This window comes from Miscanthus floridulus, chromosome 1 (genome assembly GCF_019320115.1).
Source record: "Miscanthus floridulus cultivar M001 chromosome 1, ASM1932011v1, whole genome shotgun sequence".
Lineage (NCBI taxonomy): Eukaryota > Viridiplantae > Streptophyta > Magnoliopsida > Poales > Poaceae > Miscanthus > Miscanthus floridulus.
The window spans coordinates 1,590,298-1,659,525 of record NC_089580.1 but is presented as its reverse complement, the minus strand read 5'-3'; the positions used below and the strand labels follow the sequence as shown (position 1 = coordinate 1,659,525).

Below are 69,228 nucleotides of genomic sequence, written 5' to 3'. Positions count from 1 at the left end.
AAATCCAAAATTTCGTAGTACACTAATACATGTGCTTTATTGTAAATATATAACTCTAGACTCATATTTTCTATTGTTTATGACTTTATCTTGCATATTCTTCTACTCAATAGATGTGTAGTCATAAATCATGATGTCTAGATTAAAAAATTTAGAAAATCATACTTCATGTTCAAGTCTCTAAAAAAAAATTCGCTGAAATTTCAGCCAAATTTCAGGGGTGGCAAAAAAAAAATTAATACCAAAATCGAAAACCATGCATGTAATACAAATTAACATTGTACATGCGCCAGACTAATAGAAATATTCCATTTCCATTTCGAATACAATGATATACCCTTGCCCTTGAATTTGCTTGGAGAAACAGTACGCGGGCAGCGATCTTTCTGGCTGCGGCTGGGGGGAAAGGGAGGCCGCTGGGGGTGGCTGCAGACAGCTGGGGGGACGCAGTCAGCTGAGGGGAGGCAGGTAAAGGGCAGGGGGCAGCGCACGAACCACGAGGAGCCGAGCGAGGAAAGGATGTGATGCGCTCTTTTTTATTATGTTTTAGTAACCAAATATTGCACACTATTGGAGAAAGACATTTTAGCTCCCTACTCAGTTTGGCCACTTGGTATAACAAATGATTTAGCAAGTGTTCTTTAAGGAGCTTTTGGAGATGCTCTTACAGTGCAAGCTTCCCTGGATCCATCCAACTTACTCCTTAAAATAGTTTGCCATGTAGGGGGATAAATTGTGCCCTTTTGTGCTATATTATGGTCATCCTGTCTTACTAGAAACAAATCACCAAGTATGATTCCTCATGACACACAGGGAAACTATGCTTACAGCCCTGTACACAAAGAAAGTACCAGGATCTTGACAAACTTATGGGCCGCCTTTTTGCACAAAAGAGTTGAACTGGCACAAAGGCACTTTAGGACTGATCTCCCCATCACACAGATGATTTTTTATACAACTATGAATCCTAGCAAATTTGGTACATCAATAGCCAAGATTCACTATTTTCTTATAATGGGGCAGACTGCATTGAACTAACAAGCATAGACTCCTGATTTTTAATTTCAAAATGTAACGCTTTCGCACTCCCAGCACTTGCATTAATCCTTGGAAAACTATGGAGATTGGAGAGCAAACAGAGATCCTTAAAATTAGATCAATTTCTCCAAAGATCTATGCATGCTGAAAATGAATCTCAGGTACAAAACGATAAAACACTCATTAAAGAAAGTTGGGCTTATATTTTTCTCACCATACCGGTTAAGTGAGTTCTTCTAAACTAGGAGCAGATAAAGAGTTTCCACCGGATAAAAAAAGAGGGAGCTTGGTTTCAGTTCAATATCACATGTTTCTTCATTATTTCAGGGTTTCCCTCTTTTACCTAGTTGTTACTTTTCTTGTCATTTGTTGTTTCAAAATACGAGTCGCTTGCTTTGGACATCATTGTACAGGACTTCCTGAAATAAATTATTTCTTACTACTTAATGAATGGCAGTGTGCCTGCCATTTTATGCCAAAAAGATCTTAAACAAATTCAAATCACAATTTACAGACAATGCTAAGCATATTGAGATGGTGCAATTCATTGGATACTTGTAAGATCAGGAACACGCGTCCACGCACTACGATATGTACAAGTTACATCAAGCAATGCACGCTCTCTCAACAACATAAAAGTATAAAACTATCTTTTGATCCTATTGGCCATTAACTATTACTGGAGTCGTGGATGAATATCTTGCATTGAATCAAATCACTGAGCAGTAACTCTGTTACACCAAGGTCGCATTAAGCAGATGAACAATTTCTACAGAAAGCACCAGGATCATGCTAAACAGCCCTACTTCCTGTTAGAGCAAGAAACAAATGCTAATCAACCCTACCTATGGCGTGGCAACTATCATCCACCTACTTCCACATTTCCACAAGCACGCAGAGTGCAAGCTCCGCAGGAATTCGGATCCGCCCCAAACTTATTGACTCCAAACAAGAAATCAGAAACTCAAACCAAGCAAGAAGGCCAGGATCGCTTACTGGGTTGAATCCGGTGGTGGTGTTGATGGTGAGCAGGGAGATCTCGTCGACCTTGGGGCGGAAGAGGGCGAGCTGCCCGGAGGCGGCGAGGTTGAGGCGGCGGTCGCAGGGGGAGAGCTGTGTGTTGCCGGAGAAGAAGGTATTGTATCCCGCGAAGACCACCCCGAAGGTGAAGCCGTCCCCGCGCTGGATCCGTGCGTCGCTGCACGGCTCATAGACGCCGTTCGTGTCCCCCGCCGCCAGCTGCGCGAGGCAGCAGGCGGCTACGGCGAGAGAGAGGGCAGCAAGCAGCGTACGCGTCGCGTCGGCGGCTACCATGGCGGTCGGCGGCGAGATTTTGCGGGGCGCTTTGGTGGCAACCGAACCGACCAAGCTGGCTCCAGTAACCACCGCCGAGGAGAGCTCGTGGGTGACAGCGGTGCAGGTGGGTGGGGGAGAAAGGTGACTAGGTGAGAGTGGTGGGCCATCACTTTCGGTTGGGTGATGGGCCTTTCAGGATCTTTGTTGGCCGAAATAGGCTGTTTGAGAAGCCGGTTATTTATGGGCTAGACTTTTTCCTATGTTACTAGGAAACAGCCCAGAAGCTAGGATTGTCTGTCTCAACTCTCAAGGTTTTAAATAGACAGCTTCCTCCAAAAACTATAAAAAGTTTTAGCCAAAGCTAAAAGCTATTTTATTTAGCGGTTTTATGATAACATAAATAGTTTTAATTAAGTAAGTACAGAAGCATATAGCTATGGAACTTTCATGAACATATATACTCAGAATGTTCAGGACTCTAGGACAATATGTCTCCAAATCTATTACTTAACATTCGTTAATCAATCAACATACTTATAGCTATGATCAATATTAATATTCACTTAAAATCCAACAATGAATAGTCAATCATTGTTCAATGGTTCATGACATCGTGTATTAAGTAAAGAACATAATTATAGTCATCTAAATAGATAAATATTTGTCTCGGTTAAAATTAGCGGTGCTATGCTAAAATGTTTCCTTGCTAAGCTAGACAGTGGTGTTTAGTGGAGCTAAAACGTTATTAGCGCAGTAGCGGAACCATTGGTAATATGGTAACAGTAGAGCCTATAAAAAAACCTATAGCAGTGCTATACCAGACTATTAGCGTGTTCGGCTGGTCAACTTCGGCTGGCTGGCTGGCCTTTTTTTCCAGCCGAAGCAGTATTTTTCTCTCACCAAATTCCAGCATAAACAGTGTTTTCCAGCTGCTACAGTAGCAATTTAATGCCAGCCGAACACTCTGTATATAGAACCATGATCTACCTTTACTTTTTTCTATACTTTTTCTTTTCTGTTCCCTACCGTATAGATGATGAAGTGTCTGAATGAAAACCCCTTCGTTTTCGAATGTTCAGTTTGAATTTAATATTTACAGAAGTATGGTGAAGAATAGTTTTGGAGCATTTAATTAGATCAAATGAAAGCAGTCACGTTAGATTTGCAAAACGTACTCTGACAACAGCTACAGCTGTTTACAGTGTATTTAGAACAGAGCTACTGGTCTTAACAACTGACAGTCGTTGCCTTGGCCACTGTCTTTAGTTGGTGAGCAACAGTGGCAACAAATGGAAAACGGTGACCCCAACTGTGGCAACAACAAATGAAAAACAGCGACAGTGAATCCTCAGCTAACCCACCAACCCTGTCACGTTACAGCGCCCACGCGATGAGCCGAACCTCAGGAGTAATAATCGAAGTAAGTTAATTATCACTCACGCGCCAACGAGCACTGAAATTAGTTCTCTGAGTTACCACGATTTTTCCTTGTATTGTGGCTTTAGTATAGCATCGTTAGATTCCTGTCTTGTGCCTTCTTTTCATTAAAATCTAGAAATGTCAACGTTGAAATGCTGAAGAATGTAGCAGATCAGAGAAGGCGCAGGACATTAGAAAAGGCATAGGAATCTCCGTGCTCAGCTGATCAGACTGAAACTTTCGGCAAAGGTTGATCAAAGTTCTGCAAAGCATCTTATTCTTGCTGAAGTTGCTGATTGCAGCATAAAAACAAAATGATTTCCAGCAGCGAATGTCCTGTTATAGTTTGGTGATTTCCTGAGAATATTACTGTCAACCAGGCTAGCTGATAACATCAACCATTCTCAAGAAAAAGAAATATCCGAATTTTTTTAGAAAAAAGGAGCAACCAGAACCCTAGAAGTGGAAACTGCTGAAACTGAATCGGGAGCAAAGACCAAAGAGGAAACCCCTGGAGAATATCTTGTGCCATGTTCGCTTGGCTAATAAGTCACGGCTGAAAGTACTGTTGTTGATTTTTTGTGAGAGAAAAATATTATTCGTTGGTTAAAAAAGTACGGCTTATAAGCCAAGCGAACAGGGCGTTCGTGTTTCTGACACGCCGCCTTCCTCCCCTCTGCTCTTCATTCATACATCACATATTTCCTCACAGTTTTGCAAGCAAATCTACCAAAAATTGCAAGGCGCTAGTGCTAATGCTACGAGATATCGACCGAGAACCTTGCTTCCGACAGGGCATACAGGCACTACACATCTGTGTCCAATCTGTGACAGAAATTTTACATGTTTTCCCGGTGCAGTCCATTGACAATAGCCCTGCCCAATATAACATCACAACCAGAAAAACATGCCATATCCCTTTCTTGTTTTAAACCCAAACAAGACATGACAGTCAATAGTACAACTCTGAGAGTGGAGCAGATAACAGGTCCCTTTGAACCAATAAGAGCATGCCAATAGCTAATAGTATAATGTTGGTAGTGGGGCAGATGCAGGACCTACGAGAATAGCAGTGAAACCGCTGACCTAACAAGTGCGGCCCCAACTTTGGCCATATATTAGGGTTTAAGGTTGCTTTGGTGAATTGTTCTGTTTAGTGCGGCTCTCCCTTTTCTCTTAACAGAGACTTTATACAAAAGAAACCTACAGCCAAAGTCAAATATGCTCTTTCATGATAATTAGTTTATGATCACTTCAAGCACCAGAATGGTCTAAGAAGCAAGGCAACAGCACCGTTGCATAGGCTAAATGACCAAAAACTGGGTTGGAGATGGTATATATGCAACGGAACCCACAAATCATCACAGCATGTATTCACAAGAGTGCCTCCATGTATACATAGGATGATCAAATTAACTATTGCCCTACTAAAAAAGCTGCTGCGTTCAAACACTGTACTCACAAAGCGACAATTCATAGTCATATCATACTCTCTCAGCAGCAGCAGCCTCTTCCCAGGAAAAAAGAAAGAGCTTCAAAAAAAAGAAGGGAGGCAAGAAGAGGATATGTTGTTCCTCGAGGAGGTTCTATAAGGCAGAGATGAAACTACTCGGTTGTCCATCTGATCACGGTGGAAGCGAAAGTAGCATGCAGTCTAACATTCCTTCGATGCCTGAAACAAGAAGGGGAAGTTCTGCAGAACCATAAAAGCATTGACAGTGTACTACTATGCGTAAATGAAAATTAGGCAAGTAAAGTTTCAAAAGAATGAAGAGGGGCAAAGGATTTAAATCAAAAATGTTCATAGGACCTAGTAAAGAATGATACAGTGAGAGCAGGGAAAATGTTCATTTCAGCCATGCTTATCAACCATGATACAGTGTTTTTCTCTCACAACAAAACAACATCAGCCGGCTTACAAGCCACATAATCGATCAAGCAAACAGGGTGAGCATTGTTACATTGATTGTTCTGACCAGAATGCAACAGACTCCCGCAAGAATTTCTTTCACTACCAAGGAAATGACTACCTATAAGGAAGCTTGTCTGTGTTTCAACTTTCAAGATGACTTAATCATTGACCAGCACTAATGAAAGGACCATATAGGCCAATTTTTCTATGATAAATGCAGTCGATCTAACAAGAGCAAAAGGCTTGCAGTGCCTAAGAAAACAAACTAATGTAACAAGCATTCAACTGATGACAAAATAACAATCTAATGTAGTATGCCGCTTTATTATGAAAATGTTAAGCATACAGATTACTGAACAACCTAATACTCTCGCATTCCGTACTATGTACACTCCATTTGGAGACATTTCTCTCAACACAACACCTAAATAGAAGAAGATTAACTCTTTCAGAGAGGCCGCAGCAAGTGCATATTCCATACCTCGCTCATTTCAGTGTACAAACTCCGACCATCAAATGGGGGGTTGCTTCAGACTAGTCACGTAGGATGACTGAGTCTGCAATCTCCATCAAAGGCTCAAGGCACTCAGGAGAAAACTTGCGGGCAAACATGTAAGAGTGTGTCATGTTTGAATTCCTCAGCTCCCTGATCAAGCTCGCGGATACCTCTCCAGGCCCATACATGTGTGGGTGTCCTGCAACTGAATCCGTCCAATTTACCCTTGTTAGGGTATACTTAGTACAACCCTCAGGATCCTGCATATCCAGCAGTGTGGGGAAGTAATGCTCCTCCGGGTAGCATGAATCCCTGCGCTCGATCAGACAGGGCAACTTGAACTTCTTCCAAAGCCGCATATCCCTCACGACCACGATGGCATGCCTTCTCGTGAGCACAAAGAACTGCGACCCAGCACGGAACTGATCATATGGAACCTCCGGCAGCATGACATCATCACCCCGGGCATAGTACCTGTCATGGAGCAGCTTGGTGTCGTTGTCCATGTTGTCCATTATCTCTATGAAGCTGCGGTGGCGGCTATGAGGGCCAGCATTGTCAGAGAGGAGTGCGTTGTAGAGGGTGGGGAACGGGTGGAGCGGGATGCAGGACTGCGACAGGAGCGCGAAGAACTGGTTGTTGGGGTCGTCAAGGAGCGCGGTGGCGAGGAGGCGGCGCGCGGCGGAGATGAGGGTAGGGGAGGCGCGCTGTGTGGCCTTGGCAGGGACGAAGCGGCCGCGGAAGGATGGCGTGGGCGGCAGCTCGAGGACGGAGTAGGGGTCGGCGTGGACGTAGAGGTTGAATTGGTGGGTGTGGCCGCGGAAGAACTTCTCCCAGAGCGGGGAGAAGACGAGGTCCGAGTTGGTGAGGAAGAGGAAGGCGATCTTGGGCGCCGGGCGGCGGCGCAAAAAGTAGGAGGCCGCGGAGGTGGGGGGCGTGGGAGTGGCCGACGAGGAGGAGAGTATTGCCCGGCGGAAGAGGGCGAGGTCGTCGGACTCGTCGGCGTCCGGGATGGCCGGGAGCGTCTTGGGCGGGAGCAGGCGCGGCGCGAGGAGGAAGACGACCGGGATGGAGAGGAGCAGCAGCAGGGAGAGCAGGAACGGCGAGGCGTACGGCGACGTCATCTCCGGCCAGCGGCTGCCGCGCCTGCGGCCTCTCGGATCAGGATTCGCAGAATGCGCGCAGGCCGCAGCCAATGCAGCGGCGGATCTTGGGTGCGTGGTTTGGTGGTGGTGGTGGGAGGGGGCAGGGATCAGATTTTTCTCCGAGGGAAAAAAAAGCAGGGGGGGCGATTGAGAGCGATTGATTGATGAGGACAGTCTGCCTCAAATTGGGCACCAGCAAAAGGCCCGGCGAACTGGATCTTGCGATCCGGGAGTAGTAGCAAGGGCGATTGGAACACGACGGAAGAACAATCGGGAGATTTCTCGCAGCTCAGATAGCCGGAGGAACCGGGCAAGCGATTGCTCCGAAATGGTGGGGGCAATGGCGCGGCGCCGCTAGGCTGGGAACCGACGACACCCCATGCGGGGGCAGGATCTGGCTCGAGATCCGCGAACGGCAGGCCAGGAGGACCCGAGCCGAGAGCGGGGGGCGGGACAGCCAGGAACAGCGCAGCCGGAGCAGGAAACCCGGCGCGGAACCGGGAATGGCGGATCCGGGACAGAGCGCGACCGACCTCGCGCGGAGGCTGGCGGGCGGACCCCCTGGAGACGGGCGGGCTTGGTGGGGATTGGGAGATTTTGTGGAGATCTCTGGCGCCCGGGTGGAGGCGGCGGCCGGAGGAACGGAGGCGAGAGAGTGAGGCGGAGGGGGAGGGACGGAGGGGACGCGCGCTTCTATCTGCTGCGCCTGCTCGTCGCTCTCGCGGGGCGGTGGGCCCCTCTTAATTAGGGGGGGGTGGGCGTTGTGATTGTGATTAATCGACGACGGCGACGCGACGCGAGCGATTACGCGGGGGCGGTTAGCGTTAGCGAGTGGCTCCTAGTCCTAGTCCTCCCGCACTGTTGTAAAAGCGCTATTTTTGGATCCCGGCGGTTGGATCCGCCGGCCGGCGCGAATCTCGACGCGTATAGTCTAGAAGCGTCTTGTTCACAGACACGCACAGTGGGAGTAGAGTTTTTAATCGGGATCCGGACATCCATCCAGTGCAGTCACTCACGTCGCGGGGCCGTGGGATCCAGCCGGAGCCTGACGGGTGGAGGCTGACGGATGGGGCCGCGTGTCGGTGGCGTGGGAGCTGCGCCTGCGCGCCCCTTGTCGTCCGATCTTTTTTATTGGACGGCGGTGGCTGCACGAGGAGGAGGGTAGGTGGCTGCCGCGTCGCACGGACAAGGTGGCGACGCTGACCGGAATGAAACCACGGCTGATACGCCCATACCCACACCATAGTCCGTAGACACGGTAGCAGGTAGCGGCCAATCTCAGTATCTCAGGAGCTAGCGAGCTGCCATGCGTTTTGCGTGTCTTGGCTCTTTGCACGCTTTTGATTTTGGTAACGTATCTCGGTCGATTTGGAGCTGTTGAGCTAGAATGTACTGCCTGTTCTGGATAGGTTTTGGATAGACATTGTTACTTGGAGTTTCATCTGTATTTATTTATTTAATAGAGTCTCACCTATGCAATTCTGATGGCATGGTCTAGAATTAGATGCTATGAAGAGGTTACAAAACAATAAAATGAAACACCCTTTTTATGTTAGTGATTGTTTTAATTATATTTCATTGCATCCTCGTGGTTGATTGACTTTGCGGTGATTTATTCCAGAATAAATGAATATATGGTGTTCGCTCAGTAACTTGTGATTCCGTTGATTGACTTTACGGTGATTTCTCTCTCAACAAATAAATAGGGTGTTGACTTTTGTAGTTCTGTTTCTACACGATTTACAACTTCTTTTGTTAGTCAACAACACTTAGTACCTGCTGTGACTAAGCCTCTAAGGTGCAACAAGTCGACACTACCTGAATTGTTGCCGGCCACCTATATTTAGGCCCTCTTTAATTTTAAAATTAGATGCTTACTTTATAAAAAAAAACCTCATAGGTTGGGCCTTTTTTCTTAGAAAGACAACAGTAACTGATATTTTTCCATTAAATATATTTACCATTACCAAAGTCAATGATTTGAAAAGAACATGGAAGTACTTTTACATGTGAATCTGTACATCGTCTTTTCATCTCTAGCCTACAACATTTTAGAAGTTACTCGTAGCAAAAAATGAAAAAACTTTAGCGGTCAAAGTAAAATATATGACATCCCCCCTCCATTTCAATGTATAAGGTGTGATTGACTTGGTGCGGTCAACGGTCATCAAGTGCGTACTTTGACCGTTAATTTCTCTTGTGATATATAATTTATATCAACAAAAGTTTGATTGTTAGAAAGATTTTCTAAATACAAAATCGATGTATACCAGATTTTGTAGTATAAACTTTTCGTATGATTAGACTAACTATTGGTGAAAGATTAAATTTTCAAATAGCTTGTGGTTGTATTATTGGCTGGAGTGGGTACACTAGTCTTAAAGATAAGGGATGTCCATACTTCTATATAGCTAGAGTGAGCTAAGCAGGACTATTCCCATTTGGACAAATAATCCATCTATTCCGGCTCAGTCCAAACACGAGCACGTCATCTTGTTTTGACATTTGTAATCTTGTACGGTTGTACTTCTTCCGTCTCCATGACCTTACCGTCTACATACTGGAGCTCCAGTCCACAGATGACGACTAGATCTGAGGACTCCGGCCGCGGCGACGGCGAATGAGATGCTCAAAGCAAAGTCTCACTACAACTCATTTTAAGTTTTATTTGATTTTCGGTCAACCATGGTTTTTTTTACCTTTTGGCTTTGATCTAGAGCTAATAGTAAGCTGTTAGTAATTAGGTTTCTTAAGATATAGATGTGTTTAATTAATAGTCTAGTTAATCGTTAGTTGAATACGTAATTAACAAGCATCTTACTAGTTGGATGAAACCAGCCTGTTCGGTTGGCTGGTTCGTATTGTTGCTGGTTCGTTTATGTGAGAGAGAAGTACTGCTGGCTGGTTCAGATGAACAGTACTCATGTGAGGGGGCTGGCCAGCCCAGCCAGCCCCAGCAAACAGTACTAATAGTAACTAATAGTTAGCTGTTCATATTAATTATTAAGCATTAATTAGTTAACTACTAGCAGCTAATGGATTCAAATATGACCTCTGTATTATGTACTACGCCAATATAGATTCGGCCTTTCCGGTTTAGGTCTTTTCTCCTACACGCGCACACTAATTAATAAACGACAGATACGTTAAAAATGTTTTATTTTTCAACGACTACATTCAGACATCCCATGACGAAACATATCTAAAAAAAAAACTGAGTACATCTTTATACAAGAATGACATGGCATTTGCCACATATTGGCTGCTCCTTTGGAAAGCTTGCGCCACACTCTCCAACAAGTTACGTAGACGTTCTTGGTTCCGTTTGTTCCCAGACCACCACGATCGCACACATTCTCGGAAAGAACTCTATGGTAATGGTTGCATGCACATTTCAATCCGCATCTGCGCCCTGTTTACTTGCTTATAAGCTGTATTTTTTCAGTCAACGAATAATATTTTTCTCTCACAATAAATCAGCCAACGATACTTTCAACCATGGCTTATCAGCCCAGCGAACCAGGCACTGAACGATACTCCCTCTGTCCAAATTTAAGTGCACGTTTGCGCTTCAGATTTTTTCCAAAATTAATCGACATAGGGTCTCAGACCTAGTATATACAAAGGAGTAGTAACTGCCATGGACAACCAGCTGTGGACCATGTTGGAACAAACAAAATAAAAAAAAATATTAAATTTCTCCGTCCACTCATTCATTTCGTTCGTTCTCATCGGGGGCCGTACAAGGTTCCGTTTAGTTCTCTTCTATTTTACAAAAAAATTTCAAGATTCTTTGTCACATCGAATCTTTAGACGCACGCATGAAACATTAAATATAAATAAAAAAATAAAACTAATTACACAGTTTAGACGAAATTCACGAGATAAATATTTTAAATCTAATTAGACTATGATTGGACACTAATTACCAAATAACAACGAAATTACTACAGTACCATTTTACCAAAAATTTCGCCAACTAAACAAGCCCTAAGCTCCCAGAACCCACGCCGAAGCATGTCAGCCTTTGGAAGAGAGTTCATAGGGCCAACAGCCTCATTTGCCACTTCACTGAGGTTCTCGTTCAAAACGCTAAAGTGCCTATAAAATAGGACGAAGGGATAAGGGCGCGTTTAGTTTGGCAAAGTTTGCATCTGTAAATTTTATATAGTGCACGATTCTTCACTATAGCATTTTATTTGTATTTGTGAATTATTGTCCAAACATTGACTAATTAGGCTCAAAAGATTCGTCTCGTAAAGTTAAAGTAAACTGTGCAATTAGTTTTTGATTTCATCTACATTTAGTACTCCATACATGTACCGTAAATTTGATGTGACATGAAATCTTCTTTTTACATGGTGCACTTTTGGAGAACTAAACAAGGCTAAGGTAGCGTTTAGTTCCTAAAATTTTTAAAGATTCCCGTCACATCGAATCTTTAGACGCATGCATGAAGCATTAAATATAAATAAAAAATAAAACTAATTACATAGTTTAGACGAAATTCACGAGACGAATCTTTTAAGCCTAATTAGACTATGATTCGACACTAATTATCAAATAATAATAAAAGTGCTATAGTATTATTTTGCCAAAAATTTCGCCAACTAAACCAGCCCTAACGTAAATTGACGAAGCAAGGCTTTAAAAAGCGACAGCTAGCACTCTGCTAGACTGCTAGAGCTACTACCAGGGCCTTCGTTTAGATTACGAAAAAATTTCAACCCGACGAATAGTATCACTTTCGTCTTATTTGGTAAATATTATTCAATCGTGGACCAACTAGACTCAAAAGATTCATCTCGTGATTTCCAACTAAACTGTATAATTAGTTATTTTTTTACCTACATTTAATACTTCATGCAAATGGTTAAAAATTGATGTGATAAAGAGAGAGTGAAAAAACTTGAAATTTGGATGGTATCTAAACAAGACCCAGAAAAAGAATGCTCCTAGATCTGATCCGGGTCATTGTCAGTCCCTCTGTCCCAAAGGCGTGCGCGCCATATTTCAACGATCTCATTGGTCGGCACCAGCACAGATATGGAACGCATTGGATTCTTAGCCCTCGTTTATTGGGCTGGAATCGGCAGGGCCAAAATCACTGTAGTATTTTGTTTGTATTTAGTAATAATTGTTTAATCGTTGACTAATTAGGCTCAAAACATTCGTCTCGTAAAGTACAATTAAACTGTGCAATTAGTTTTGGATTTCGTCAACATTTAGTACTTCATGCATGTACCGTAAGTTTAATGTGATGGAGAATCTTCTTTTTGTATACTACCAAAATTTAGATTTTAGGCAATATTTAGTACTCCATGCATGTACCACAAGTTTGATGTGATGAAAAATCTTCTTCTTGTATAGGGCCAAAGTTTGAATTTTGGGTAACTAAACACACCCCTTGCAATTCTTGTCTACGACTGGCCTAGCTGCAACACTAGGAGGTACTACTAGGAACTTTCTCACGTGCAAGGGATTGTCACAAAAAAAAATGCAACAAATAAAGGTTTCCCAACTGAGCTCCTGAATTTTTTTCAACAAAAAAAGCACCCATGTCCCAAACAACTCTCTAATCACAGTTTAAAACATGGGAATATTTCCACGGAAACTTTACTGTTTTCTTCAAAGTCCTTCAAACCTGGCACACCCCACTATTCATTTCTTTGTAGTAGCAGAGATCACAAACTGTTTCTGACTGTTTACCAGTTGGCTCATGCACATATGACACCACACCACATGATCCCAACAGAGAGGGGAGTTTACACACCACATGAACCCTCACTTTTGCGACCAATCATACATAAACAAATCTGCAGAGCATGCAATTTGACCTGAATGATTGCACTCGAAGGTATACCAGCAGAGGATGGTGCTCTGCAACTGCAAAAGCAGGATCACAGTTCCCAAGAAACTTCCACACACACACGCACTTGATAAAAGGAGACGTCAATCATACTCTCAGAGAGCTCCTCTGCTCAATAAAACGTATTCTGGACTGGTTTAGTCGTCAAACTTTGGATGTGCAAAGTTGACAAAATGGACTATAGCGTCACTGTAGTATTTTGTTTGTATTTGGTAATAATTGTCCAACTATTGACTAATTAGGCTCAAAATGTTCGTCTCGCAAAGTACAACCAAACTATACAATTAGTTTTTAATTTCGTCTACTTTTAGTATTCCATGTATGTACCGCAAGTTTGATGTAACGAGGAATCTTCTTTTTACGTAGTGCCAAAGTTAGGAGTTTGGGAGGAACTAAACAAGGGCTCCGTTTATTAATAGCCCGTTAGTTTTGTCGTAAACGATCGTGGATTATTTACTACTAGTTAATTTGGTGTGAGAGAAAAATAATGTTCCAGCTTATAATCCACGATCGTATACGAGCAAGCGAATATGAAGTAAGCTAGCTAGTGCTAGTTTATTTGAATGCCCTATCAAACCAGAGAATATGGGTGTGCTTTCCATGACGCAAAGCGGGATTTGAAAGAAAGAAAGAAACTCGTTTTAAAACTAAACCATGCCTCCTATAATTCCCGCATTCTAATAATTTAAAGATAGGGAACAGCATGGCCCTCATGGTCCTAAAATATGCTAATTTTAAAGTATGTGCGCGTGCACCTGCTGATACATTACCAGCGAGCCGTTGATCAAGGATTAACAATGAATGAAAAGGCCAGCATATACTGTAATCATTTTCAGGGCACAAGCACAAGACAGCACAGTTCCTTCTTTCCGCAGTTAGAACAACTTACAGGGAAGGTGAAAACACAAGAAAATTGGCGATGCGGAATAAAAAAACCGCACAAGGCACAACACACCACAACATTACACAACATGAATATGAATCACAGCCCAAATCTAGATGCATGGTGTCGTTTGAGAATGTTATGTACAACACATGTAGCATGCACACCTGGAGAAGCACACCTTAGGATGGCTTACCAACGCCAAATTGGAGGAATGTGTTATCAGGCCTGTAACTGAACAGGCTCCCCGCCCTGGTTAGGAGCATCTGCCTGTGCTTTTGGACCAGACCTGTTAATCGAATTCCTGCGGGTTGGTCCCTTCCCTGCTTCCCTGCCAACTGTTTGTGCATATACATAATAAAAATTCAGACTTACGGAGTGATGGTGATGGTGATGGTGATGCATGACAACGTAAGGAGAGTTGCTTAGCTACTGTGTTTTTGAGATGTTTATACTAGTAAGGAATTAAGAAATTAACGATCCGACCCTAATTTTAGTACTGCCATGTTTAAAGGAGCTTTAAAAAATTCTTGGGTAAAAACATACATTTTTGGCAAGCACATCAGTTGAGTTTGAATGTTTGATGGAGGAAAATGCATGATAAACTAGAAATTAGCAGGGGGAGTATGAATGAACTAATAAAACACAAATAAGCTACTCCAATAGGATCCTATTACAGATGGTTCTAGTTGCTTTCAGCTACAAATTCGAAAACTTTCTCAATGATTGCCAATAGCATTTCGAGAAACTACTCTATAGGATCCTAAAGTGTATTGTGTGCACCAATTTTTTTTTTAAACTGAACTAAGAGAACAGTATGTTTACCATTATTTGGGAGGGATAACCGTTTCTTGGCTGGTGCATTCACTTGCACAAGCTCATCTTTTGAATTGCGCACAGCCTTAGAACCTATATCTGTCGGCTGGGAGCTGACTTCCTCGAAAACTTCATCCGTAACCTTTGCCTTCTGTTTGGATGATCCTAAAGATGTGGATGGCAATACATTTGCCGGTCGTGCAAATGGAGTACAACTAACATCTGAATATGACTTTTTGTGGTTTACACCTTTCTTCTTGCTCAGACCAGGAGTATTGGAAGCTGACACTTTACCCTTTGTTGTGATCTGAGAATTTGCTTCCTCATCCTTCTTAACTTCATGCGTTGGCAGACTCTCTTTGGCATTACAGTCAAGTAACCTGTTTTCCCATGGACGTACAGCCATCCACCTGTCTAACCAATTTGACCCCCAGTGGTTCTCACCAAGTTCAAGACCTTGCAGGCTCGTAGAATTTTGTTGCTTGGAACCAGCTTGCCGCTGACAAAGATGAAAACACTTGTCAGTGACTTCATAACCTAAGAGACATTGAAAAGTAATACAAAGTTGTAGGAAGGGCTGTAATAAGCCAATGGCCAATAATTGTTGTTTATATTGTAAGTAATTATGGAATGCTAACGATAGTTTGCTATGAGCATCAATTCAGATTCGTGATTTGAGGAAACTAGTACAATAATGACCTGCTAAGTGTAAAGAGCTCCAATTTGTTTGTGCTCGTTTATACGCAACAGGTAGCAAAGACAGAATATATTTTTCAAGAAAAATAAACAGTATACATATAGTTATTTCATATCCATCACAATAGCCATGCTTTTCTTAACCTATATATATACATTTCCCTTCTAACAATTCAGATGTCTTTCGGCTAATCTATCAAATAATCGCAGGTTCAGCAAACATGTAACACAATGATCATCTACCTAATGAAAGAAGCATATACATTATGAAGATAGCATCCATTCCAAAAGCATCCTTCATGATGGTCATCATATATACTTCTCTGACTAACAAACTATAACCAAGGAAAATATTTTTTTAGTTTTTTAGAAGAAACTAACTATAATCAAGAAAAATAATTAACAGATCCTCGAGCACTAAATCATTGAGCTAATTCACTCAACAAGTTCTGGTCAGCTTGCAACTCATACACTTCTCAGCACAGCAAATGTACTCACCAAAAAGGCAACAATATACCTGATGAGTCAAAGCATATGCCATTGCCCTCTCACGCTTAGCAGCAGCTTCTCGCCTTTTCAATGCTTTAGCTTGCATTTCCTCCATGGAACCAATACTGCCACACCAGCCTCCCTACATTTGTTGTCGTTGCAGAAGCAAGAAAAGAACGACATATAAAAATACAGAGCTCATTAGAGAAGAATCATAATTTTCCTAGCAGGATAAAATTCATGAACAGATAAAAAACAATTTCTGATGTTCATTGTTCAGGCCAACAAGAATGGAAACATCTTATTGCTAGAATAGTAGAATGTTTATTTCAACGTATGGAAATATATCAAAACTGGCTCAAAAACATCATACAGATATTCTACTGAAATCACACAAACAAGGTGGTAAGCCGCCCAGTTGTAGTGCTGCCGGCCAGGGATCGAACCCTTGTTCCCACACACAAAAAAGGTCTCACTGAGTAAACTGCTTTCAAAGATATACACAATTGCGTCCTGGGCAGCTGGTGTTCAGTGCCTTTCTCGACCTTAATTGCAATGCCGTGCATCCCCATGGGTTAGCAAGCAGAGATTTCGAGCAAGTCAACTCATAAGAAAATACTACCCGACCCTAATCCACCTACCCCACTACTATAAATTACCCTCCACAACCCCATCCAACTGACATTATGCATCACCTCACCTTGGTCGTTGAGGAAATGAGGCTCTGGGGTATAGCTGAAGAAAAAGGCATCACCTTGTTGACTGCCCATTTGCTTGGTGGTGTCTAAACCCTTTTTCTTGAGGTCACTCCCCCTGATTTTTAGGCATTTCTGTTTTCTGTTTTCTATTGTTTTCCCTTTGGGTATGTGTGTGAATGTGTGTTGGGTGTTTTATGTGAGTAGGTGGTTCTGTTTTTGTAGGGTCTCTCTCCCCTATTTTTTCATCTTCTGCGCGATCGAGAAAAAAGACATTACATCACCTCAGGGCCACTGTAGGCCAAGGTGCAAAATGTCAGAATTAAATAATGAAGAATAAAAGCAGAAATCTGTGAAGCATAAAGTGTACACAGATAAAAAAAAAAAACAATACACAGAAGATTCATGTGCAATACCCCCCCCCCCCCCCCCCCCCCCCCTCGTGCAATATGTGTTCCTCCTTATTAAGGAAAAAAAGGTATGGCTAAGGAAGTAATGCAAAAATATGGAACAAGTGAGACGTCTGGCAGCATAATGACTTCGACACTATGTTTCCTACCTCAACTTCTCGGACATGGTTCTCATGATCATCTTGTTCAGGAATCTTTTTCCTTGCCACTTGATTTTCTAAGGCAACACAAACTTGTCTTGCTCGGACACGAGCTTGTGCTTTTACCAGCGCTTGCATACATTGAAGTGTCTCTGCTGTTTGCCTTCTAACAGAATGACCCCTAATAAGGGCTTGAAGTAGAACTATTCCTTTCAAAGCTCGTAAAGCACGCCTAGCCTGGTAGATATGAACAAAAAAATCAGAAATCCAAAACCAGAAGTGAAATGAAATCATGGACTAAAATATCTTACTAAAGTTGTTGATTCTTTAACCAGTGCTTTACTAAAATGACAAAACTTGCATCTGAATACTGTTAAGCTAGGAAAAGAAGCCTCAGTAGTCAGTATCATAGTGTTTATGCTTTCTTGACCATTGAAGAATAATAGGACTTCCTAGTATTCCAAAATGGTAGAACTCCCTAAAAAGTTCTCCTTTTTCTTGCATCATTTGATTTCATATCGACCACACTAGCTGAAAGTTTCCAAGTTGCTTATTTGGATAAATCAATGAAAAAATCAATACAATCATAATCAATATATACTATACTTAGTGTATATCAGTAGGTACAGAATGTTTTGAAAAGATAACATACCAAGAACGCTCGAAACGCAGACTGGACAACAGTTGCGGCCAAATCTTCTTTACTATGATGTTCAGCCTGAGAAATTTGCACATCAAGTGATGTACTGTCTGAACAAATTGAATTTGAAATAGTCTGTGTGCTTTTGTCATCAGTCAATGCTCCACTTTGTACTGTAATTTCTTCGACTGCAAGTGCACCTCCAGGATCCAAAGAATGTTTCCGTTTGTGCAGCGATTGATTAGCAGAGCTCGTCTACAACATTGATAATTCATTTTTACGGTGAAAAGCTAATCCAATTAAAAGAAAAAAGGATATATAGGTTAAGTAGAATGGTGATAATCCGCAAGTCAAGTTGGATTGCAGGAACATATGACAGATGTAAAAAATCGAAAATTGTAAATCCATAATATATACAAGTCACATATGGACAAACTACATATAGTTCATGACAGAGGCTACAATAGTCTGTATGTCATTCAATTATACGGAACTATTTGAAGTTAACAGTCAGAAATGTGTGCAAAGGAAGCTGAGCTAGCTCAGCGGGTACAAGTCCTCGTCGAGACGAATTTGGGTGCCTATTTTCTTCTTAATAAAATGCCACCTATTTCCTCCTTGGTTGATCTACTTTAAAAAAAATGAATGTGTGCATGGAAAGGTTTAGAACTGTTAAAGCTTCAGATAGCTATAACCGAACTAGGCAAGTAGCTAACTGATTTTCAGGTAGGAACTTCAGTTTAGTTATATTCAGATTTCATTGCCTAAAGGACCAAACAGATCATCTTAAAAAAGATTCCCTGGAGTAAGGACAGTTCAATAATCTAATTGTGCACAAATCTATCATCCATCCATCGCTAACAGGCCAACTAGAAATTAAATCAGAAAGATGCCATTAAGTGCACAACCACAACTTTGTTTCAGCATGCTTTTTGTCTTTTCTTCTCTTCAGTAGGTTAGACCAGAGGGCATAGAAGCGTCATAACTGATACTGCAGGGTTGCTACATCAGTGCAAATTTAATATGCAGGGTTTGCTGGCATTAGCCATGTAATGTCAACAATATTTCTCAGTAATCGTCATGTTTCATGCAATCATGTATTCGTGGTACCAAACGTAATGGAATACACTAGTTGTCTTTATGTGTACTACTGTCTGCTGAAAGTGAAGCGTATTGGTTGATGAACAGGCTTGTGATGAAGACATGCCAACAACAGAAGCTATGTGGCATCCAATGAACAAGTTTTGGTAAACCTTCTATTCTTTTGCAGTTTTTCTATTCTTCAAGGTTTGTCATTCTCACAGAGAAAGACAAAGAACAAGAACAATTGCAGCTCTCCAAGTTGTGCTCACGAAAACAGGGAATAAGAAAAAATACTTAGATAAAAGTATTGTGCGTCATTGATGTCCTGGGGTTCAGGCATCACATTTAGCCAAATTATAGTTAACCCAACGAGTTGTAATGTTTTAAAATATCATCACAAAACTGAACTGTAGCAGCTATACTGAACTTCAGGTGTATATGGATTTTTTGAACATAGCAACATGAATAATTCACTGATGGGGACGCCCACACCTCTGGATACGAAATCTGCACAAAAGAATAAACCTAGGTGGAATGCCATGACTTACAGTTTCACTGCTCTCAGCATTTCGTCCTTTTTCTTGCTTTTCTGCATTCTGCCCTTTTTCTTGTTTCCTTATGCCAACCAAGGATTTAATCCACTTGGATGAGATACCCATGATACTCCCTCCTTCCCTTTCGCTAACTCAATGACCTAAGGCCAGTATGTTGCAGTGATTAGTACACTATATAAAAGTAAAAGTCGCTTCTGCTTAAAACTTAAGTTAGAACAAAAGGGCAATGGGTACAATCACTCAACCGAGAAACTCAACATCACAATTGCCGGAATTTAAAGCAATGTTAGTGGCACTGATCCAACAAAGCGCTAGCACATGCAAGTAGTTGAGGCAAGAACAAAGATATACAGAAGTCTCCGTGTGAGGATTCAAAATAAGCATCATCAGCACAATTTATGAAATCCAGTGATTAATGCAATAAATAATCTCGCTGATATGATAAGGTCAGTCGGACACCCACTATATTCTTATTCTGTCAGTCATTACTCTATCTGGTGGTAGTTGCCGTTGTCATTGATACCACAGATACATTACTAGTCAAGACTATGACACCAAACTTGACAACCGATAACATCTACCATTTACTGACCTAAATCTCTAGCCATTGAACAATATTAGGTATATCATTGTGAAGTTGCTAGAAATCATTCAACATATTAATTGAAAAAAATCTCAAACAAATTGACCTTATTATCTCAAAATGTATAACCATGAACTGATTCAAAAGTAGAAACAGTCTCAAATCAAATGGGCAACCTGATCGCACTCTATGCATTGGACCTAATAGGGAAGTAAAGAGTATTCACTCCACATAACAAAGAACCAAATGAAAGCATGGGTAATCGCCCTATACCACCACCATTATTGAACACAGTTTACCTGAACAGAACCAGGAAGGGGAAAATAACAAATAAGTAAGATTGATATAACACTTTTACAACACCATATAATTTGTCGCAAATACAAGCAGCGCCTCTGAAGATACACATGGATTGGCCCAGAAGCCCCAACACTCCCCCAAGGCCCCAAATTTCAGCACAGATTGATATATAGAAAAATGCAGCAACCAGCACCAACGACTACTTTAGCTTCTCCCTTGGCAGGCAAAAAAACCGAGCAAATCAATCATAGCCCAGACGGGAGGGGAGGCGAAACAGAGAGGATCAAGCAAAGCTCGGACGTCGGGCCCCACCAAAATCCAGCAAAATGCGACCCCAAACTCAGGAAGACGCCCACCAATCCGTCAACCGCCCCCCAAATCAGACGAAATCCGCACACAAAACAGGCCCAGGAAAACGAGCGCCAGACCCAGGGACGCGCATCGCCGGTTGCCACGCCCAATGCCCGATCCTTGGCACATCAGATGGGGCTGGAGACTCTCACCTGGGCGGCGGAAGAAGAGGGGAGAGCTTTTGCTTGAGACGGGGACTGCCGGGACGAGAGAGACCATGCCCCGTCCCCCTCGCGCTCCCTCCTGTCTCTCTCTGCCCTCCCCTTCTCTTTTGTTCGTGCCGTGCGCTTGGATTCCCTTCTCTCTCTCTCTCTCTCGTTTTTACATGCGCATTTCGTCCCTTTGAAGGGAAAAATTGGGTAAAGAAAAGAAAAGGTGGTTGCAGTTCGAGGAGGGCACATTTGTACAAAGGCCCTTTGGAAAATGTGCGTTTTGTTTTTTGAGCACGAGCGGGTGTGCGTGGAGATGAGAGCGTGGCAGGCTGGGGCTGTGTGGCCTGTGTCTGGGGCGGTAGCAGTTGAGAATGGACGATTGGAACTCGTGTCTGACTTCTGACGAGGAGAGCGAGGATTTCTTTGTCATATTCAGACGCACGCAACACGACTTTCAGCCGTCGTATGAATGAAACCAAGTCCGAGCAGAGCGGGTAATGTTCCCTTTACATCGTAATATATTCCTGTTTATTGAATTTTAAGCGGAACAGATATTACATATATAGATTTAGATGTGAATGTAGAATTTATAGATGTCATCATAGATAGTATGGAATAGGTGTCGAAATGGAAACAAACTTGAATAGCTGAATACTACTTCCTCCATTCCAAATTGTAGATGTTATCAAAGAATATGTATTTAGAAAAGCTAAAACTTCTTACAATTTGAAATAAAGAAAGTACGTGCTTACGCGTAGTTTTAATGATAGGGAACAATTCAGTAACTAAAGTCATGAAAAGCAATAACATGACACGAAAATACTCACCTTAACAAACTCGTTGGCCAGACACACAAGCTATGAGAGAGGCTCTGCGGGCTACAAAATATGCTTGTGTGAGTCGGATAGGATGGATTGAAAGGTTGGGCATTTGGAGTAAATAAAGTAATTCATATTATCCTATTATAAGCCTAATCCATCAATATCAGATTTTGTTGATTTGATGTCCTACCCACCTACCTAGCATCAACACACAACCCAAATTTGAATTATTTGTATTGTGCAGATATCAGAAAACTCTTATCCCTATTATTAAAGATCATATTTGGATCCGAGAATTATCTGTGCCAGTTTTATCCCTTATCAGTCGTTTTGTGAAGTACATTGTTTCGTTTCCATTTAATAGGATGACACATCGATGCTGCTGATGACATCACATAGAAGTTACATAAGAGAGTATATAAGTTTCATCTAGTTGAAATCAGTGTACATTGTCGCCAACGCATTGGAAAACCAAGTAAAACTCCATGTTAAGCATTCCATTTCATTATTCATTGTATTGGAAACTAAGTTAAACTTCACACCACATATCATTTAAATGCTATGGATGGTTCACAAAACCTATGAAATTATGAAGAAAAAAACTATATTGGCCTTTGACTTGTTTGAACCCCCCCCCCCCCTCCCCACCACCCCCACTACCCCACCCACACCCATCTATATCATTTTCGGAGAATAAAATAAAACTGACCGGTACGAATGGCTCATGTATACTCCCCTCGTTGCTTTCTAATTGTCGTTCTCATATATCGAGAAATATATATATATATATATATAAATCAATATTACTCAATTTTGACTAAATATATAGAAGAGATTATTAATATAATATTATGGTACGTAATAAGTATAATTAGATTAATCATTGAGTATATTTTTATAATGATACAAATATTACTAATGTTTTTTATAAATCTAGTTAAATTTAAGAAAGTTTGACGTAGAAAAAAATCTAAACGACACTAAAAAGAGATGGAGGGAGTAGTTCATAGCCACAAATGCTCGTGCAAATGTTTCCTTTACGTTTCAAAGAAGTGGCAGCATATATGTTCTCTTCCACTTCACGAGAAAAAAGAGGGGGAACCCGCAACGCCATTGCCAAAAAAAACTAAGGACACCGTTGCAAAAGTATGGCCTTCTTCAAGCCTTTGCAAAAGTATGGCCTTCTTCAAGCCTTTAATATATTTTAGAAGATCACCTCTTTCAACCATGTCACCCTCTTGAAACACTTGTAACTGATCTCTGTAAAAAAAAATACCATGTGATAAATACTCACCTGGGCAAAGGCATTGCCAATTGATACTTAGAACCTGATTGGTACCTGGACTGATTACTAACTAGCTAAAATTAGTTCTACCTAGCTATTAGCCACCAACTCTAGTTAATTTAGGCTAATTTTTAGCATCAATTAGTAACTAGCCTATGTGATCTAAATAGACCCTTATTCACTTGGACGAAGTTAACAATGACCACGGTGAGAGCAAGGAAATGTTGTAAATCATTCACACAACAAACAAACAGGGGTGTACCTATATTCATTTTAGGGGGTGTGGCCATATCCACACACAAATAAAAAAACAATAGTTAGAGCTATATTTTCACTATATATGCACACACGTGGCAAAAAATCTTGTACCCACATGACAAACGTACTTATTCCATTCAGATTTGCTCTACATTTGCCTCTGCAAACAAACATATCTTTAGGTGTCACTTTTGCACTTTCGAGCATCTACAAGATTAATTACTTTACCCTTTTGTTAGTTTGTATGATGTTTGGCACGGCTATCTATAAGCGTATTCACGGGGGCAGAGCAAAATGCTACCCCAGGCCCCAACTTTGTACTAGTGACACATACATATGCTTCACGTTCATGGCTATCATCATGGTGTATTTCCCCCTATTAGATACTTATACTTGATTAATCTAGCATAGTTTCTCCTATGAGATCCATGTAGAGTCAAAATTATTGAGCTGAAATTATGGCCGAATGCGTGTTTGATGTTTCGTTTAAGGAATGAGTTAGTTTAATATTTTTTTAGTTTGTAGAATAGAATGAGTTATCCATCGTCACCTTATTTCCTACAAACTAATAATTGATAACGGTATGTGAGAAATAATTTGAGAAATGGACTCATCATATATCACATTATTTAAAATTAAGTGATTTCTCAAATAAACACCTTATAAAGGTGTTTGTTTTCAACGACCTATATATGTAACACCTCTGGTGTTTTGACCTAATACTAAAATTTGACATGTCATTATGTGCATTACAAAGCATTCATATAGTATAAAGTTTTGAATGCATTCACTAAATAAGGTTTATTTCATAATGTTGTTATTTCATGTGATGTGTTTCAAAAACCCTAGATAAAGATCATGACCACAAGGGTCAAATTTCATGTGATCATGTAAGGCCATGTGTCATTTGACTCAAATAACCCTAATGGGCCATGTTACTGGTCAAAAATCAAAATCTAAGTAAAAGGAAGACAAATCAAATTTGAATTCATATTCAAATTATAAAAGTCCTTTTTGCTCCTTTTGACTAATTCAAAATCCATGAGGAATTTGGGGTTGAGGCAAAAAGCAAAGTTGAAGATTATTTTATGTAGATCAACTTTGGTATTCAAAGTTTTTCAAGTTTACATATAAAATTTGGAGTAATTTTGAAATGATTCAAATGCTCAAATGCACCCCAAATTCAAATTTCAAAATGGAGGCAGAATTTGAAAATATTTCTAGAAGCAAAGTTGTAGAGTTTGAAAAATTGAACAACTTTCACCTTTGGAGATTTTCAACTTCTTTAGAAAATTTGGGAGTAATTTGAAAAATAGACTCAGTGGCAGTTCTGTAAATAATTCAAAAATTTGGATTTACATCACCGCTTACCGCCGGCGCCACGCCTCTGCCGCCGCCGAGCGTTTTGCGCCGCTTCCTCACGCCCTGGCACGTCATCATCGCCGTGGCGTCTTCGTCGTGCGCTGTCGAAGCCAGACGAGCTCCTCCCAGCTATAAATAGTCGTACCGTCGTTGTCCCTCTCCTCTTTTCCTGCCTCTGCTCGCTGACGACGACCTCGCTGCGCTTGCAAAATTCGCCGCCGTCATAGCGTCTGGAGTCAATAGCATCCGCTAGTAGCTCCGCCTCGTCTTCTTGCTCCTCCCAAGCCTGGTCATGTTGCTCCTGGAAGTCCAGCGCCACCGCGCGACATCGTCTTCCCCGAGTCCGGTTGAAGCTCCGCCGCGACCCACCTCACCATGGCCAGGGCGATTCAGTACGCCTCCGTCTTCACCAAGGACACCCTCATGATCACGGTGAGCTCCGAAGCGTGATGCTCGCCTTTCTTTTGACTCTACTACACCGTAGCCCTAGCTACATCGACCGCCGTTGGGTCTGAGCCACCATGGCTGGCGTAGGGTTCTATCTGAGGTGCCTGTTGCTAATCTAAGGGTTGGGTTAGGTTCGTGACATGGTGTAGATCACGTTGGTACAGTCCATCTCACCGGAGAAGCACCGCCGGCGCGTTTTGCCAATTGGAACTGACCACGCCGCCGTGCGTTAGCTTTGAGTCACTGACAGTGGGGCCTAGCTGTCAGTGTGAGCGAGGAAGAAGAACAGTGATGATTTTTGTTTTCTGAATTTGTGAATAGTGCTAAAACTTTGGGAATTTGTAGGAAATTCATGATAGCTCCAAAAATTCTAAAATTTTGTGTGTGGCTTCTATACATGTTCTAGTATGATTTAAAAATTTGAAACTTGAAATTTGAATAAATTTTTAATGTTCAAATATTCAGTCCATTAATTGAAAAATGCAATTTCCATGATTTTTGTAGGTCACTGTATAATTCCAAAAATCATGAAATTTGTTTTGGTACACTAATTTGTCATGAGGAATCTTACATAAAATTTTCAGGTCATTTGGAACAAGTTTATTTTTGGGCTTAATTCCAAATTAATTCAAAAATAGATAAAAGCAAACCCTAAGTGTTTGATTAGTGTTGGATCTTGTTTTGGTAATGTTTTGTGACTAGTAGGGTTTCAAGATCCATTTGGTCAAGTCACATATGTGGTTCTTAATGGTAGGATTGCAAGTTGGTTTTGTTAGCTTGCAACTGTACCGTGAAATAAAATCATTTTGCGGGTGTTTTTACATTTCATGTACCGTGAAAGCATCATGTTTACATTATCATCATGTTAAAGCATATGTTATCATTTCGTGTAGAACCCGAAAATGAAACGATTCTAGTTGAGCAAGTTCTGGAAGAATTCCCGGTTGTCACGGGATTCGATAATTATGGTACTGATCCGGAACCTGAGATCGTCAACGAAGGCAAGCCCCGGTTTATGCATTAAACCATTACCTTGTTTACTTTGATAAGTTTATCACCTATGTTACCTATTGCATTAAGTTGATTAATTCAAATGTTACCTACTTGATGCATTGCCTTCCTTGTTGATTGTTTACCATCCTTGAAGATGATTTCATTTATAAAGGCGTAGAATGCTTAGTATGCTTTATGGTAGGCTTTCAAAGAAAAAGTTTCGATACAATCAAAGATGGCATTCTGGCCAAAGAAAGAAAGAAGGTAGAATGAACTAGAGACTAGTCGGATGACTTATCTTGAATTTTGGGTAATGTTGTCGACTATGTCGCTTAAAGACCACTCATTATGGATCTTCTGAACGAGACACTTTGTAGTACTGGGCACATAGTCCGGTAAGCCTACTTCGGCTAATCCGATGCTAAGATAAATGCCCACGCACTGGGAGTGGAGAGATGGCGGGAGTAGCGTGTACCCTTATGGCTGGAATATGGTCGGATTTGAGGTGTGCTGTGCTCTCGGGTGGTGTGGAGACGGCTTAGTATAGGAGGATCCGGTAGCGAGGTTGATATATGCAAGATTAAGTTCTACATATGTCATGTGATAAGGAATCCCCAGTTGAGACTTGAATCAATTTGAATTGTCGGTGCTTCGTGGATATGGAGACTCGATTCATTATAGAAGCAATGCAGGACTGGTGAATTACTAAAATATGAGAAAAGAATGGAATGAGAAGGAATGGAATACGAGAAATGTACATCTAGTTTAAGATAATGAACAAAAAGTACTTAGTGGTAAAACTTGAAAATAGAATGAAGAATAGTAAGCTTTTGGCAAAGAACTTTTGAATCTTGCTACATCCTTACCTTGTCCCAAACCCCTGCATCTCTAAAGTCTTACACCCTGTTTCATCGGGTTAGTCTTGTTGAGTACCTTTGTACTCAGGGTTTGTTAACCCTTGTTGCAGGTGAGTCACATGCGCAGGCTTGTTTTGGTCCCTGCTGCATGTCGGTGTTTGAAGTCAACGATGATGAGGAGTAATGAATGGCCTTTGGACAAGGCACTAGTTTGTATGATAAATAAAGTAAATGTAATATTATCCCGCTACTATGGTTGTATAACACTTATGGTATTGTAAGTTTGAAAACAACTGGTTTGTAACTATTTTATCTTAAGACTTCCGCTATCTTTACTCTGGTATATATATTTGAATAAACTATTATAATCTGTAATGTCTATGATTGGAATTCTGTTTGAAAAGATGATTCGGGTTTCCCGAGGACACCCGATAGACCTATTGAGTTGTTGGGAACTCGTGTACGCTATCCGAGGTCTGTTAAGACGACGATAGGTGCATATGGGCCCAATCTCTTAGAAGGTTCTGCCACAGCTGGTATCAGAGCAGTTCTCATCTAAGATCATTGTAGGTTACTTTGGAAAACCTTCAAAATGATTTGGATCAAAGAAAGTAAACTTGATATTTTAAAGTTCAAAGTTCTTTCTTCTTACCTTTGATCTAGACTCAATCCTGTCTTATTTGAAAGTTTGTGGCGGATAATATGATTAGGTTTGTCCTATGTATTAAAAATCTAGTGCTTATGATTATATAAATCTGTTGTACTTAGATTCGAAAGATCGATTCATGCATCATGCTTAAGCACATTGCATAATAAATCCCCTTAATAGTGGTTGGGTAAGTAATGTCAATCCCATTCTTGCTAACCTCCATTATCCTCAAGCTATTCTTATAGTCCTACCTTAAATTCTACAGGCTATGGCAAAGACCAAGAAAACCGCACGTAAGTCTACCGAACCTCATGGAGTCCCACGTCACCAATTGGCACCAAGAAATCACGAGCTTGGTGAAGGAAGTTCCAAGAACCTAGAAGAGGAAGGATCTTCAAGCAACCCCACCAACGTCGAGAACCTTAACAAGGAGCTCAACACTCTTCATCGAGCTCATGCCAAAGATCAAGAAGAGCTAGCGGAAATGCAAAGGGGTATCACCATGACCATGGAGCTATAGAATGAAGCCTAGACACGAGAAGATGCGGCCAATGAACGCATCAATGAGTTGGAGTTCTATGTAGAGGACCTGGAGATGGACAATGCCATTCTACATGAGAATGTCCATATGCTGTATGCTCAACTTCATCCTTCTCATGGGGATGGTGAAGTTACATATAAAGAAATGATTGTAGGTCCAGGAGAAGTCGAGAATGAAGAGGAGAAGGATTCTGAGGAGTTAGTGTACTTCTCAGATGAAGATGAGATTTCGTCCGATACGGGCACGGATGCCGAAGACTGAAAGCTTGGAGTAGTAGTAGTTCCTTTACTGCTTTCCTAGAAAACCAGGGTTGTCTTGTGGGATACAAGACATGTAATATAAATAAGAACCCTTTGTAGCATGCAACCTTTTAAAAGCTTTCAATAAAGAATAATGTAAGTAAATGTGTTTCTCTAACAGATGCCTTGTCCTATCACCCGAACTGGTGCTAGTGGCTCGTATGATGATGATGAGTGCCCAAATCCTCCACCAATGCCCTCAACTATGGCAGATGCCATAGCTGCACTCGTCAACGCAACGGCAGAGAATGCTAGGTTGTTAAGGGAGTTGGCGCAGAACCAGCAGGCACCATACCCTAATCGTGGTCGTCGTAATAATGGAAACGACGAGTCAACCAATGTGGATTTTACTGACACACATCCGCCTGTATTCTCTAAGGCAGATGAACCTTTAGAAGCTGATGATTGGCTTAGGACAATAGAGCAAAAGTTTGAGCTGATCCACTGTACTAAGGTTCAAAAACCAAGGTTTGCGGCACAGCAACTCCGAGGAGCTGCTGGTGCCTGGTGGGCAAATTTGGTAGCAGTACAGCCCGCTGGTCACCAAATCAACTAGAGAGAATTCAAGGATGCCTTTAGGGCACATTATATTCTGGATGGTGTGATGACCATGAAGTTGGAAGAGTTATTGGCTCTTAAGCAAGGGGAGCACCTAGTGATGCATTATGTTGGGCGTTTTAACCACCTGTCGCAGTATGCTATTGAGTATGTGAATACTGATAGGAAGAAAAAGAATCATTTTCTTAGAGGCTTAAACACTAAACTTCAGACCATGATGGCAGCCTGTAGTAATGCAACTTACCATGAAACAATCAACATTGCTATCGCTTCGGAAGAGAATTACCGTCGACACAAGAAGGTGAAGAAGAAGAAAATATTTGCTTCCGGATCATCAAGTGACAAGCGTCAGAAGATAGTATACCATCCTCAGAATCATGGCCGTACGCCATTCCGCCCACAACAAGGCCAAAGCAGGCAGCAAATCTTCATTCGCCCTACAACTAATACGCCTTATACTCATCAAGCACCGCAGCAGCAGAACAATACAAATAATGCAAACCGCAATGCTACTCCCCAGAATCACAATTTTTCATGCTATAATTGTGGTAAACCTAGGCATTTTTCCTGAGAATGTCCGTATCCTAGGAAGAACAATCCTAATGCACCCAAAGCTCCTGTTAATCAAGCTCAGAATCAGTACAAGGGCAATGCTCAGAACAATTAGAAGGGTTAGGCTGAGAAGAAAACTGGAAGGGTATTCTATACACAAGTAGAATCTATTCCAGAAGAAGAACCAGTTATGATGGGTATGTTTCTCATTACTAAGCATCCTGCAATTACCTTATTTGATTCTGGTGCATCCTATACATTCATCAATCGTACATTTGTTGTGAAGCATGGGATAGCTATTGGGGAAACAAAAGAACCCTATCATATACAATCACCTGGGGGACGAATCTGTACAAGGGAGGTAGTTCAGCATGTACCTATTGATTTAGGAGGTTATGAGTTCCCTACCAATATGCTGATATTAAAGGATTAGAATATAGATGTGATCCTTGGAATTGGTTAACTCAACACGGGGCTATCATAGATGTCCTACGTAGAACCATAAGGGTAAATGCACCTGACAGCAAAACCCAACTTCTCATCCAACTTCCCTTTCCTAAGAGTACAGTAGAAACAGTCTGTGCAACTATTGTTGAAGGAGCCGAGAAAATTTCAGTGGTATGTGAGTTTACAGATGTTTTTCCCGATGATCTGCCTGGTCTGCCACCAGACCGAGACGTAGAGTTCAGAATTGATCTAAAACCAGGGACAGCACCAGTGTCCAGAAGAGCATATAGGATGCCACCTAAGGAACTAGCAGAATTAAAAATGCAACTACAAGAGTTGTTAGACAAGGGTTTTATTCAACCCAGTTCATCACCTTGGGGATGCCCTGCTATTTTCATAAAGAAGAAGGACCAAACCTTGAGGTTATGTGTTGACTATCGGCCATTAAATGAAGTCATCATCAAGAACAAATACCCCTTACCCCGAATTGATTTACTTTTTGATCAACTTGCGGGAGCTAAGGTATTTTCGAAGATAGACCTAAGATCAGGCTACCACCAGATTAAGATCAGACGTGAAGATATGCCGAAGATAGCATTTACTACCCGATATGGTCTATATGAGTATCTAGTCATGTCTTTTGGGCTAACCAATGCTCCGGCTCATTTTATGTACCTGATGAACTCAGTTTTCATACCTAAGTTAGATAAGTTTGTCGTGGTGTTCATAGACGACATTCTTATCTATTCTAAGAGCAAAGAGGAACATGCGGAACATCTTCGTATTGTTCTACAAAGGTTAAGAGGCTACCAACTATATGCCAAATTCAGCAAATGTGCATTTTGGTTAGAGGAAGTACAATTTCTGGGTCATGTGCTATCTGCTAAAGGTATAGTTGTTGATCCAAGCAAGGTAGAAGAAGTCCTTAATTGGAAAGCACCTACCACCGTTCATCAAGTTCGTAGTTTCCTGGGGTTGGTAGGGTATTACCGTCGGTTTATCTCTAACTTCTCTAGAATTGCGAAGCCAATTACTGGACTGTTGAAAAATCAAACTAAATTTGTATGGTCAACAGAATGTGAAGAGGCCTTTCAGACATTGAAGAAGTTGCTGACAACTACACCAGTATTAGCACAACCGGATATCGAAAGGCCGTTTGATATCTATTGTGATGCATCTGGAATTGATATTGGTTGTGTTCTTATGCAAGAAGGCAAAGTCATAGCATATGCTTCCAGACAACTCAAGAAGCATGAAGAACATTATCCCACCCATGATCTTGAATTAGCTGTTGTTGTCCATTCACTCAAGATTTGGTGACATTATTTATTGGGCAATATATGTCATATCTATACGGACCACAAGAGTCTGAAATACATCTTCACTCAGTCAGAGTTGAATATGAGGCAAAGAAGATGGTTAGAACTTATCAAAGATTATGATTTAGAAGTACATTATCATCCGAGCAAGGCTAATGTGGTTGCCGATGCCCTGAGTCGCAAGCGTCATTGTCATTGCCTGATTGTAGAACCGATGCAGCGAACATTGTGTCAAGAGATGGAGCATCTGAATTTACAAATCATAGAACAAAGTTCCCTGTCTAATATTGTAGTTGAGTCCACTATCAAAGATCAGATCACTACTGCTCAACAGAAAAGTAAGGGCATAGCCCATATTAAGGATAAAGTCAAATCTGGAAAACTAACATGTTTCAAGATTGATGAATTAGATGTCGTATGGTTCAAGGATAGGTTGGTAGTATCCAAAAATCCGGAGCTGCGAAAGCAGATTCTTGATGAAGCTCATTCTACAAGATACTCCATTCATCCGGGTAGCAACAAAATGTATCATGATCTGAGAAAGAGATATTGGTGGACCAAAATGAAAATAGAAATAGCTCAATATGTAGCCAAGTATGATATTTGCCAGAGAGTCAAAGCAGTTCATATGAAGACTGCAGGTCCATTACATTCGTTGCCACTTCCATCTTGGAAGTGGGAAGATATCGGTATGGACTTCATCGTGGGACTACCCAGGACATCTGCAGGCTATAATTCAATATGGGTTATTGTTGATCGTCTAACCAAGATAGCTCATTTCTTACCAGTCAGAGATAAATATCGAGCGGAACAGTATGCAAAGCTTTATCTTGATAAAATCTTTAGTCTGCATGGGGCACCCAAGACCATTGTCTCTGATAGAGGGTCATTGTTTATATTCAAGTTTTAGAAAAGTCTACACGAGTCTTTGGGAACTAAACTTATCCGTAGTTCTGCTTATCATCCGCAAACAGACGGATAGACTGAAAGGGTAAATCAAATTCTTGAAGATATGTTAAGAGCATGTGTTCTTTCCTTTAGTGCTAAATGGGATGAATGCCTTCTCTTAGCTGAATTCTCATATAACAACAGCCATCAAAAGAGCATTAAAATGGCACCATTCGAAGCACTGTATGGTCGTAGATGCCAAACGCCTTTAAATTGGTCAGAAGCTAGGGAACATTGGTTCTTTGGACCGGATGTAGTCAAGGAAGCTGAAGAGAAAGTTAAACTCATACAAGCCAATATGAAGGTAGCTCAATCCCAACAGAAAAGCTATGCTGATAAGAGGAGACGACCGCTAGAATTTAAAGTAGGAGATTATGTCTACCTCAAGGTATCATCGATGAAAGGAGTTCATCATTTTGGGATTCGGGGAAAGTTGGCACCCTGTTATGTAGGTCCTTTTCAAATCCAACAACGATGTGGACCAGTCGCTTATCGCGTCAAGCTACCAGATCACATGTCAGCGATGCATGATATCTTCCATGGATCTCAGTTAAAGAAGTGCCTTCAAGTACCTGACCAAGAGATCGACTTTGGTGATGTAGAACTAGAACCTGATTTGACTTATGCCGAGTACCCCATTAGAGTCTTAGATTAGAAAGTACGATCAAGTTCTACAAAGTACAATGGAATCAACACATAGAAGATGAAGCTACTTGGGAGTCTGAGGATTACTTAGAAGAGAATTTTCCTGACTTCTTCGCTTCTATCTAGTTGTAATACCTTGTCTATATTGTAACTTGTCTCGTTTGTCAACAGAATGGAAAACCCCCTCACTAGCCTTTTGAATAAAGTTATGATGTGTTAGCTTGACACATTTTCTTTTCCATTACTTAGCCTTAAGTTTTAAATCTCACGATGAGATTTCTTTAAGGGGGAAGGGTTGTAACACCTCTGGTGTTTTGACCTAATACTAAAATTTGACATGTCATCATGTGCATTACAAAGCATTCATATAGTATAAAGTTTTGAATGCATTCACTAAATAAGGTTTATTTCATAATGTTGTTATTTCATGTGATGTGTTTCAAAAACCCTAGATAAAGATCATGACCACAAGGGTCAAATTTCATGTGATCATGTAAGGCCATGTGTCATTTGACTCAAATAACCCTAATGGGCCATGTTACTGGTCAAAAATCAAAATCTAAGTAAAAGGAAGACAAATCAAATTTGAATTCATATTCAAATTATAAAAGTCCTTTTTGCTCCTTTTGACTAATTCAAAATCCATGAGGAATTTGGGGTTGAGGCAAAAAGCAAAGTTGAAGATTATTTTATGTAGATCAACTTTGGTATTCAAAGTTTTTCAAGTTTACATATAAAATTTGGAGTAATTTTGAAATGATTCAAATGCTCAAATGCACCCCAAATTCAAATTTCAAAATGGAGGCAGAATTTGAAAATATTTCTAGAAGCAAAGTTGTAGAGTTTGAAAAATTGAACAACTTTCATCTTTGGAGATTTTCAACTTCTTTAGAAAATTTGGGAGTAATTTGAAAAATAGACTCAGTGGCAGTTCTGTAAATAATTCAAAAATTTGGATTTACATCACCGCTTACCGCCGGCGCCACGCCTCTGCCGCCGCCGAGCGTTTTGCGCCGCTTCCTCACGCCCTGGCACGTCGTCATCGCCGTGGCGTCTTCGTCGTGCGCTGTCGAAGCCAGACGAGCTCCTCCCAGCTATAAATAGTCGTACCGTCGTTGTCCCTCTCCTCTTTTCCTGCCTCTGCTCGCCGACGACGACCTCGCTGCGCTTACAAAATTCGCCGCCGTCATAGCGTCTGGAGTCAATAGCATCCGCTAGTAGCTCCGCCTCGTCTTCCTGCTCCTCCCAAGCCTGGTCATGTTGCTCCTAGAAGTCCAGCGCCACCGCGCGACGTCGTCTTCCCCAAGTCCGGTTGAAGCTCCGCCGCGACCCACCTCACCATGGCCAGGGCGATTCAGTACGCCTCCGTCTTCACCAAGGACACCCTCATGATCACGGTGAGCTCCGAAGCGTGATGCTCGCCTTTCTTTTGACTCTACTACACCGTAGCCCTAGCTACATCGACCGCCGTTGGGTCTGAGCCACCATGGCTGGCGTAGGGTTCTATCTGAGGTGCCTGTTGCTGATCTAAGGGTTGGGTTAGGTTCGTGACATGGTGTAGATCACGTTGGTACAGTCCATCTCACCGAAGAAGCACCGCCGGCGCGTTTTGCCGATCGGAACTGACCACGCCGCCGTGCGTTAGCTTTGAGTCACTGACAGTGGGGCCTAGCTGTCAGTGTGAGTGAGGAAGAAGAACAGTGATGATTTTTATTTTCTGAATTTGTGAATAGTGCTAAAACTTTGGGAATTTGTAGGAAATTCATGATAGCTCCAAAAATTCTAAAATTTTGTGTGTGGCTTCTGTACATGTTCTAGTATGATTTAAAAATTTGAAACTTGAAATTTGAATAAATTTTTAATGTTCAAATATTCAGTCCATTAATTGAAAAATGCAATTTCCATGATTTTTGTAGGTCACTGTATAATTCCAAAAATCATGAAATTTGTTTTGATACACTAATTTGTCATGAGGAATCTTACATAAAATTTTTTGGTCATTTGGAACAAGTTTATTTTTGGGCTTAATTCCAAATTAATTCAAAAATAGATAAAAGCAAACCCTAAGTATTTGATTAGTGTTGGATCTTGTTTTGGTCATGTTTTGTGACTAGTAGGGTTTCAAGATCCATTTGGTCAAGTCACATGTGTGGTTCTTAATGATAGGATTGCAAGTTGGTTTTGTTGGCTTGCAACTGTACCGTGAAATAAAATCATTTGCGGGTGTTTTTACATTTCATGTACCGTGAAAGCATCATGTTTACATTATCATCATGTTAAAGCATATGTTATCATTTCGTGTAGAACCCGAGAATGAAATGATTCTAGTTGAGCAAGTTCTGAAAGAATCCTCGGTTGTCACGGGATTCAATAATTATGGTACTAATCCAGAACCTGAGATCGTCAACGAAGGCAAGCCCCGGTTTATGCATTAAACCATTACCTTGTTTACTTTGAAAAGTTTATCACCTATGTTACCTATTACATTAAGTTGATTAATTCAAATGTTACCTACTTGATGCATTGCCTTCCTTGTTGATTGTTTACCATCTTTGAAGATGATTTCATTTACAAAGGCGTAGAATGCTTAGTATGCTTTATGGTAGGCTTTCAAAGAAAAAGTTTCGATACAATCAAAGATGGCATTCTGGCCAAAGAAAGAAAGAAGGTAGAATGAACTAGAGACTAGTCGGGTGACTTATCTTAAATTTTGGGTAATGTTGTTGACTATGTCGCTTAAAGGCCACACATTGTGGATCTTCTGAACGAGACACTTTGTAGTACTGGGCACATACTCCGGTAAGCCTACTTCGGCTAATCCGATGCTAAGACGAATGCCCACGCACTGGGAGTGGAGAGATGGCGGGAGTAGCGTGTACCCTCGTGGCTAGAATGTGGCCAGATTTGAGGTGTGCTGTGCTCTCGGGTGGCGTGGAGACGGCTTAGTATAGGAGGATCCGGTAGCGAGGTTGATATATGCAAGATTAAGTTCTACACATGTCGTGTGATAAGGAATCCCCAGCTGGGACTTAAATCAATTTGAATTGCCGGTGCTCCGCGGATATGGAGACTCGATTCATTATAGAAGCAATGCAGGACTGGTGAATTACTAAAATATGATAAAAGAATGGAATGAGAAGGGATGGAATACGAGAAATGTACATCTAGTTTGAGATAATGAACAAAAAGTACTTAGTGGTAAAACTTAAAAATAGAATGAAAAATAGTAAGCTTTTGGCAAAGAACTTTTGAATCTTGCTACATCCTTACCTTGTCCCAAACCCCTGCATCTCTAAAGTCTTACACCCCGTTACGTCGGGTTAGTCTTGTTGAGTACCTTTGTACTCAGGGTTTGTTAACCCTTGTTGCAGGTGAGTCGCATGCGCAGGCTTGTTTTGGTCCCTGCTGCATGTCGGTGTTTGAAGTCAACGACGATGAGGAGTAATGAATGACCTTTGGACAAGGCACTAGTTTGTATGATAAATAAAGTAAATGTAATATTATCCCGCTACTATGGTTGTATGACACTTATGGTATTGTAAGTTTGAAAACAACTGATTTGTAACTATGTTATCTTAAGACTTCCGCTATCTTTACTCTGGTATATATATTTGAATAAACTGTTGTAATCTGCAATGTCTATGATTGGGATCCTGTTTGAAAAGATGATTCGGGTTTTCCGAGGACACCCGACAGACCTGTTGAGTTGTTGGGAACTCGTGTACGCTATCCGAGGTCTGTTAAGACGACGATAGGTGCATGTGGGCCCGATCCCTTAGGAGGTTCTGCCACAATATATACCTAATATTAAAAAGCAAAAAAATTCTCTCTCTGCATTCTATTCTATCGCACATCTCTCCTTGTATGTATGTCTCTCCACTCTCTATAGCATAAAGTCTCGGCCAATTTACTAAGAGTATGCAATCAGGGAGAGATTAGAATCCTAATTGATCTATTATCCTGTTTGTGACTCAAACTCACGCTCTGGTTCATATGATTTATAATAATGCCCCAATAACAATATAAAGTCTGATTTCAAAACATATTAGAACAGATAACACGATATATTTATCCCGTTGCTCGTAAAGTGCATATAAGAGTGTAGAGAATAAAAGGGGCCCAAAAATCTAAGATCACGTAGTCTTCTTATTATCTGAAATATGTAATCACACGACTGATTGTGATTAATTGCGGTTGCGGCTATGGTTGTGGAACATTTGGTTCGACCAAACTCGTTCTATTCCTCCTCCTGTCCTCCACATGGAAACCAAACCACAATTATTTGCACAAGAACGAAGCACGTGTGTGAAAGTGAAAGTGCAGTAAAGCAATGGAAAGCCCCGGGCCCTGAGCCCTGACCCATTCGGGCCCATTCTGCTAGCCCAGCACCGAGAATACGCGTCCGCTGCGGCGTTGACGTACTCGCGGTCGTCTACAGACCCGACTACATTAACCAACGCGTATCGGCGGTGGCAAACCCTCTCGCTTCCCAATCCGCTCGGCCACCAGCTTTGACCGCCTCCTCCCCTCGCCTACGCTCCTGCTCCTCCCCACCCCACTCCCCCGCAGGAGCGGCGGCGGCGGCAAAGGCAAGATGTTCGGGCGCGCGCCGAAGAAGAGCGACAACACCAAGTACTACGAGATCCTCGGGGTGCCCAAGTCGGCGTCCCAGGACGACCTCAAGAAGGCCTACCGCAAGGCCGCTATCAAGAACCACCCCGACAAGGGCGGTGACCCCGAGAAGGTCCGGACCACCCCCCTCTCCCCTCTCCCCTCTTTGCGATCTGGCCTTGATCCGATCTGGCGCGCGTGATCCGTTGCGGTAGATTGAGGTTCAGGGCAGCCTTTGCGTTTGGTAGATTTACCTTTAGGAAGGGTTGCGTGTTGATCTTGATGTTTAGGTTCGAGGTTCCTCGTCTTGTTTCCATGACGTGATCGTTCGGTAGATTCGTTGATGCTTCTATAGGTGGTTTAGGAAGGGTTGCGTGTTGATCTTGATGTTTAGGTTCGAGGTTCCTCGTCCTGTTTCCATGACGTGATCGTTCGGTAGATTCGTTGATGCTTCTATAGGTGGTTCAGCTGCAATCGGTAGTTCGTGTTGCATGCGCTAGGTTTGCAGCGGGTGATCCGCGGTCATGTTGTGTTACCGTGATTGCAACCTTAGTTGTGTGGGGGATTTGCGAGAACCATCTCCATGTGCTTGCTGCGTTCAGAATCCTATGCAGGTGAAAGAAAACAGCTTTTTAGCTTGCATGCCATGTGGGGTTCTCGTGGTCATGTGTTATAATTCACTTCACACATGTATATTGGCTAGTCTTTTCTTGTTGATGACAGGCAGCTCCGCAGCAGGTTCAGGGTTAAACATTTGTAGTTGGTGTTTTCATCATTTTCCTAGCAGTGCCTGCATTGTTCATTTTGTGCTGGAGGTTGCTCTTGTGACAACTAACTATTGCATAGTAGATTTGTTTTATTGGGTGAAATATGCTGTCAATTGGGGTTGTCAAGAGCTATAGCGGTTCAAGTTGTGGTTAAATCGTTACATAGTAACCAAGATGCATGGTGGTTATAAAACATTTCTCCCGAGCTTTGTTACTCTAATGGTGGTGTTATATTGTCATGGGAAGCTTATCTTTCTTGTCACCTGGATGTTTCAATGTGGTATCTGTGGTCACCCAGAAGATGTTCAATATCTGTTTACTTTACCCTCGGATACAATGTGTTATGTGTAATGTCTTGGAAAATAAACTCACTCAACTGTTAGCAGATGACAGTGGTGTCCGTTTTTAGGCTATCTGCACTCGTCCACCTCTATTTTCATCTCTAAAAAGGAATATTCTATCCTAGTCATCGAGATTCTCTACTCTATACCCATTTCTCCCGCACCCGTGTTATCTCTATCCCATACTCTATACCCACTATTCCATATTTTATTCCCCTCTCTCCCCCTTTCTCTCTCACCAACTCTCTCTCTCTCCGCGCTACAGTGTATAGCGTGCGTGCTACGCGCGCGCTGAGAGTAGCGCTGCACTGTGCAGCCGGTATGCTACCGGCTGCTTTGCAGGCGCGCACGCTACCGCGCGCGGTGCCGGGCCGTTTGCAGGTCACGGTGCGGATAGCCTTAGTATCCTACTTTATCATGTGGGGCGAGACATGGCTGAATCCCCTGTTGATAGTTTCACGTAGGGAAGTTATCCTTGTCCTTGTAGTCATGGTTTAAATCATTGCAGGCGTTGATGTCACATTGAATGGCAGATAAAAGTATGCAGTGGTCTATAGCTGGTTTGTTGTCCAATGAATATTTTGATTGCCCTTTTGTATGTTCCCGTGCTTTATCTGTCTGTTATGCAGCCTATGCGATTTCTTATCTTGTAAAGAAGACAAGGTTTGCCTGTTTGGTATAATCACCTGGAGGTCATTAGCTTTTTTTTTTTTGGTGTTGTATAGTAAAACTTTTTGTGCTTTACAGCTGTTACATATGCGTTTCCACCACATTATTTGTGCCAGTAATAATTTTTTTGCATGCTATACTATTTTTCCAGTTCTTTCTTGCCTGTTTTGTATATCATAATAGTGGTGGTTTATACAATGATAATTTTGTTTAGTAACAAACATGTATAAAAGTGACAGATGTAAAAATATCTGTTCCCTTCCTCAACTGATTCAGTATGTCTGCTAAATTTCTATTTTGATCCATGATTTTTAGAGTAAAAGCTTTATTTTTAATTCATTTCAGTTCAAGGAGCTCGCACAAGCCTATGAGGTTCTGAGCGACCCAGAGAAGCGTGAGATTTATGATCAGTATGGTGAAGATGCTCTTAAGGAAGGAATGGGCGGTGGAGGAGCCCATGTTGATCCATTTGACATCTTCTCATCATTCTTTGGACCCTCTTTTGGAGGTATTCCTTGGTGCTACCCATATTCATCTGTGACTTTTTTTTTTGTTATGCTCCTTTACCAATGTGATAACTGGCTTTTATATGTTATCTTCACAGGAGGTGGTGGAAGCAGCAGGGGAAGAAGGCAAAGGAGGGGAGAAGATGTAGTTCACCCACTTAAAGTTTCTCTGGAAGATCTTTACAATGGCACCTCAAAGAAGCTCTCTCTTTTGCGCAATGTCATCTGCTCCAAGTGCAAGGGGTTAGTTCTGTTTGCCCTTCCCAAATAATCGAATCATTTTTTCCAAAACCTTTGGTTGAGCGTGCTTTCTTCTTTTTTCAGCAAGGGCTCGAAGTCTGGTGCATCAATGAGGTGCCCTGGTTGCCAGGGCTCAGGCATGAAAGTCACTATCCGCCAGCTGGGGCCTTCCATGATACAGCAGATGCAGCAGCCTTGCAACGAGTGCAAGGGGACTGGAGAGAGCATCAACGAGAAGGATCGCTGCCCAGGGTGCAAGGGTGAGAAGGTTGTTCAAGAGAAGAAGGTTCTTGAGGTTCATGTTGAGAAGGGGATGCAACACAACCAGAAGATCACCTTCCCTGGTGAAGCTGATGAAGCGGTAAGCTTGCTTAAGCATCAGTGTGATAAGATCTAGAGGTTGCCTTTTTATTATTTCAAAATTTATATTGATATGTGATGTTACTTGCAGCCTGATACCGTCACTGGAGACATTGTATTTGTCCTCCAGCAGAAGGATCACTCCAAGTTCAAAAGAAAGGGTGAAGATCTCTTTTATGAACACACCTTGTCTCTGACCGAAGCTCTCTGTGGGTTCCAGTTTGTTCTTACACATCTGGACAGCAGGCAGCTTCTCATCAAATCAAACCCTGGTGAAGTTGTTAAGCCTGGTAAGCCCTTTCTCTCGTAGATCTCAATTGTCACTTTGTGCTTCTGCAGTTGTTTATCTGTTGCTAATCCTTGTCTGAAAAATTTGAGCAGACCAATTCAAGGCGATAAATGACGAGGGGATGCCAGTTTACCAGAGGCCTTTCATGAAGGGGAAGCTCTACATTCATTTCACGGTGGAGTTCCCTGACTCTCTGGCACCAGAGCAGTGCAAGGCTCTCGAGGCAGTACTTCCACCAAGGTCTTCATCCAAGCTGACTGACATGGAGATAGATGAATGCGAGGAGACGACTATGCATGACGTGAACAACATCGAGGAAGAGATGCGCAGGAAGCAAGCTCACGCTGCCCAGGAGGCGTACGAGGAGGATGACGAGATGCCGGGCGGATCCCAAAGAGTACAGTGCGCGCAACAGTAAGCAGACTATTGGCAGGGTTGCGCTTCAAGTGCGAGAGTGGTCTCTGGTTTTGCTGTCGCTGAGATGCGAAATAGGAAGCTGATTCTACCCCTGCAAGCGGGGAATGTATCCTTTTTGCTCCAACTGAAAAATGCTACCCAGGCATAGCTGGCTACCTTTTGACTTCTGTTTGTGAGATTTGCTAAGAGTGATGGTTTCAATATATATAGGTGGACACTTAATGTTTGTGGAATGCTACTGTATAACGCACATGTGGGTGCAATGTCTGTTGCATCGCTGTGTGAATGACATCGCTGTTGCACATCGGCACATTTTTTATTTATTTAATGCCTAATCGAGTGCTAATCAGCAGCAATATTGGAATGGTCTAATTGATGATGCCTGAAAATACATACTTACAGATTATAATGTACTGTTGGCTGTTGAGAAACAATAGTCATTGCGGATGAATGAAGAAGAAATGGTGAGCAGGCTAGCGTGGTTGGATCGTGACATGGAACTTCATGCCAAGTTTGCAGTAGTTGCCGACGCTGCATACGTAGTAGCGCATGCCTTTGTAGTCGAGCGGGACGACGGCCGGTGGGACGCGGAAGTTGTTGATGTTGTAGGGGTCGTCGGCAGTGCAGTCCTCGTACTCCCTCCTCGACACCTGGACCACGTCGTAGAACCCAATCGGGAACCTGAAAACTGAACGCGGATGTGGTGGCGTCAGTAGAGTGCTGTTGCATCGTATCATCGGCAGACGGCCGGCAATGCAGGAGAATCCCAAGGGCTCACCCAGGTTGTCGCCGGCGTAGAACGTCGTGTTGTAGGACCAGGAGAGGTACAGGTCGTCGCGCAGCGGGATGGACCACATCGAGCCCCCGACGACGTGGTCTGTCGCCACCGTGGGCGGCGCCGCGTGGACGGTGAGAAGGACGACGGCGATCATGAGCGCGGCCATGGCCGCCGCGCCGAGCGTCCCCATCCTGGATTGATGCCCACCGCTGTTTGTTGGGTGCGACTGCGATGGCCGAATGCGCGCGACGAAAGAGAAGGAAACCGCTGTTCGCCTGTTTGTTGGGGCGCCAAATAAAAGGGAATCCGATAAAAAAAAAAGTAAAAGGGAACCGTAGCTACTAGTTATTCATGATGCTTTGGAGCGGTTACTACCAATGGTCAAACCGCTGCTAAGTGCTAACGATTCGTGCCAGTGCCAAGTGTGCCACTGATTATCTGCAACTATTCTGTATGTGACTCTGACACTGATTGTCCGGTGCCCCGTCCCCGTGCATCAAATTAATCGACAAGCTGTGGCTGTGGCTGTGGCCGTCGTTGTCGTAGGAGATGCAGGTGAAAGTACCGGGCCCTGGGCGGCTGGACGCGTTCGATTTCTGAATTTCTGATCCCCGTTTTCTCGAGGAAAGTACGGCGCAGTGCAGTCGCAAGATCGCCAGGAAAACTCCGACGGAACGGACTGATCACTTATCACACAATGAATGGCCACTCCACTCCAATAGTCGAACTTGCCCTTTGTCTTGGTCAGTTTCGTCAGGCTCCGCTCCAGCCGACCTCCGTACCTGTCCAGGGGGCAGAGGCGGTCGCATTTGAATGAAACACGGTGGATTCGGACATGGACAGCACGGAATTTCTCAAGGTTTCGCGCCGAAGTACTCAGGAGTCAAACGACCGCACAAAACGCCGGCAGGTGCAGCGCATTCTAGAGAAGAAACCAAATAGGAAGGAAGGCTTTCTTTCTAGCCCTGCGCTGCACTGCAATGGAGAGGCCCTTCGAATTACCCAAGGTTTTGTTGGCGCCGGCTGCCGGAATGGCTGCGCCGACGGCGATCGGCAACGGCCGACGATCACTCTCTCCGCTCTCGACGTCGCACAGGAACGCGAATGGGAATACGAGAGAGCAGTTTTGCGTCGTACAATGTCGCGACCTTTTCTGGCTTGCTTTCTTTGATTTATTTCGGTGCTACTAATCCACGATCCGAGATCCCCGCCACGCCCGCTCACGCTGCGTCGTGCCCGCCTGAAGTGCGGGAACGTTTCATACGTGGCGTGGCGAGAGAGTTTCTAGACCGCACCGTGAACGCAGCACGGTTCTGGCCGTTTACACCGATTGATTACATGCAACAACTAGCTAACTTGATAATGTAAACGTGCTCATGCAACTAAACTATTTACATCATGGTTCAGGTGTGCACGGGATTGACGAGTTCAACATTTCACCCCCTAATCCTGCTGCACATCTACTACACCTAGCTGCTGACGAAGCTCCACAAACCTGACACGCCCGAGCGCCTTAGTCAGGATGTCTGCCAGTTGTTCAGTCGTCCCCACATGATCAATGTCGACTTCACCTCTATCGACACAGTCTCTGATGAAATGGTACCTCATGTCGATATGCTTACTTCTGTCATGGTGTACAGGGTTCTTGCTCAATGCAATTGCTGATTTGTTGTCAACCAGGAGCCTCACCATTGGTGCCTGAATGCCTAGTAGTTCACCGAGCAACCGGCTGAGCCATATACCTTGACAAGCTGCATTGGCACTAGCTATATACTCAGCTTCACAGGATAATAATGCTACCACCCTTTGCTTCTGAGATGCCCAAGTCACCAAGCTTGTCCCCAACAGGAACATTGATCCACTGGTGCTTTTCCTGTCATCTACATCCCCAGCCAGATCACCATCACTAAAACCAACCAGTTCAGTTGAGCCATGCCTCTTGTAAACACAGCCAAAGTGCACTGTACCTGATAAATACCTCAATATTTGTTTGACCGCTGCCCAGTGACTTGCTTTTGGCTCCTCCATGTATCTGCTGACAATGACCAAATACCTCAGGCTCCCAATTATGCTCCTGTATTTGGTTTTGTCAACAGAAGGTGTTTTGTCATTCTTACTCAGCTTCAGTCTGTTCTCCATCGGAACAGCACAGGAATTGCAACCCTTCATGCCAGCTTGTTCTAGGATCTTCAGAGTATATGAGCTCTGACACAACTTTGTTATTCCTACCTGTTGATCAACTTGAATTCCCAAATAATAACTGAGCAGTCCTCAGTCACTCATACTGAACCTGCCCATCATCTCCTTCTTGAACTATTCTATGCTTGCTTTACTTAAACCTGTGATTATCAGATCATCAACATAAACTCCCACTAGAAGGAAACCATCTTGGTTTGATCTTCTATAAATAGCATGTTCAAGTGGATTTTTCACAAAGCCAAGCCTCAATAGTTCACTGTCTAACTTAGCATTCCATGCTCTTGGAGCCTGACGTAGCCCATGTAGGGCCTTTTTCAGTTTTAGGACTTTATCACTGCTTCCTTTGACAACAAAACCTGGAGGTTGCTGAACATACACCTCCTCCCTCAAATCACCATTCAAAAATGCCGACTTGACATCCATGTGGTGCACTTGCCAACCCTTCTGTGCAGCCAACGCAATTAACAACCTCACTGTTTCTATTCTTGCCACTGGAGCAAATACTTCATCAAAATCCACCCCTCATGCTGTACATACCCTTTTGCTACCAACCGAGCTTTGTGCTTGACCACATTTTCTTCTGGGTCTTTCTTTACTTTGAACACCCATTTAAGACCAATAGCTCGGTGGCCTGCTGGTAACACTGACAGCTCCCAAGTTTTGTTTGCCTAGATGGATTCCATCTCGGCTTCCATGGCTTTTCTCCAACAATTCTCACTCAATGCTGCCTCAACACTCCTAGGTTCCTCTGCTGCAAGACAGCATACTCCACTGTACTCAAAATCACCAATCTCATCAGTTGTGTCATTCAAATTATTCAGAGTTCGATACCTCAATGGCACTCCTTCTGAGTCGATAGATTCTCCTGTAGGTGGAGTTGCAAACTCAACTTCTTGCACTGCTGGACTGCCTGGGGGTGTTGACTGATTTGATGCAGCACTTGAGTCATCGTTGATAGCCCACTGATCTTGGGAGGGCGATCCTTGCTCCTGAAACACGGGACCAGCTGAAATGCCCGCTGCCTGTTCTGCATCATCAGTTATTGTTCCACTTCCGACAATAGAGAAATACTCAACATCAAAAGTAGGAACTGCTGGTTCACTTCGATCTCCTTCATTCCACAACCAAGCTCGATTTTCTTCAAACACCACATCTCTGGATATGTGGAGTTTCTTGGCTACTGGATCATAAACTCTATAGCCCTTTGTCCCAGCTTCATAGCCGATAAAAACCATTTTAGTCGACCGGTCAGATAGTTTGCTAATCCCAGGCCCGACTTTCTTGACATGAGCTACACAACCAAAGGTAAGCAAATTTTGCACCTTGGGCTTTCGGTTATGCCATGCTTCATAGGGTGTCCTCCCTTGCAGAATCTTGGTTGGGGCATGATTCAACAGATACACTGCTGTGGACACCACTTCACCCCAGAATTCTCTAGGAACATTCTTGCTTTTTATTAAACACCTCGCCATCTCTACCACAGTACGGTTTCTCCTTTCAACAACCCCGTTCTGCTATGGTGTATAGGGAGTGGCAGTGAAGTGCTTGACACCATGCTCATCACAATATTCTCTAAACTCGATGGAATTGAATTCTCCACCTCTATCACTCCGGAACGCGCACAGCTTGCCACCGCGTTCAGTTTCAGCAAGTGCCTTCACCCTTTTGAAACACCTGAAAGCTTCATCTTTTGTTGCCAGGAGCTCAATCCACATATATCGACTGTAATCATCAACCATGAGCAGAAAAAAATTCTTACCACCTGGTGTTTTGGGTCTGATCTGTCCACAAAGATCTGCATGGAACAAATCCAGCTGCTTGTCAGCTCTGTAACTCGCCACCTGTGGAAATGGGTGACGTTGTTGTTTGCCAAGTGCACATCCATCACAGAATTCTTCTATCCTATCAATCAATGGCATGCCATCCACCATCTCTTTTACACCAAGCTCCCGAAGAGCCCGAAAATTCAGATGGCCATATCTCCCATGCCAAAGCCAAGCCACATCATCAACCTTTGCCACTTAACAAACAGGTACAGCAAGCTGGGTTTTAAGCAAATACAATCGGTTCTTAACCCTCGGCGCTCTGGCTAGCAGTGAGCGCTCGACATCAAACACATTGCAAAAACCATCTTCAATCACAACCTTGCAGCCACCCTCCTCAAGTTGACCCAAGCTAACAATGTTACTTTTCAGTTTAGGAATATAGTAAACTTCTGTGAGTACCTTGTGCCCTGTTTTCTTGGCTTGGAGCATCACTGATCCGATGCCCTCGATCTCAACGAGCGATCCATCGCCGAAGCGCACCGTGCCACACACCGACGTGTCCAGCGACACGAGCGCCTCGCGTCGCCCCGTCATGTGATTGCTGGCCCCCGTATCGAGGACCCAGACATCACGATCTTCATCGCAGTCGCCGGGATGAACCTTCTTCTCGTTGCGATGCACGACCTAGCGCGTCATGCACCTCTCCGACGACTCGACGTCGCGCAGTTGAACGCGCACGGCGTCCACCGTTGCCAAGAGCAGTGCGGCATGTTCGGTGTCAGCCTGCGCGTGATGAGCCTCCTCCTTGCGTTCCTTTCTCGGCGGCCGCTTGCAGTCTTCCTTCCAGTGGCCATAGATGCCACAGTTCCTGCACCGCCCTTTCCGCCTCGGAGTGCCCTCAGACGTGGACCTGGGGGCGTGTTCTTTCTTCTCGCCGTGGTCACCACGTCCGCCACCACCGCCGCCCTTTGGCTTTCCAGACCTCCTCTCACTCCCAGTCGACGACGAGGACTCCGGCAGGAGGCGATGACGATTCCTCGCTGCCCAATCCTCCTCAATCAACAGGAGTTTGCCGGCCTTGTCTGTGACGGCCTCGACCCCGAACCGGTCCTCGGCCATCTTGAGTCTACTAACGAGGTCTTCAATTGTTAGCGATTTCAGATCGAGCAAGGTCTCGATTGAGATCGCGATCTGCGTGTAGCGTTGGGGCGCCACACGCAACATCTTCTTCACCACCCGGATCTCCTCAACGCTCTCACCGGATGTGCGCAGATCTGCAGCTAGCGCGTTGATGTGCATGGCGAACTCATCCACCGTCTCGCCGTCCTTGAACGCAATGTTCTCGAACTATCGGAGCAGCCGTTGGGCGTTGGCCTCCTTCACGCGTTCAGCTCCAACGCGCATGCTTTTCACCGTCGCCCACGCCTCCTTGACGGTTTTCTTCGCCCCCAGCATCTGCCACATCTCCTGAGGCACAGATCGAAGGAGCGCGCCCATGGCCTGCCGGTCTTGCGACCGCTTCACTCCTTCGCCGCCGGGCTCGATCATCTCCCAGATCTCCAGGGTCTCGTAGTTGCATTGCATGAGCATCGCCCACTCCGTGTAATTGGAGCGGGTCAACATCGGCCACATGAGTGAGCTCTCCCGCATTCCATGCCTCGAGCTGCCTGACGACGTGCCGTCGCCCATCTCCGCCGCCACCGGACTTCTGCATGGGAACACGCGCACCTTCTGCGGTCGTTGACGAGGAGGGCTCACCGAGCCGTCGTAGAACATGCACTGTCGCTCCGATACCAGTTGTTGGCGCCGGCTGCCGGAATGGCTGCGCCGACGGCGATCGGCAACGCTGACGATCACTCTCTCCGTTCTCGACGCCGCACAGGAACGCGAATGGGAATACGAGAGAGCAGTTTTGCGTTGCACAATGTCGCGACCTTTTCTGGCTTGCTTTCTTTGATTTATTTCGGTGCTACCGATCCACGATCCGAGATCCCCGCCACGCCCACTCACGCTGTGTCGTGCCCGCCTGAAGCGCGGGAACGTTTCATACGTGGCGTGGCGAGAGAGTTTCTAGACCGCACCGTGAACGCAGCACGGTTCTGGCTGTTTACACCGATTGATTACATGCAACAGCTAGCTAACTTGATAAGGTAAACGTGCTCATGCAACTAAACTATTTACATCATGGTTCAGGTGTGCAAGGGATTAGACGAGTTCAACAGGTTTGACGTAAATACAATTGCGCGCCGCAAGAAAAGGAGGAAGCTTTCTGAAACTTTCTAGGAACAACAACACCCATCGCTCTCTCTCCCTCTCTCGTCTCGTTCTCTCCCTTGTCAAACGAGCTGGCTATATACCACCAGCACTGCAGCAGCAAGAACGCCGAGCGTACCAAGAAAGCCAGCACGCGTCGTGCGGTCCCTCGCGTTCTGCTAGCATGAGCCTCGACGCCGCCTCCGCGATCGCGGTCGCCGCGGCGGTGGTCCTCGCGGCGCTCATCGTGGCCATCGTCGTCGCCGCGTCCGCGGGCGCCTGCGGCGGAGGGCCACCGGGCCGTCGTCCAGGCGGCGGCGGAGGCGGCGCCGCGGTGCACGACGTCGAGCGCGCTCTCGGGGACGCCACGCTCGTGACGTACGAGCAGGCGCGGCGGGCGGCCGGGAAGAGCGGCGGGAGCGCGTCCGCGGCGGACGAGGAGGAGGCCCCGCGGTGCGCGCTCTGCCTGTCGGAGTTCGCCAGCAGCAACAGCAAGGCGGGGGGCGAGCTCGTGCGGGTGGTCTCGGCGTGCGGCCACTTCTTCCACGCGGAGTGCGGCGTCGACGGCTGGCTCAGGGCGCGCGGGACGTGCCCGCTCTGCCGAGCTGAGGTGTGGACGACACTGCCGCAGCCGCCGCGCCTGGAGTGCCCGCCGTTGCCGGTGCGATCCGGCGGCGCCACAGTGGGCTCGCGTTAGTGTGTCAATGTGCTACACATTTCATCCACTTATTCCGTTGGTGATTAGTGAGCCGTAGGATTTTACAGAGGATTCTTTGGCACATTATTTCAGAGGCAAAAGCTTCCTTTTTCTTTCTCAATCTTTTGTGTCGATTTGGTGAGACAGCAAAAATTGGTAGTACTACGCATCCTGAAAAACCAGAGCATCCGGTTTATAAAGCTGGAAGGTATGGTTTTGGAGATAGGCTAATGTTAGAAATTGCACCGGTTACAGTACACCTTGATTAGTGCCGACAGTTCATTGCACCCAGAAATGCTTATGTTTATGGATAAACTTTGAACCTTCAATCAAATATTCAAATCAAATATTTACATTTAGGTATGGAGCGAGTACAACATATCGCACAGAATCACTATACAACCAATGCATATATAGGGTATAGGACAAATCGCTAGAAAACACTGCTTACAGGATCTGAAGGAGCATACCACGTGGACCTCTAAATGAGCCACCAAACTTGCATCAAGAAGAGGCCAGCAGGTTCTTGAACCACAGCACTGAGTTCTTTGGGTATCTCTTGAGATTGTTGTCGTAGTCCACAAAGTACAACCCGAATCTCGAGGTGTATCCAGCGGTCCACTCCCAGTTGTCGAGAAGAGACCACACAAAATAACCTCTAACATCGCAGCCATCCTCCCTGCATTGTCAATGGTGAGCAGACCTTGTTTTTCATAACTTGGGTTGTATTCCACCGTTAGTTTTGTATCGATCTGGTGACTGTAAGATAAATGAGTATTACTAGTACCTGATGGAGGCAGCTAGATTTGTCAGGTAGTCATTGTGGTACCTTATCCTCTTGTCATCCTTGAGTGCATTCTTCAGGGAGATGAAGGGACTGTTGCTATCGTCCATTCCTAAATCAACAGGGAAATTTTCATTAATTTCTTGTTTTTCGGTAGACTGAGTGCTACAAATATCAATGGCCCAAATTTTAATGAGATTGCAAGCTAAAATGTCTGAAGTGACAACAATTTTATTTGTCTCGCGAGAGACGGCTGTACTCGCCATTTTCTGTTATGTACACCGGTGGAGTGTTGTATCTGTCCTTGACATAGTTCATTAGGCTCCTCATGCTGCCAGGTACAATGTATAGCCATATCGAGTTAGCCTGTATGGAGAACAGTGTGGTGAATTTGCAGGTCATATATACAGTAAGCTCAGAGAAAGAAAAGCAGTGCAGCAGCTTAGAATTCTAAGAAGCTGTTCGGCTGATAAGCCGGCTGAAGTTGATTTGTTGTGAGAGAAAAACACTGTTTCATGGTTGATAAGTCAGGCTGATAAGTTCAAGAGAAATTCTGTCATATCTAGTCATGTTTTTGCTGAAAGTCAGAACTCACCCTGTCCCCGATTGGCTTCCCATTTCTGAAGGCTGAAAAAACGTGAAAGGCATTAATATGTCAGCAAAGACCATTCATGCAATCATTCAGCAGAGGGAGACAAAAAAATTAAGTTTGAACAAAAGATGATGCCAACTTACGGAGGCTAATGGTTCCTGTGTCTGCCAAGGTATTATTCAGCAGTGTCCCAACGACAGTGGACTCGTCATCCTGCGTGTAGAACGTGGTGTAGTGATTAATCCCCATGAAGTCCAGCGACCCCTTCACAAGAGCAGCCTCTTCAGCTGTGAACTTGGGCAGCCTGTTTCCGACCCTCGATCTCATTATCTCCGGGTAGTCACCAAAGAAGAAAGGATCCGCAAACCTTCAGTTTCAGATCAATCTATCATCTTAGCAAATAACTTCACCACAAACATACAAGTCTGAATTTAAGAGCCACATTATATATGTTCATGATACTGCTGTATACAACTTAGATTCAGGAAAGTCTTGCGTTGGGAATTTGTGAGCAGAATAATGTGTTGATGAACCTCACCATCCTAGCTGGAATTCTTGTGCCCTCTTTGTCGCTTCAACATCTGCCGTGGAGTTTGACATCGGCTTATACCAGATGACATCAAAAGATATCCCCAGCTGTCCGTTCTGTGTTGCCTGCATAAAAATTGGATCTCAACACTAAGTCCAAAGCTTGATTTCACACTATTCCACTTTGTTACAGTCAGTGTACTGCAGAGAGCAGAACATATGTATACACTGTCGATATATGCTTTATTTGTGTTATACAGCTTTAAATTTCAAATGAAAAAACAGATACTTCAGACCTTGTACTTCTTCATATAAATGTCTGCAACTGTGGCATGAGCCAAAATGATACTGTGAGCAACTATATAGGGTTCAGTACTTGAGTTCCCTTCTTTGCAGTAGAGATGGAGGAGCACCGAGCAGCGCCCTGGTGCCTGCATTCCGGAGTCGTAGCCCTGAACTGTAACAGTGTGTGGCTCGTTGAAGGTTATCCAGTGCTTCACCCTGTCTCCGAACGCCTTGAAACACACGTCAGCGTACACCGCATAATCATTGCTGCATTATATTCGGGCGATATATAACAGTGTGATTATGAGTGGCTAATCATGCTAGATACGTACAGTACAACTGAAGCTCCGAGAGGCTTGATTCAAATCTATGGACTATGGAGAGTGTGTGACAGTGACTCACATTATCTGCCTATCAAGCCACCCAGCGTACTTGTCTTCCAGGGCCTGGGGAAGGTCCCAGTGATACAGTGTTACGTAGGGCTCTATGCCTGCAAGAATGTTTCACTTGTCAAGACTTTTGGAGCTAATCTGGATTAAGGAGTTACGTTGATAAAGCCACAAATTCAGTCTTGTAACTAGAATTTGTAAATCTTTATTTTAAGTGTGGCAATGTTTTATGCTCACCGTTTGCAAGCAAAGCATTGATCAGGTTGTTATAGTGGTCAATGCCTGCCTGATTAACCTCGCCAGTGCCATCTGAGGAAAAATATTAGGATATCACTGTTGGTGTGCTGATTTCATCTTCGATAATTCAGAGTTCAAAAGTATAAGGATTGCATAGAACTGCTTATAGAGTATAGTTTGGCAAAGCCTGAAACACATACTTGGGAAAATCCTAGGCCATGCAATTGAAAATCTGTATGCATCCATTCCCATGTCTGCCATGAGTTGAATATCCTCCTGAATTAGTAATATATATCAAGAAGAATTTTAGACTGTGTGAGCATTGGACATAAATAAATTGTCTACAATAAAGTATGAGTGCTCGTTAATAGTTTTCACCTCAAAACGGTGGTATTGATCGACTGCCACATCAGCATTGCTAAAGTCAATGATCTTTCCTGCACAAGGGCAAATAACATAAGTAATTGCCTTACAATGTTGAATAACAGGGTTATAAATCTCCCAACTACAAAAGAGCGAAGTGCAAATTGTTCCCTTTCTACTGTTTCATCCACATCAAGTCTCTGTAGGCTTCATGAAAGATAGTTATATTGATGCTAGTAGTATTACTAGCCTACTAGCTAAAACATTTTTTTGTGTCCCAAACTCATTCAAACCAAATTCATGGGTCTGGAAACATCCAAAGTATATGCCATATACATTTCAATGGATTGGAAATTATGTAGTGGTACGAGTGCATAACAGATTTGAAACTTGTCAGTTAAATTTCCATTTCAGGTAAATTGGATGCTTTGCATCATTTAAACTGAATCCTCATCCAAGAGCCCTGAAAAAATCCTATACATATATTAACCACGGTTAAACAGAGACTCAAAGTTACCAAATGTGTGAGCAAATTTGTCCCAAATAGCAAGTCCTCTTCCATCATCCTGGACTGCTCCCTCATACTGTAGAAATAGAAATAGAATAAAAAAGCTGATGTAAATGTCAAACCTGTACACAGAGAACTCCCCCCATCTCACATGCGTTTTACATCTGTCACTAACATTTTTATACGGCAGGAGAGCACATGCCCTTAAGGGCATATTCTACTTTCCCCCTAGGTTTGACCTTGGCTTGGTTGTACCTGTCAATACTTTGCTGAAGGCATTGTTTGAAGAACGAGGAATTTTGTCTCCACGGTGAGAATCTGTGGCTTGACCTTCAATGATTGGACCATTGCAATGATGGTGCGTGTGTGTGTCATGTCCTTTTTGGAGACATTATTTCTGGAGTGCTTTTATCGGAATATTAATAAGACTACGCTTTGTGTAGTAGCTTGCTGCGACATGATAGATTTTGTCATGTCTTTTTTATTTTATTTTATTGCCTTAGATTGTGTACACTCTAGCAGTGTAGACGCCGAGAGTGATCTTCATGCTATTTTTTTATGGATGTAATTGACTGAGAGATCAATAAAACTTCCTTTATTGGAAAAATTGTGACTAAGTGTAACAGATGGCGAGTGCCCATGTTTCTTTATCCTGATTTGAACACATAGAATGAGTCATAAGTGACGCATTCAGGTAAAACTTATAGTTTTATCTTTCCATCATCATATGAAGCTTCTGAGTCACAAAAGTGTCTCCAGCTTGCATATGGAAGAATAACAGAAGCACTCAACTCAATCATTTGACTGTCGTTTGTTTACACAAACAAGTAACTGCTGTAAATATATAACTATGATTTACTAAATTGCTAAGATATTTATTTTATTAATGGAAATCCACGTCTAAATAATATATGCAATTTGAAACTGCCCTTTTATTTTTGTGGAAGAATAATTAGGCATATTGATAAATAAGATCGATTATTGACAGATGATGCAGAAAAAATTGTTGACAGAAAATCCCAAGATACTATGGGTCCTCTACAATGAAATTTTTTTTCCTATAGTAGCAGGAAAAGTATCTTTAATGTCTGATTTTTATTACAGTCATTCATTCTTCTAAATGAAGTTACTGTAAATTTCTCCAGTTTTTGTTTGATCATTGTGATCCTTCTTGTGACCGTGGGAGAACTTTTTAGAGACTACAACTGGTAGAATAATTGATTGTATTGCTAATCCTTGTGGACGAATTATATAAGAGTAGCTTAGGGGCAAGTAGTCTCCCTTAGATATACATCAGAATTATGATCCTATCTATATAATTCGTATATGGAGATATTAGCAATATAGTCTAACACTTATGACCTTTGCTATTATTCTTTAAGACACATCAGAAAGAGAAGGTAGAGAAGAAAGAACTTGTTCACCATTAGTATTTACCACTCCATCCGTTTCAAAATGTAAGGTACATTAGGATTAAAAAAAAAGGTCAAAGTTCATAACTTTTGACCAATAACTAATAAAATTATATACATAGTATATAAGTTGTATTAATAGGTATACATTTCACATAACTTTTTTGTAAGAATCAATTTTGTAGAAATTGAGGACATATATTATATAGGAGTAACTAATGATCAAAGCAAATTTCTTCTAAATACTTTCTCAAATCTTAATACACCTTATAAGAAGAAACAGATGGAGTACTTATACTGCTGATCTCCCTTAGACCGCTCTATATAATGTTCTATAGGCACCAGAAAAGAGAGGCACAAGAATAGTAAAAAGAAAGAGCTGTCGAACAGTATCAACATGTCATGCAACTCGAGCCAAGCAATATTACTAGCTTTCACCGTCTCATCTTTTCACGTACAAGATGAGTCAGGACAATCTTGACACCTTGCATGTAGAGGACACAAGATTTTTCTTCTTTCTTATTTTGGAGCAAACGATTGTTGGTCATATTTTGTCAGAACGAATAATTCATGTTGGATCTATCACTACCCTACACCGATAATTAAAACTCGGCCTCTTAAATAATTGAAATCATCTCTAAGACCACACCTATGGAAGAATCCAACCTGATACGCAGAAGTAGCAGTGCCGAAAACAAATCCCTTAGGAAAGCTGTTCCTCGTCAGATTTTCACTGCTTTGCGCTCTGCATCCTTGTGGTATGCCCAGCAGAACAAGAAGGAGCACTACTAGGACGTTGCATTGCCTTTCCTTCATCATCTCTATGAGCCAGAGAGAGAGAGAGAGAGAGAGCTTTTCTAGCTAGCGTGCAAGGAACTAACAATGCTGAGGAGAACGCGTTATGCGTGGATAGCTCTCATAGAGAGGGAGGGGAAGAAGGGAAGGGGAAGGCTACATAATATATGCATTCATGTTATTAGTTCCTGTTGGCTGTTGCTTTGAATGAGAGAAGTATATATGGCGCATGTAATGTGATTGGTTTCGATCGAGATGCAAATTGGGAGCGGCAGGCCAGCAAAGACCCAAAAGTGTGAAGGGAAAGCTCTCGTCTCGTCCTTATCGCCCATCCGAAACGTACCCACAGAAAGATTGTGCTGTGTGACGATTTCAATGGTAAATTAAAGCAAGTAGCCACATAGGTTTGTGTAATAAGGTTTCTGTGAATAGATAGTCAATCTATGCAATCAATGGGTGAATTGCTGAATCGCCAACCGTGTGACATTTCCCCTTTAATTATTACCTCAATCCGGCCTAGAGTTCGGATATTCCAATGCATGCATTTATTTAATTTTAATTATTTTTATGAATGTTATGCGATTATTTCTTAACATTTGAACGAAGGTATGTGTTGTACTTGCAGTAAGCCAAAGTAACTACAATAGCTAAATGCTCCGAATCTGCAAATACGAAGCGTAATGGAGGACCAAGAAAGGTGCTGCTGTATGATGTATATGTCCACGGGCAGTTTGGCACAATTGGTTGGGAAGTTCGTCTGCCACAGCAGTCGTACGTCATTCACCATAATAATCTTACTTAGAGATCCCAAAGTAGCTCTCCAGTCCTCCACGTTACTAGAGGTCCCACCTTCCACGTTAATTGACTTAATTCTCACTACACGTATTGGGGAAAATATAAATTCTAAAATTTTTGATAATTAGAAATACGGTAATAATGTGATGCGGACGTGTGTCCGCCCAGACGCTCTTTGGTGCGCCACGACGCTAGCCCAACTATCTCCTTCCATCCATTCAGGAGTTTAAAAAACATCCTCTCGTGCAGTGGCTCCTACCTCTCGTCCACTCGTTCCTATCTGCTCCAGGGGTAATGCCCATCACCGTCGTAAGCTAAGAGGCACGAACACGCCAAGAAAAGCCAGCAAATCGGGACAAGCGCTGCCTAGGTCGCGGCTGACATGGGTTTTCCGGTGGGCTACTCAGAGCTGGTGCTCCTGAAGCAGCAGCTGCACCTCCTCTTGTTGTTGGGGTACATCCGCTGCTTCCTCTTGGCGTTCGACGTCGTAGGCCTCGGACCTGCTGGATCTCGAGGATGACCACCAGGCAGTGCTGAGGACGGCGCGGCATGCGGCTGCCCTCTCTCAGTCGTGCGGCCGCTGCCTCCCCACCAACGCCGGCCCGTTGCCTACAAGCGACGCGCGGGCCGCTGCCTTCGGCACGCCGATGAGTCTCCATTCTTCCAAACAACCAGAAGATGTTACGCTAAAAGCACATGTTACTACAAGTGTATATTTTAAGTGTTTCAGGTGTTTTAGAGGTATGTTGCACGTGTTTCATACGGATGTTGCATAATTAGATCATAGATGCTGCATATGCTGCAATGGTTGTACACGTATGTTGCAAGCGTCTGTCCTCAATGTTTCATCTGTGTTTTTAGACGTATGTTGCAAGTGTGTTTATGTGGATGTTGCATATGGTCCACACATATGTGTTGCAAGTGTTTTATCTGAATGTTACATATGTTTGCAATGGTTTTCAAGCGTTTTTAGGTGTGTGTTTTTCAAGTGTTTCAGAAGCATATTTCAAGTATTTCTTCTGTCTTCATACGAATGCTGCATGTATTGTATCTGGATGTTTCAAAAGTAGAACGAGTGTTGCACATGTTGCAATGTCACCCGCCCGCTGCTGCAGCTACTAAAGGGGCGCGAGGGGTCAGGGAGGCGCAGACGCCACGTGAGGTCGGGTGGGGGCGCAGACGCCAGGCTGGGCTGGCGCGGGGGCGGAGTGCAGGCGTGGCGTTATGACGCGCGCGTCCCTCCGGACATACGGGCGCTAGCACTACCGTTAGAAATATTAGCAAAACCGTGTGATATTTCCTCAAAAATTAGAAATACTTAGTCTTTTATTTAATATAGACTTTAACCATTATCACCGATAATAGCCATGGAACCTATTCATATTATAAAAAAATTCATATGTGCCGTGATAATGGATTATTAAAATATGATAGCACAGAAACCATTATAAAAAATACATAATTAGGCAACTTTTGCTGTGAGACATCAGAAAAATATTATATTGGTCGATTCACAGCAAATGTCAAAATTTACCGAGTACCATTATAAAATTATGATTATTTACCGTAAGATAATGCACTAATTATTTTATATATTTATCAATTTTAGAAGGAGAGAAGGGGGCTGCAGAGGGTTCTCGTGCACAAGCGTCTCTGCTACAGGTTGTTTTCTTTGACAGGGGATTAAGTATGCATTTATGTCATTGTAGTAATTAAGAGTGTAACTTAAAAGTGAACTGAGCTTAGTTCAGTTGGTTAGATTTCTTGTGGTGAAATCTGTCCACCCGGGTTTAAGTCTTCGACTTGGCACGGGTGCTCATATTTTTCTGGATTTATTTCAGGATTTAACGGCGTTGCACTTTCAGTGGTAGACGACGTTCTCCTCGACAGCGAGGTGCCTGTGATGACTTCATCAATCTAGAGATGTGCCGGCGCAAGGGTGAGCGTGCGTGCGTTTTGAACGTGTGCGTATGTACTCGTGTGAATCGCCAAAAAAGAGTGTAACCTAAAACTTACAAGTAAGCACTAGAAATTTAACTTAACACATGGAAAAAATAGCAAGAGCTAGTAAGATCAAAAGTTGAAAGCTAATACTCGGGGTTCTGAGATTGCTAGGTGCACGCTAGCGGCGCCGCCGCGGTGCACGATGTCGAGCGCATGCTTGATTGGGAAGCCACGCACGTGACGGTATGAGCAGGCGTGGGCGGACGGTACGCTGGCGCGGCACTGCGGCAGGAGTGCCCGCCGTTGCAGCCGCGATCCAGCGGCATCACAATGGGCGCGTACGTCATTTCAGTGTTAGAACTCTTTGGATCATCTAGTTGCGGATCCAGTGGGTGATTTCTTTTGTCAGTTGAATCAAATACACCTAGAGCTTCCTTTGGGAGTAGGAGACAGAGAGAGAGTAGGAGCATCTGACTGTCGGAGGAGCTCCCTGCCTTCGCTGGTTCGTCGATGAAGATCTGCACACGGCAGCGACGGTCGGAGTAGCGGTGAAGACCGTGGTGGCACAGTGCAGTGGCGACGGCGGTGCTTCCTGTCACTGGCTGCGCCCCTCTGTTAGATCGGAGTAGGGTTTCTAGGTGGGGCGTACGGCTCAGGCGAACCTCGTACTGAGAGCCGCCGACCCCACCTCTATTTAATGCGCAGTGTGACGGGGGCCCGCCAGCCATAGATGGACTGGGCGCCCCCGATCAGGGCGCGAGGTCAAGGCCCAAGTGGTCGTTGGGCCACTGTGGTTGGGAGATCAAACCAACATTCTCCCCCTTGATTTCAACTCATACTTTAACTTTAAACTTTGACTTTAATCATTTTCACTTTTATTTGTTCCATCACAGATTAGCGCATAGAGCATGTTTCATCGTCACGGTCAATCGCCGATAGACTTAACAGCCACAATACACATCTCTATTCTGAAACAAATTCTTTAACTTTGGGCCCTTTGTTGTTCGAAAATCATAGGCTATACCATAAACCCATGTCGACTGTGTGTTCTCCAAACACACTGAGTGGTAAGCCTTTTGTACGCGGATCCGCAAGCACTTGCTTGTTACTTATATGTTCAATACTTTTAGTATGATTCCAGACTTTCTCCTTCACAACGTACAACTTTAACATCAATGTGTTTGGCAGCACACTTGACCCGTTGTTATAGGAGGGAACTACTTAAATGGTTATTGCTGTTGTATACCATTATCAATTCCGGGTGTAAGTTCTTTTAACTACTTCGCCTGTCCTTAAGCCTCATAACAAGCTATACCATGGGTATGCATCTTTGATGACACCACAACTGTTTCTTTGGAGCTTTTTCACAATAAAACTCCAACTACGAGTGTTAGCTACTATGTGGGTTTCACTAAATATCTCGCTAAAATTTAACATTTGTACCCACAACTATTTGAGAGTACTTATTCTTTCTTACTTACCATGAGGCCTATAAATCTTTGCACAATTGCAAAACATTCTCAACTCCATTCCAGTGATCTATATCTGGACTGGACTTCTACCAAAAACATCTCGGATACATAAACTATGTCAGGGTAAGTTCTTGCTTATAAGCATTCAGTAAGCTTTCAACAGCTGAAGCATATAGGACGTCCATTTGATCGATCTCACATTTATTCTTGGAACACTGAAAGTTCCGAAAACTATTACCCTTGACTATAGGAACATGCGCAGGTTTATTCACATATAAACTTTATTTCTTTAGAATCTTCTCTAAGTATACACTTGAGATAGTTCTAATACCCCTTTTCCTTTTATCTTGGTAAGTTCCAATTCCTGTAACGAATGATGCTTTACTAAGACCATTCTCATTGAAACTTGAGGACAAGAACTGTTTCTTCTCCAATAGTAGATTAACACCACTACTAGCGAGTAAGGTGCTACCCACATGCAGGATTAGGAAAATAAATTTCCCATGTTTAAACTTTGCATAAATACAATTGTCCTCTACATTCTATTTAAAACCCAAACTTTCTTATTGTACTGTCAAACTTCAAGAACCACTGTCTTGAAGCTTGCTTTAATCCATAAATGGATTTCTTTAGACAACATCCCTTTACGTTCTTTTCCTTCCATGACAAAACCTTTTGAGTTATGCCATATAAACTTTTCCATACAAATCCCCGTTGAGGAATGTGTCTTTACATCCTTCTGATGTAACTGTAAATTGTAATGTGCCACTAATACCATTATGATTCTAAAAGAATCCTTGCATGCTCATTATAATCTATTCATTTTCTTTATATAAATCATTTCACCACAAGTGGCGCTTTATTGCTTTCCATATTCCCTTTCGATATCTTTCTATATTTCCTTTGGAGTCATCTTTGTCTTGTAGACCCATTATAGCCTACTGTTTTGGCTCCATTAGGAATTTCTTCTAAGTCCTAAACATCGTTGGTATTTATCGATTTCATTTCATGTTCCTTTGCTTCTTGCCATTTAGACGAGTGAACGCCTATCATGGCTTCTTCAAATGAGGTGGAATCACTCTCTATTTGAATTTCTTTCTTAACTTTTACTTCTTAGTCACCATAAATATTTGATTTTCTTATTCTTTGAGACCTTCTAGGGCCTCATGGCACTTCTTTCATATGGGGCTATTGTTACTCTTCATTGCCAAAAGGAAATTGTTCTATAGCCTCCTGTATCACAAGATCCTTGTTTACTTATTCATCCTCTTTAAGAGCTAACATCTGGTGTTGTATATGTCATACAACATCAGCATATATAAAGCAATTTATTGCTCTAAAAACACTATAGTGGATATGTAATCCCACTTCTATTCAAGCCTTAGGTATCTACATACCATGCTCCCCCAGATTACTCCATCTTCTGTAAAGATGGTGTATCTTCAAATTTCTTATTTTGGGTTTAATCTGTCAAAAAACTCATACGGCGCGTTTAGCACCGCCTTGATAACTCTGAACTCGTCCAGTATGAATACTAGCCGACTATGCTATCTTCCCATCAGAACTATAAAAAGTCCAGGAATTTAGCTATTTCTTTACTTTAGGGGTATCGTTATTATGACCGTCTTACTCCCTCAACGATCACATTCATCTTTTATAGATCACTTTTACCTTCAATGCATAGTATGCATTGCATTATCTGAAGTATGGGGAAGTATCTTTCTTAATCTTACATTTCTCCCCCTCAAAATGTGGTATGAACTTTTCTACCATAATTTCGAAACATTCAGAACTCTTGTGAATGAGGAAACTTTGATTACTTACTTCATCCACATGATTACATCATGCAAATAAAATTCGTATGGGAATACATTTTCCTCATTACACTTCAAAACTCAACATAGTCTATTATTATCAATACTTCTGCAAGTCACACTTGCATATCATTCTTATCATTTGGTTCACATGCAACTTTCTTTTGTTCTTAAACTCGTTGAGTACTTAATGACCATGACACAATCAGAGTGTACGGTCAATACTAGGATAGCATAAGAGCTATCACAAACTTCTCTCTATGTGTGGGATATTTCTTTAGAGCACATGAGTCATCACATCCTCCTCCCGCCATGCGGGATAAGTACTATACCAAACTCTCCCGCCATGCAGGATTGGTTAACATATGTACTATGCCAACTTTACCCCGTCATACAGGTATTTTCTCAAACTTTTTTCCGCCATGCGGGTACTATCACAAACTTTTTCCCGCCATGCGAGATATTCCTTTGAACGGACATAATTGCTAGGATTGGCTCGTGTTCAATCATCAAATTCAGAAATAAATCCGAATATTTTTTTAACACACATGTTTAATCCAATGTTAGTCAAATTAAACATGTATATGACTTTTACAACTCTCATAAGTGAAACTGAAAATAAATTCTTCTCCACAGAGAGTACATAAAAGATATTTCTCAATGAAGACTCTCGTTGATCTATCTCTTTTCTTGGATCAATATCCTAGAATTCTTTTCTTTTGAAGCCATTCTTTAAAGAGAACACAACCCCTTAACCAATGGCATTCTTTCATACATAACTTGCCCTTAGGCATTTCATCATCTGAGTCACAAGTACCCAGCTCATTTCTCTTTCTGCCTTCAAGAATGAAAGCATGTAGGTCCTTTGTCTGAAAAATATTCAACAATAATGCTCATTAAACTTTGAAAACTTTATGCTCTATTCTATATCACCGTTGGGCAGAAATAGAATAAAACATCATTCTTCTACATCAATTCCACATCACCGTTGGACAGAAATGGAATTAACGTATAGAAATTCAATAATCTTGAAAACATAGAACTGCTCCTCAAAATTAAATTCTCCCGTTGGTTCGAATTTAATTAGAAGACAATCAACTTCATTGCAGCGGAAACATGAAAATACATTTATCTAGTTTAAGAGCATTCCTTGAACTTTATCTATTCTCTGAAAATTGGTCACTTTGATGCAAAATTCATCAGAGATTTAAACTTTAAACATAAAACTCATAGAATTATTATATTGTTATCATCAACGTTGGTCAGAAAATAATAATACCATAATTTAACTTTAAACTTAAACTCATAAATAAACTTATAATATTGTTATCATCAACGTTGGCCAGAAAATAACAATATTATAATTTATCTTAACTATCAACCGAATATTCCTCCAATTAAATTTTTTTTCCAGTTGGTTCCAATTTTAACTGGAGGATAAACTTTTCATCATTTACTGAATAACTATAACCGCTCTTCAATTAGAAGACAATAAACCTTTAACTTTGCTGCGAAAAATTGACAAAATTTCTTTTCTACTTTTCAGAAGCATTTTTACTTTACTCATCTGTTCTCTAAACAAATTATCATGTTGGATCAAATTTGAGTAGAAATAAAACATTTAAACTTAACTTTATTCATTCAAAATAGCTTCTGAAAAAATAATAAACTGAAAACATCTTTTACTATTCTTCTGGCCCGGCCTGCAGCAGCAGTAATCCGGCCTGCCTGAAGCCTGCTCGGCCCGAAGGCCTGCCCGCGCGTGCGGCCCAGCAGCAGCAGCAGCGCGTGGCGCTCATCCAGCCCGGCCTTGCTCCCTCGCGCGCACGCTCTGCCACCCAGGCCGCAACGTGGGCCTGGGCCGGCAAAGCGCCGCGGCCACGCGCCCCCGCCTGGGCCGCGATGCAGCCCACTAGATCCCGGTCGTCCATGCGCATCCGACGGCCGAGCGTGCATCTAGGGCGAACAAAAACACCGGGCCAGCGCTTCCCCCTGTAACCCTAGCCTCATTCTCTCCCTCCCCTTCTCTCTCATCCGCGCCGAGTGCAGCCAACAGCCGCGCATGGCGTCTAGAGGAGGAAGTGGAGGTGGCGGCGCCACCGCGGCACCTCTCGCCGGCGTGCGCGTGCGGCTAGAGCCGCGCGCGGCTCCGTCGAGGAGAGCCACGGTGGTGCCCTTTGCAGACCGAGCCCGCGCGGTGGCGTAGCTCGGCCGTCTTCCCGCACGCCGGCGAGAGCCAACGCCGCAGTCTTTTTCCCGCACGGTGGCGATGCCGGTGGCGGGTTGAAGGCCCAGGTAGGACCCTTTGTTCGTTCTCATCTTTGCTAGGATTTGGGGATTCTAGGGTTAGGGTTTGGTGAAATTTCGAATCGATGTGAATCACCTTCTTCTCTCTTTTCTTTCTATTTCTTTCCCCGAGATCTGGTCGCGGGTTTATGGTTCGGATCAAGCGGTCTTGAAGCCGAGCCCCTTCCAACTTCACCCAGTTAGGGTTAGAGACAGCTCTTCTTCCCCACACGGCGTCCAGTGCGACGACAGGCGGTGGTGACGGCGCAGGGGATCCCCAGGTAGGAGAAAACCCCTTCCAATCCGTCCTTTCTTTCTTGATTCGAGATCACAGTTAGGGGTAGGGTTACGGTTTGTTCTTTCCCGATCCGATCCGGATCGGTCAATCTTTGTTTGTTTCTTTTCCCGTCCCCGATCTAGATCTACGAACTAGACTGGGGATTTTAGGGTTAGGGTTCTTTGTTGAAACCGTGTTTCAATCTCATCCCCACTTTTCCCGTACCTCATCTAGGGTTAGGGTTTGATTTGCTTTTCTTTCCCCGATCCAGATCCACATACTAAACCTTGCTCTGGTACCATTGTTAGAACTCTTTGGATCATCTAGTTGCGGATCTAGTGGGTGATTTCTTTGTCAGTTGAATCAAATACGCCTAGAGCTTCCTTTGGGAGTAGGAGACAGAGAGAGAGTAGAAGCATCTGACCGTCGGAGGAGCTCCCTGCCTTCGCTGGTTCGTCGATGAAGATCTGCACACGGCAGCGACGGTCGGAGTAGCGGTGAAGACCGTGGTGGCGCAGTGCAGTGGCGGCGGCGGTGCTTCCCGTCACTGGCTGCGCCCCTCTGTTAGATCGGAGTAGGGTTTCTAGGTGGGGCGTACGGCTCAGGCGAACCTCGTACTGAGAGCCGCCGACCCCACTTCTATTTAATGCACAGTGTGATGGGGACCCGCCAGCCATAGATGGACTGGGCACCCCTGATCAGGGCGCGAGGTCAAGGCCCAAGTGGCCGTTGGACCACTGTGGTTGGGAGATCAAACCAACATTCAGCGGAGGCGAAATTACCCTTCCTTTTCGTGTTTCCTCTCAATCTTTCGTGTCGACTCTTGTGCTCTTTGTTGGATCATGGCAGTGGCCAACGGGCTGCACCCAACCAATATTCATTCATTCATTGCCAGGAAAGCAGGATTACGATGCTGCTGGGTGCTGGCCGCCGTTGTGTTTTGAGTATTTGACCATGCTGTTGCTGACTGACGTACGTTCTGCCCCAACGCAACAAAGATGAAGCGGCCGTTTGTTTGTGACCTGACTTCCGACTGAGAATCGCAGGCGGAATATGATTTTGCCAAGAAATCAAGCTCCAAGGCCTGCTGCTGGCTGCTGCCGATGCTGATCATCGGACTACTTGCCTACTGGCTGTCAGCAGGATCAGCACAGGTGGGCTGGTCCGCCGTCTACCACAACTGGCCAGTGGAGCATGGACGGACAATTGTTGACCTACTATACCTTAAGCAAAAGCAACCGATGAAGAGAGTGTTTCTAGGAGCAATCCACCTCCCTCTCGACTCGGCGAGCAAGCTGAAATAAACACTTGCCATGGAGCTTACCGACGCGGCCGCGACCGCGAGCCTGCCTGACGGCGACGGTGTGGTCAGCTTGGCCGTGCCCGTGCGGCCCGAGCGCCCGCCGTAGCGGGTGCATGTGAATCAGCACGTGTCATCTGCTTCCATTGTTGATTAGTAGGAGTAGGAGTACCTGCTATGCACCTTAAACAACGACCAATAATCTGATGAACACGGATTCGCAGTTGGCAGTCTCTTCTGCCGTTCTGCTGCGCACCGCGGGCTTGTCATTTCTGGTCACAATTTCCTTGCGATCCCTTCAAATTCAAAGCTCAAAGCCGCACCAAACTCATTTCAAAGACAGGTCCGTGGCTAGTAAGTGGCTTCGTGCTGGCAAGAGCGGTCAGGAGAAACAAGAGGTTCACACACAGTTGCAGCATAGCCAGCTGCGTCTTATTTTCTGACAGCGATGGACTAGGCCTGTTTGGTTTCAGGTATTAAAGTTTAGCCCCGTGACATCAGATATTTGACACTAATTTAAAGTATTAAAGTCATCAAACAGCTTGAAGTTGTCAAATTTGAAGTATTAAAGTCATCAAAAGGAACATCAAATGTTACAGTATATAAAAAGTTTACAAATAGTGCCATACTCAGGACTGGAAAACTAATAAGAATCTGTGCTGCGATGGACAATTGCTGATGGTACTAAGCTTGCATATGTGGTAAAAAAAACAGAAATGTGCTATAGTTTCCACTCCAAGCAATTGGTCCCTGCATACATATCCAAAAGCAGGTTTAGAATCTGATGTTAAAAGTAGAGGAGGGTAAGAAATAGAGTATTCTATTGGTAAAAGGTTTTTTGGGTGGGGGTGGGATGGGGATTATTACATATTACATACCCAGCTGTAGTAGCACCTTCCTCTTATCAGTGCCCCAGTGTATGGCAGGCCTATATGATGTTCAGTAAAAGAAAAGGAAATTTACTTATTCACAGCAGCAATGTACTTCAAAAATGGAAGAATCCTATCCAAACTAATGAACGAAATGTCCAAATTAAATTGGAGATGGAGAGGCCCTCTGTATATTTTGGCATACTTCAGAAGGTTGACTGAATATAACCTGAGATTCAGATAATTCACCCCAATATGATGTAGTGATGAATTATTTCCTGATGACATGTTTTCCGACATAACTTCCAACGGAAACATCTATAAAGGCAACAACAGTGCATCTACAATCTCATCTCGTGATATTACCACTGGCAGTTATCCCCAAAAGGGCGCCATGTAGGTATTTCTTTTTTGAAAATTCGCCATGTAGGTATTGAGTGCATGTACACAATGTATGGGAAGGATATTTGCATTCTTGCGTCAACAAATAGCATTTTCGAAATTTAATTCAGCAGCTGCAACAAACCATGATTCTACATTTTAGAGAAACGTTTGGTGGCAACGCACTGGGTTTAAAACTGTGTTGCAGCAAATCAGTAGAATAATGGCATTGGGGACTAGAAGAGAAAAGCTTAATTACTGAATACTGACTATATGATACTATCATGCATTGTCAATGGCAGGCATCTGTAGAGAAGCATGCCTTCTGAAGCAATTGAGCAAAACATTTTCCTTCCCACCTGCTGAGCACAAATGCTTCGCTTTTTAGTAAATAAAGGAAGCAAATGTGTCATCCTAGTTTGTCATCTAGATTTTCCATGCTCACAAATCAATAATGAGACCAAAAGGGAAGAGTAATAAGGCTTGAAAACCGTTAAGAGATATGAAGCGTGGCAGGTGGTCCTCACCAAAATAGCATCAGAGATAAAGAATGACTTTTCTCACCTTCGTTTCCTGCTTACGGCTAAAAGATCAAATTGATTCAGATAACTGTTGTGAATAACACAAAAGACTCAAGGAAGTAAATGTGTCATCCTAATTTCCCATCTAGATTTTGCATGGTCACAAATCAATAATGAGAGGAAAAAGCAACAGCAGCAGGATAATACAATACCGGGCAACCAAGTACATGCAATTTCTTTATCAAACAGGAGGCAAGCACATAAATTTTAGAATTGAAATTTAGAAGACTATATAATTGGTATTCACATGTAAGCACATATAATTGAATTCACATGTGCATACCATTTGCCCAAAAAAAGGAAAAGAGAAAATAAGAAGAGAAAACACAGAATTGAAATTTAGAAGACTATATAATTGGTCTTCACATGTAAGCACATATAATTGGATTCACATCTGCATACCATTTGCCACAAAAAAGGAAAAGAGAAAATAAGAAGCGAAAACGCAGAGCAAACCTCCTGTCGAGGGCCTGAGGCTGGAGGGGGGACAACGCCGGTGCAGCATATGAGTATTCCTGGTAAGCCAAAAATACAAATGAAAGGTAAAAGGAGAGAAGTCAAGAAAAGGAAGTAAACAATTTGATATATGTAAAGCTGCTCGACGTGGTTACTTACAGCTGAGCAATGGTCGTGGCGGCTTGCCTGCATCCGTTGCAGTTCTATAAAAAAAATCAAAATCAACAAAGTAGCACAATCTCAAACGTTCGCAGACTATATATTGGTCAGCACTTTTCCCTCCGCCTTTGGTCCCGTCAGGTTGCCGTGGCCCGTGGGCGCCCCGCCGACGCAGGTACCCATGTCGGTTCGTCGTCTGTCTCCAGCACCGCCTATCACCGGAGATCTGAGGCACACCAGAGTTAGAGACAGTGAGGGCAAGAGGAGAGGAGATAGGAGTGTACCTCATCGTGGACGCTAGATCGGAGCCCCGTTCGGTCCATCTCCGCGGCAGAGTCGCCGTAGGCCGCACGTGCGCTGCAGTGAGCAACGGGGGCACGTGGCACGCCCCTCCAGATGCGGCGGCGGCACCCATTAATCTGCTATCAAGAGCATAAAAATTCAGGGAGAAAAAGGGAGCACAGGTGCCGCCGAGGCGGAAGGGGGACGTTGGTGGTCCACTTGCCATGCGAGGGGGCAGTATAGGCGGCCGTTGCCGCTGCAGGGGTCCGCGAGGGCGAAGCGCGGCGGGGGAGGTGGCCGGAGGCGATGCGGCGCAACTGCACGGGCACGCAAGGGCGAAGTCGCGTGAAGGAGATGGCCGGAAGCGGGACGGCGGCGGTGCTGGGCCGCGCCGTGGCGACCGAGGCAGCCGTACGCGGCGCGCCGTCCGGCGGAGGGCCCCCGCGAGGGACGTGGCCGGAAGCTGGGCCGCGGCGACCGCGGCCGGCGGAGCGGCGGAAGGCGCAGGCGCCCAGGCGGGCCGGCGTCCTGGCGTCGCAGGCGGCGGGGAATGAGATCCTCTGCAGTCGGGCAAATCGACTGTTCTCTACAGTCAAGCATCTGAGCCGTCCGTTTCAGATCCAACCGTGAGCCCACAAAACGCCAGAACCAAACTAGTCTTGGAAGCCCGCAGCCGGCCCATCTCAGCCCAGGCACGTGAAGGATACCCGGGCGACTCGTACCAGTACTGGACTCCGCCGTTGCAACCGAAATCGTCGCAGCCGAAGCCGGCGTCGACGGGCGCGGCCAGGCGGACTCCTCCTCCTCGTTGATCTCGTCACGCCGTCGACGCCGCTCACAGGGACCTTGGCGAACGTGGCGGCGGCGGCAAGGGCGCCCTCGGCAGCGCCGACAACCATGGAGCCGAAGACGAGCACCTTGATGTCGGCGGCGACGTCGGCCTCGTCCTTGGCGGAGAGCACGTCGCCGGAGGCTGGCATGTCGAAGGTCGTGGTGTCCCTACGCGCGGCCTCGCACGACAGCGCGACGACGAGGCCAGCGGCGCGACAGTCCATCAGCGCCGCGAGCGCGACGGTGACGGGCGCGGAAGCCGCGGCCACCACGGTCTCGTCATTGGAGCCCTGAGTCAGCGCGGCGGCAAGGTCGAGCGAATTCGCGAGGCACGCGGCTGTGGCAGCGGTGACATCGCTTCCCCCGACACGACACCGCACGCAAGCATGATGGTTGTCACGACACCGCACGCACGAAGCAGCTTGCGAGGTCACGGACGAAGAAGACATGCGCATCTCACCGACGAGCAGGGCCTGAGCACCCATGGGCAGGCACACCGCACACGTCCGGCAGCTGCGTGGGCGGCGGGCAAGACGGAGTCCTCCGAGGCACCTGGATGGTCTAACGCACGAGTTCGCGGGAGAGTAGCAGCTCGAGGTCAGTTACTCAGTTATGCACGAGAAAGATGGCGGCAGAGTTGAAGGACCGACAGTCGTCCATGGCGAGCTCGTGCGTGCGTGCGGTGTCGTGGGAAGCAATGTCACCGCTGCCACAGTCACCTGCCTAGCGAACTCTCTCGACCTGTCATGCGAGGCCGCACGCAGGGACGCCACCACCTTCGACATGCTAGCCTCCGGCGACGGGCTTTCCGCCAAGGACGACGCCGACGTCGCCGCTGACATCAAGGTGCTCGTCTTCGGCTCCAAGCTTGTCGGCGCTGCCGGGGGCGCCCTCGCCGCTGCCGCCACATTCGCCAAGGTGCCCGCCCTGTCCCACGATCTCCTTGTGAGCAGCGTCGACGGCGTTGACGAGATCAACGAGCTAGGAGGAGGGGTCCGCCATGGCCGCGCTCGTCGACGCTGCTGTGGTGGGTGTCGATGGCGTTGA

General features: G+C 43.8%; 9 protein-coding genes and 1 pseudogene across 9 annotated transcripts in view; 2 read left to right on the top strand and 8 right to left on the bottom strand.

Annotated features, from left to right (window-relative positions):
* Window positions 1–2,466, bottom strand: part of LOC136472021 (uncharacterized) — a 5,159-nt gene extending 2,693 nt beyond the window's left edge. Inside the window, exon 1 of the mRNA XM_066470055.1 lies at window positions 2,035–2,466. Within this exon, the coding sequence (XP_066326152.1) occupies window positions 2,035–2,352 (318 nt within the window). The 5' untranslated portion in view covers window positions 2,353–2,466. The remainder of the gene's footprint in view (window positions 1–2,034) is intronic.
* Window positions 2,467–5,072: 2,606 nt separating this feature from the next.
* LOC136471113 (glycosyltransferase BC10-like) lies at window positions 5,073–7,422 on the bottom strand. Its single transcript, XM_066469138.1, has 2 exons — window positions 6,147–7,422; window positions 5,073–5,425 (listed from the first exon to the last, which is right to left on the bottom strand). Exon 1 carries the CDS (start codon window positions 7,283–7,285, stop codon window positions 6,200–6,202), a length of 1,086 nt encoding a protein of 361 aa, XP_066325235.1. The 5' UTR covers window positions 7,286–7,422; the 3' UTR covers window positions 5,073–5,425; window positions 6,147–6,199.
* On the bottom strand, window positions 7,323–8,550 carry LOC136526100 (formin-like protein 3; annotated as a pseudogene).
* Window positions 8,551–13,993: 5,443 nt separating this feature from the next.
* LOC136470211 (protein IQ-DOMAIN 5-like) lies at window positions 13,994–21,149 on the bottom strand. Its single transcript, XM_066468333.1, has 7 exons — window positions 20,968–21,149; window positions 19,576–19,721; window positions 17,957–18,199; window positions 17,314–17,541; window positions 16,088–16,201; window positions 14,884–15,373; window positions 13,994–14,396 (listed from the first exon to the last, which is right to left on the bottom strand). The coding sequence occupies exons 2-7, from the start codon at window positions 19,684–19,686 to the stop codon at window positions 14,281–14,283; spliced, it is 1,302 nt and encodes a 433-aa protein (XP_066324430.1). The 5' UTR covers window positions 19,687–19,721; window positions 20,968–21,149; the 3' UTR covers window positions 13,994–14,280.
* Window positions 21,150–37,412: 16,263 nt separating this feature from the next.
* On the top strand, window positions 37,413–41,370 carry LOC136468423 (dnaJ protein homolog). Its single transcript, XM_066467187.1, has 6 exons — window positions 37,413–37,692; window positions 39,682–39,844; window positions 39,941–40,085; window positions 40,167–40,443; window positions 40,534–40,732; window positions 40,824–41,370. Exons 1-6 carry the CDS (start codon window positions 37,543–37,545, stop codon window positions 41,147–41,149), a joined length of 1,260 nt encoding a protein of 419 aa, XP_066323284.1. The 5' UTR covers window positions 37,413–37,542; the 3' UTR covers window positions 41,150–41,370.
* Window positions 41,189–43,664, bottom strand: LOC136469327 (umecyanin-like). Its single transcript, XM_066467748.1, has 2 exons — window positions 41,927–43,664; window positions 41,189–41,836 (listed from the first exon to the last, which is right to left on the bottom strand). Exons 1-2 carry the CDS (start codon window positions 42,114–42,116, stop codon window positions 41,622–41,624), a joined length of 405 nt encoding a protein of 134 aa, XP_066323845.1. The 5' UTR covers window positions 42,117–43,664; the 3' UTR covers window positions 41,189–41,621.
* On the bottom strand, window positions 43,370–44,065 carry LOC136517247 (secreted RxLR effector protein 161-like). Its single transcript, XM_066513696.1, has one exon. It carries the CDS (start codon window positions 44,063–44,065, stop codon window positions 43,370–43,372), a length of 696 nt encoding a protein of 231 aa, XP_066369793.1.
* Window positions 44,066–48,328: 4,263 nt separating this feature from the next.
* Window positions 48,329–48,841, top strand: LOC136470864 (E3 ubiquitin-protein ligase EL5-like). Its single transcript, XM_066468596.1, has one exon. The coding sequence runs from the start codon at window positions 48,329–48,331 to the stop codon at window positions 48,839–48,841; it is 513 nt and encodes a 170-aa protein (XP_066324693.1).
* Window positions 48,842–49,099: 258 nt separating this feature from the next.
* On the bottom strand, window positions 49,100–54,860 carry LOC136470853 (beta-glucosidase 34). The gene is made up of 13 exons (XM_066468590.1): window positions 54,606–54,860; window positions 52,537–52,603; window positions 52,035–52,093; window positions 51,857–51,932; window positions 51,657–51,728; window positions 51,433–51,520; window positions 51,042–51,297; window positions 50,756–50,871; window positions 50,361–50,584; window positions 50,221–50,252; window positions 49,889–49,991; window positions 49,629–49,737; window positions 49,100–49,520 (listed from the first exon to the last, which is right to left on the bottom strand). Exons 1-13 carry the CDS (start codon window positions 54,756–54,758, stop codon window positions 49,346–49,348), a joined length of 1,530 nt encoding a protein of 509 aa, XP_066324687.1. The 5' UTR covers window positions 54,759–54,860; the 3' UTR covers window positions 49,100–49,345.
* A 10,541-nt stretch (window positions 54,861–65,401) lies between these two features.
* On the bottom strand, window positions 65,402–68,666 carry LOC136508278 (uncharacterized). Its single transcript, XM_066505380.1, has 5 exons — window positions 68,073–68,666; window positions 67,574–67,936; window positions 67,353–67,487; window positions 67,069–67,294; window positions 65,402–66,968 (listed from the first exon to the last, which is right to left on the bottom strand). Coding segments are annotated over exons 1-5 (1,320 nt in total). The 3' UTR covers window positions 65,402–66,966.
* Between the last annotated feature and the right edge of the window lie 562 nt (window positions 68,667–69,228).

Bases quoted from the DNA above. Each gene is read 5' to 3' on its own strand.
- LOC136468423 (XM_066467187.1), top strand. From the start codon at position 37,543: ATGTTCGGGCGCGCGCCGAAGAAGAGCGACAACACCAAGTACTACGAG. The intron at 39,845-39,940 runs GTATTCCTTGGT...TTATCTTCACAG, and splicing joins CTTTGGACCCTCTTTTGGAG to GAGGTGGTGGAAGCAGCAGG. The intron at 40,444-40,533 runs GTAAGCTTGCTT...TGTTACTTGCAG, and splicing joins CTGGTGAAGCTGATGAAGCG to CCTGATACCGTCACTGGAGA.
- LOC136471113 (XM_066469138.1), bottom strand. From the start codon at position 7,285: ATGACGTCGCCGTACGCCTCGCCGTTCCTGCTCTCCCTGCTGCTGCTC.
- LOC136470211 (XM_066468333.1), bottom strand. From the start codon at position 19,686: ATGGGTATCTCATCCAAGTGGATTAAATCCTTGGTTGGCATAAGGAAA. The intron at 18,200-19,575 runs GTAAGTCATGGC...TCAATGTTGTAG, and splicing joins ATGCTGAGAGCAGTGAAACT to ACGAGCTCTGCTAATCAATC. The intron at 14,397-14,883 runs GTAAACATACTG...ATGCACAAACAG, and splicing joins GTTATCCCTCCCAAATAATG to TTGGCAGGGAAGCAGGGAAG.
- LOC136517247 (XM_066513696.1), bottom strand. From the start codon at position 44,065: ATGGAGAACAGACTGAAGCTGAGTAAGAATGACAAAACACCTTCTGTT.
- LOC136508278 (XM_066505380.1), bottom strand. From the start codon at position 68,666: ATGGGTGCTCAGGCCCTGCTCGTCGGTGAGATGCGCATGTCTTCTTCG. The intron at 67,937-68,072 runs GTACGAGTCGCC...GCTTGACTGTAG, and splicing joins AACGGCGGAGTCCAGTACTG to AGAACAGTCGATTTGCCCGA. The intron at 67,295-67,352 runs GTACACTCCTAT...GGTGTGCCTCAG, and splicing joins GATCTAGCGTCCACGATGAG to ATCTCCGGTGATAGGCGGTG.
- LOC136469327 (XM_066467748.1), bottom strand. From the start codon at position 42,116: ATGGGGACGCTCGGCGCGGCGGCCATGGCCGCGCTCATGATCGCCGTC. The intron at 41,837-41,926 runs GTGAGCCCTTGG...ATCCGCGTTCAG, and splicing joins CTACGCCGGCGACAACCTGG to TTTTCAGGTTCCCGATTGGG.
- LOC136470864 (XM_066468596.1), top strand. From the start codon at position 48,329: ATGAGCCTCGACGCCGCCTCCGCGATCGCGGTCGCCGCGGCGGTGGTC.
- LOC136470853 (XM_066468590.1), bottom strand. From the start codon at position 54,758: ATGATGAAGGAAAGGCAATGCAACGTCCTAGTAGTGCTCCTTCTTGTT. The intron at 51,933-52,034 runs GTGAAAACTATT...TTACTAATTCAG, and splicing joins ATCAATACCACCGTTTTGAG to GAGGATATTCAACTCATGGC. The intron at 51,521-51,656 runs GTGAGCATAAAA...ACATTCTTGCAG, and splicing joins CAATGCTTTGCTTGCAAACG to GCATAGAGCCCTACGTAACA.